The following is a 60948-nucleotide window of genomic DNA, read 5'->3' on the forward strand; positions in this document are numbered from 1 at the left end:
TGAATTGGCTACGTGTGGCAGTGGGCAGCCCCAAGATTCAGGGTCGAAGACCGTGGACTTTGAAGGCCAGGCTAGGACGTTCAACCACATGGAAGCGGGACGCTATCAACCGATCTTATTAGAAATCTAAATATAATAGCAGACATCCGCGGTGATGATTTATTTATTCATTTAATACTTTTTACTACTGAACTAAATGCTACATATTCTTCTTTTTCATTATGCCAGCTGATAAACGCTCGCTGCAAGACAATAAAAGCTCGCTTTAGTTCTCCGATTTAGTTTGTATTTATTGTAATAACGTGATGAAATACGGAACAATGAAAACAGTCGTTTCGTTTTATTTATTTAAATCAAAATGAATGACAAACTAGCGGTGGTAGCGCGGTAGACGACTGACACTAGGGGGATTCCCAGGATACAATCTAACAATATTTACATTTTTCGCATTAATTGTATACGTTTGATACAGTTCACAAAGAAGTTTCCAGATTGATAACTCCTTTTTGGGACAAGGTATATGTTTCTATAATAAAATCCCTGAAATTATTTTTAATTCATCCGCCAAAGTATTCAAAACAAGTCATAAAGCGTATTATTGTTTTTAAATATTATATTGGAGATGAACATACCTCATGTGATAAATAGATGATTTGTAACATGAAAGAATTGTAAATTTACGTTAAAAGAGTAACTTTTGAATTTCCCGCTAGATTCTTCCCGATAGAAACAATATTCCGAATCTGTTAGTAATCTATATATGTATATGACCTTTCGACGGTGCGTAGTAAACCCTATCCGAAAGAATAAATATAAGTTTCATTACTGTAATGTTTTATGGGTTAAAAATTTAGAGATATAACGCTTAGCTGGAAACGACTGATAGAGCAATGAAAGCCTAACGGTAGAGTCGCCTGTTCGATTTCCCGGATACAAACTCACAAAAACGAGTTTCAAGGTGATGGACAGTAGCGTCCTCTGGGTATAGTATCACACTGCGATCATCAAACATCCTGCCAGAGAAGAATGATAATAATAAAAAATATGAATAAATTACTAGAAATAAAAAGTCCCTGTCCCACACGAGATAGGGGAACGAGAGGCCCTCAACAGCGGGTAACATTAAAAAAAAGAAAAAAAAAACCTGCCAATGATATCTTTGGGAGAAAAACTATGTCTAACATTGGGCGTGAATGTGCTTAAGTGACAAAAGAATAATACAAACATACATAACCAATCAGATTCTTCGATATGCGCGATTGTTACGCGAAAAGAAGCAAAACGAACAAGCACAAAGGCTCGATTATGGCTTCAGCTCGAGTATTCTTAGGCGTTCTACACGGCCGCCCAAAGCCTCTCGATTAACTGACAACAAAACGGCCACAGAGATCCTTTGAGCGCGTGCGGGAGCTTAATCGGATGAATGTATAAAACTCCGTCCACGCGCTGCCGTTGTGTTTGTACTGAGCTAGGAACGAACACCTAGGTCCTCTAGAAGTGACAATCTAATATATAAAATTCTCGTGTCACGGTGTTCGAACTTGAAATCCTCCTAAACGGCTTGACCAACTTTTACCAAATTTTATATGCGTATTCAGTAGATCTGAGTATCGGCTACTATCTATTTTTCATACCCCTAAGTGATAAGGATGGTCAACCCCTAAATTATTTTTTTTATTTTTTAGACAATTTTTTTGGTTTTTATTTTATTATGATACAGCATACAAAAATACATACAACCTTAAATTTTCACCCCTCTACGATCAACCCTTATTTTTTTTGTTAATTAAAACCCTATTTTTTTTGCAAAACAACGTTTGCGGGAACAGCTAGTAATTAATAAAATTTTAACCACAGCCGAGGGTCAATTTTGGTCATCAACCAAAGAAATCTTCACCTATCTCATATCTTTATTTATTTAATATTCTTTATTGTACACGATAAGATACATAATATACAGATACAATAATATACAGAAAAGTACAATGAGCGGTCTTATCACACAAGGCAATCTCTTACAGACAACCATAGTAAGGAAAAGATAATAGTACTTATAAAGGGTAGTTCACGTGTACAAAATACATATTCACAAACAAATGAACATAAATATACATAAACATACATAGACATACATACTTAAACATACATACATACGTATATAACATATCTTCACAGGTTTAAACTCAGGGAGAGTCATTCGTTCTTCTGTGAGCCGGGGGTTGACCAGATCGTGGTGCACTTGGTGGCCGTCCCGTATTCGGTGGACAGGATCGCCTCACTGATAAACAGTGACGAAGACAGGCCTGCGTTCCTCAAATGTTACAGAGAGATGATTGAAGACGTAATTAATAGGAATAAAGTTGAAAATAGTACGAGTCGAGTAATAAATTATTTTAAATAATGATACCTATATATATATAAGATATAATGAAAGAGATATATATATAAGATTTTAATGCCCTGTTCCATAAATTAGATAAGGAAGAGTTGGATGCCCCCAATAGTGGGAGTCATTAAGTAAAAACAACTTATCTCTGCAATTACATCATTATAATTACATTAGGTGAACGTCATGTGACGTATTGTGATATCAAAAATAACATATACAATTTAAATAAAGTAAACCAATTACTTTATGATGAATTTTCCAATTTTACATTTATAAAAAAAAACTAAACACATTGAAACACCGAAATAAAGATATACGTTGTCTTAATTATGTTACAAGTAATATCTGTTTGTAATATATAACATTTTCATTACAAATGTGTTAAAAAGCAAGTGAGATAAAGTGGTTAATATGTTTTATATGAAAATTATAATTCTTGGATAAAATTTATCATCGGGCCCCCGCCGGGAGCAAAACACCGAACACGCACCACACTCAAGACACAGGCGCCTGCGTGCAAGCCAGGATCAGGATTGGCAAGTGTCGCTCGCGACCACAAAGAAGTCCTCAATTCTAAAACCTACACGGGTATAGACCCTCTTCGAATGTCCTCTTTGTAACTGGAGTGAAATCGGCCAGCACATGATTTATATCTCAAAAACCTCCTTTCAAGCTTTAGGATAAAAGATAAGGATCTTGTTTAAAAGCCAGGAGACGACAAGGTCCACTGTGGTTTACCTTGTGGCCAACCTACCCGAGTTCGAAGGACTCCGAATCGGCTCCGAATGCCGGTTAGGCTCTAAGATCTGCGAGAACGCTATAGCCTCGCTTATCGAAAATGATGAGACGCGACCCGAGTTTCTTAGACTATGTAGAAAAATTATGATAAATATAATAAAAAGAAATTAGAGACAGTAACCTAATAAAAACGTTAATAAAATAAGATGAATATTTATTTATACATTTATTATTATGCTTACCATAATAATAAATGTATAAATAAATTATGTAAAAAAAAAAACTAAGAAAAACTGAGAAACGAGGTGATGGGTGAAAGGCATCGGAAAATGGAATAAAAGAGAGGCCTCCAACAGCGTTCATAAAAACCGTCAGCTGGACCTTCTATGACTGAAATGTCTATGATAATATCCATATATACAGCTGCTGATAAATCAGATAAAAGTATAAATTCCACTTCCAGAACTAAATACTCTGTGTAGCTCCATAAAGTGACCGGTACGCCTTCCTGCACGCCAAAAGACTAAATCTGAATAAAAACGTATCGGGCCCTGTGTCCACTTGGCTTTTGAAGATTTCTGCATTCAACGATCCCCTATACGTACGCCGTCGTTTTTAAACATACTCATAGTTTGATGGACTTTTTCAAAGCCGCCTGTTCTATTCCGAAATGAATACAGATTAAATAGTTCATTTTTCCGATCGGTTTGTATTTAATTTGGTTTCATTCGGTTCTTATTTTTAATCTGTACCTATATATCGTTACTAATGTCAGATAACTTGATTGTTTTTTTTTTAATTTAAAATTGATTAGTATAAGCTTTATTATGTATAATCGTTAATGTTGAAAATTAAATCCATAACTAATGATCTTAAACTCCAATTAGGGCACCAAATTAAAAATTAAAAATTATTTTCAGAGAAATAACCTCTGTAGAGTTTTTGTTGTAACTATCTCACAGTTTACAAAAACAGTTTCAAAGAATCTTATTCCATTAACATCGTAACAATGTCTTGAGAGATCCTAATACATCGGCGGTGACAAAGATAAAAAAAATAAAAGCAAAATAAAGTTATAAAGTGATATAGAATAATAATAGAATATAAGTAAAAAATGTGATATAGAATAATAATAGAATATAGGAAAATGTTAAAGTTAAATGAGGAATGAATGAAAGGCGATACAGAGCGAAAGAGAAAGACAGTAGAATTGTAGAAAGAAAGAAACGAACGAAAGATAATGTGAAGCGTGAAAGAAGAGAATGCAAATAAAAAAAAATGTCTGTGAAAAAATTAAATAAATGTTAACAAAAAGTCCCTGTCCAACACCAGATAGGGGGTACGAGAGGCTCCCAATAGCGGGGGCCATAAAAAAATACATCGGCGGTTCTAGAAATAATTCTCTTTTCTTTGTGCCGTTGGTACCAACCAGTGGGTTGTTATCCTAGTGCCTGTTGGTACCAACATGACTTGCTTATTGTCTCGCTTTCGCCTCCTGTATAATAATCAATTTTCAACAATATCTCGATTTTACAATAACTAATATATTGTAAATACACAGTCGTCATTGTTTCAGCCCAAAGACAATCTGCAAAGCATAGATCTCGCAAAGATATCTATGGGAGATATACCATATTCGCCACACTTGGCAGGCGGGTTGTAGTGTGCTATTATGATTCGCAAAAGAAGCAGCTGCCTGTATGATTAGTGCACAAAATGTGAATTATATATGGAATTGTATCCCAGGAATCTGAAATCTCTTCCGCTAGGCTATTGCTACTCTTATATGTAAATATATAGTCACTGCAGTTAAACACCAGCTGGTAGATGTGGTGTGGATGGGCCTCCCACTATGTGGACTGAGGATGTTGAAGTTGCTGGATGCGTGAAGTGAAAGTTCGATCGCCGTGACAATCTTTCTGGATGCCTATGTACTGCAGTGGGTGTCGATCGAATGAAAATAAGCAAAAGAAGAAATAGATAGCTTGACCCGTCTGATGTATCCTGTCTTAGCGATCAATAATCTCAAAAAAAATTAAAACATTAATGTAACATGTTTATTATAATACTTTATGATACACAGCATTGTTATTTCTATCAGAGAATTGATTTAAATGTCACTACAAATACGTAAATAAATAAAATTACAATCGTATCGTTATCATTTGGCCTAAAAGGTCAAAATATAATAAAAACCTCTAACCCGCATTCCATAAATAGACATAAATAAATAAACGCAGTAAATAAGAGTGATATATTGAAAACTGTCATGGCGGCAGAAAAGCGCGCGAAACTGAATATCCCCCGGGTTTCCGGTCGCGCGCTCTCCAAAATGGCAGAACGGATATTCGCGTTCGGCGCGCGGGCGATCTCTAAAAAATAAAGAAGCGTGTCATAGACAATGCATTTTTAAAGAGTAATATAATACGTATACTTAAAACTCTTTACAAAACAATTTTTTATCTCTTGATGGAGGAATTATAAAGAAATCTGTTTTAAGATTTAATAAACATATTAATGCTTAAAATTATATTGATCGCAGGATAAGGAAATAATTAACATTACGCTTAATTTTTAAAGCCATTTAAATACTAACTTTCAACTAATTACTTGCTAAGATGTTTTTCTTGTTACGAAATAAACACGACGTGACATATTATGTTACAATGAAGACACAAGTGTTGCTGGAATATTTTGTATTTTAAAATCCTTTGTATTACAAAATCTGAACGCTGCACGATATTTGCATTTGACGTAATTGAAGTTATGGTACTAGTATATTTAGGTTTTGTACAGCTTCATTTAAATTATGTTCACGGAAACGGCAGACCGTAAGTTAAATGTACAATATTTACAACATAATAAATTTCTCTCAAAATGATGAAGATATTTAGTAATTAAAGAGTTCGTAAGTTAAAACTACATGATACTACAAATTTAGGATGACAAAATCATGCAAATGCACTGATAGAATGTACACTACTTTTTAATTTATTATCATATCATTTCGTTGTCAGTTAAAACTATAAAATACCGAAAATTTAGAATGACAAAATCGCGCTAGGGCACTGATAGAATGTATACTACTTTTAATTTTACTGCTTTAAATTCTTATAACATTTCTTTGTTCACGTAACCGCTCGTTCTTTCGTTTTTTTTTTTTTGGCAATATTGATTTAAATTATTCTATTTGTCGATTGCCAGCACTGTATTACGCAAAGACAATTAAAAAAAGATTTAAGAAATGGTTAATGAAAAAATCACTGTCACTTGTATTTGTAAATAAAAATTGTTGACAATTATAATTTTAAATATTTATTCTGTATACCTTAAAACAATCTAGCGTCACATTTTATTTCTTAGTAGTATTTTTTTCAAATGCCTATAATAAAACTTCATTTCTTCGCTGTGGTTTTTTGAGAGGACTGCCATTTTATTGATTTATCGTAAAATTTTCCTCCTACGGGGCTATAAAACTATAAAATAATAATAAAGAACGTTATAAAAAAAACTTTAAATGCCTTTTCTTTGTTTTCAGAAGCTACGCTTTTTCTTATATAAAGTTAATTTTTGGTATATAATGTTCTTTGGTTTTTATTATGAAAAAAAAAGAAGTTGTGAAGGCTTCTATTCAAACAATTAAATGTATAGTTTAAAATTTTCTAAGTTAAATTAGAAGAAATCATTGTCGGAGCCTTTTTATAACAGTAATCGTTATTCTAACAAAATTACAACAACGAAAGTCATTTTACACCTAAAAACAAAACCCCATTATCTATGCTCCGTTCGTGCTGGCCGGAATTGTGGGGGAGCGCGGGAGATTTGAAATTGGAACCAAATAGGCGTTAAATGGCAGCGTGCGCTGTCATAACGTCATTTGGCGTTCATCAGCGGGCGAAACAGCATCTCCGTTTGGTGCACGTTTTATTAGCGTAAGGAATGGCGGGGTACAGTGGGCCGGAAATTGGGATTTGCATCGGATATACCGGGCGGTGATTGCATTTTCTTTGCGAGTTGCAGCGTCATTTAATTTCGCTTGAAGGCGGATCAAATTGTACACCTTACACCCTGCCGTCGTAACGGACATTTAGTTTGATAATTATATTTAAGATATAACGTACGTTCAGGACGCTGGTTTCACTTGCCTGATCCTATTTCTTATTAAATTATACATTGCTCGCTCCCTTCTAAAACATTATTAGAACATCCTTAATGTAACCAACTATCTGTCGTGATGTAATAATTAAAGCCGTCACAACTTGTTAAAAGCAATTAAAATAGTCTTTTTTTTTCTAGTAATTATATGGAAGTAATAAATTATATATAGCCCAGCGACAGAGGACTGAGACAAGTGATCGTAGGTCGCGGGTTCAATTCCCGGGATACAATCTTATATTATTGTCATTTTGTACATTAATATATAGGATTGTCACTCTTCAGAAAAAAGTTTCCAGAGGAAGGGCAGTAGTGTCATCGCATACCAAGCATGGCGATTATAGTATATCCCCTATAGATATCTTTAAGGACTCAACGACGACTATTGTGAGGTATTATATTGCAACAGTGGGATCAAAATTGGGATCAATATAAAATTCCAAAAAAATACTTTATTCAATATGTTGGAATACAGTCCTTATGGGTCTCAAATTTAGTTTACCACCTGTTCTTATAATAAATGCACCAGCTATGATAAATACAGACGAAAAAAACTCTGTGTAACTATATATCTATTTTTAATAATAAAAGAATAATTTATGCAATAAATATTAAAATAACCTAAATGCAAACGTGGTGTCCCAGAGATGAATCATAAAAGATCTCTGACAATATTTAAGATCTACCATTGGGAGCATTATAAACATAATCTGGTTTATTGTAAAAGCAAATTTGCTAACTTTATGAAATCAAATCTTAAGTAAATTAAACTTTTATTGGCTTCTGCTTCAGTAAATAACTATAGACTTCCCTTTGAGATATTGTAAATAAATATTAATGTAATTAAAAGCAACAAATCCTAGTCGGGTAACACTAGAATAAGAGAACAAACTGTATTATACGTGATGTAAAATTTAAAAAAACAAAAATAAAAATGTAAATTAAAAAACTTGAATGTAAAATATTTTAGTAAACAAAAGTACTTAAATGAATTAAAAAATATAAAAGTATTCTCCTGCAAGAGAAGGCGAAGTAAGGAAGGTGACGTAAGAAAGGAAAGTAAAGAATGAAAGAGAACGTGACGAATAAAAGAAAGATGTTGAGGATAAAAGAAGGTGAAAATAAAAAAGTCAATGAAAAATTTATTTAAAACATATTGTCAGGCATAATTTTAAAAAAATGTTTTTACTATAATTCTAGAACGTTTTTAATCTTTGCGTAGTATAGAATGAAAGAAATTAATTTTTACTTAACACGATTTATGTTATTGTTACTTACTGTGGGTTCTGACTCGAAATGAAACACCACTGGTTCACAAGGAGTCCTTTATTCACAAATCAGATGGTCACCCTTCTTTAACACAAAGTATACTTTCGCTTAGTCCAAGCTTCGCTTCCGAATCGCTCAAGAAATCACTGTCCAAATAACTTACCAAGTTACTTTTATATCACTGATCATAGATCTTAATTTTATAACTCAAAAAACAACACTGAACTGTCGACATGGGGAGTACACCTATTAATATTATAGATAAGGTTAGAGGGTTCTGTAACACGTGCTTTGTAACATTATATAATATATCAGAAGAAAAACTATTTCCGTTCGTTTATTCATGAATCAAACTTTATTATTACATAAAAATAACTTGCATTATGTAGCGACCTCCTTGGAAGAAATGTTTTAACCTCTTTGGTGTGACGTCATCTAAATAGAAAGAAATTGCTAAAAAAATATTTTCAATTTCGAATGAGGTTGGCTTTAAAACAGCTTATAGGTTTTTATTCTCTTGTTTTCTTTTTTTGAATTTTGTAAATGTTTATATACATAATGATTGGTTATAGGTATAAAAGTTTTAAAGAGTTGAAAGTACAGTTCATTTGTCAGCAAAAATCTTCAACTTTTACATCTGCGATCACACTATACGCGCTCTGAAATACGTTACATTATTTATTGTTATTAGAATACTATAGGCCAATAACTTCACGCAGTAAACCATAATCAAGTTTAATATATTGTAATCAGAGATTTAAAAACGCTTTTTATTATCATTACGTTATCTATTATTTAAAAAAAAACATTGTTTTTTTAGAGTTAATAAAAGAGGGTAGGTGTGTAATTCGCATTGTTTGCCGCATGCACATTTATCAGCGGGCTGGCGGGTGATGCACTTCATTGCACGACTACTGCTGCATGGAGGAAGTAGCTATATATTGGTCCATTTCTTACTTAGGATGAACTTTTGCAAAACAACGCCTGAACCCATTAGATATTTTTTAGAATCTGCTGGAATTTCTCAGGGAGTTGGGTTAGTTTGACTAAGACCAAATACGACGCAAAACATGTGCTTTGCCTCTTAGTTACGGAAACCAACCCGCTGTGACAAGAAAAGACAACCATTGATTTTTATACAGGGCTTACCATACATTAATTGACAGAAAATAACGTATACATTCACCCCCTATAAAGCTACTTAACTATATCTATATCTATACTTAACTATATCACCCTGTATTCGTAAAATGTATTAAAAGTATAGTAATCTAACAACAGGCTGGCACCAATATTGACTTATATAATTGCCTTTGAAAAAAATGGTAATTAAAAAATTATAACCTTATTTGAAAGGGCCTTTCTTAATTAACATAAAGCAGTACATAAACTTAAAAAAAAAAACTAGATTGAAATTATTTTTTATCTGTAATATATTTCTTATTTTTCTTCTATATTTCATATTAATAAAAATGAAGGCTTAATGCCATGAATCCTCTTTTAGTCAACCCACGAGACGGTTAGCCTATTGGAAATATATATTTATATGTTTATATTATATATATCGAAATCATAATTCGATACGATAGAGTTTTTCTCCGATCGATCTAAAAACCTCGTTACTTTTGCACATAAAATTCTAAATGTCGTTTTCTTACGAATTTCGTTCTGATTGGATCGCTTATTCACTTTCGATCCCTCACTATCGAAGCCAACCGATCGGTATGTTCTAGAAACTATAAACTGAAAATAAACAACAAATTGTTATTAAATTTAGAAAAGCTTCAAGTATAGTTTATATATTGATCTTTCATCATTTTTGTACGAAAGTGAAAGAGACAGATGGCGAAAGGCGTCTACGTTTGTAAATAAATTTAAAGACACGTTTACACGTGCCTCATTTTAGGAAAGTGCGCAGTAGCTATTATTTTATAATCTATATTTATATACAGAGTGATTATTAATAGGTGTTAAAACATTAAATAGCTGAATGTTTTACTCATTCGCTGTAAATTATTGGATGGTACACTTTACATAGGGTGTTTGGATATAGTTGTAAAACTTTTAGCTGACAAATAAACTATACACGTTTTGCAGCTTTTATGCCTATTACCAAATTTACAATTTTTAATTTTCTGCTAATTACTCTGTATTGCGAATGGTTGGGATAAGAATATGGTAGTATAACTTTCATCAGATTTTTTCCAAATTAACATCTTACCAAGACGTAAGTGCTACGTCCTATTCATAAAAAAGTAATAAATGTTTTTTTGAAAGATTATTATATATTTTTTTGTCTATACTGATTGTCACAGATCCATTCCCCGGGATTCATCAAGCGTAGCGGCCTTATAAATGCAATACCCACTTAAAACACCTTCTGTTAATAATTCAAAAATATATAAAATATTACATATATTTCATGATACTGTGACAAGATACAATTTTCATCGAAAGATACATTTTTACGCATAAATTTAATAATTAGGCAACAATAATTTTTTGCACAATATTCTTATTAACAGTGTGCTTATTTATTTATTTTCTTTTATATTTAAAAATCTGAAAGTAATCATATACATCAATGCACTAAATGACACGCCAACAGCTAATAGAAACTAACATTTACCTGGCAGGATAATTACAGAATTGTTAAGCTTAGCCCTAAAAAATTAATGTTTAATGCATTGTTATCTAACATCAAATACAATTAAGAGTTGATGCGGCCTACCGCGCGCTCCAAAGCATGGAAGTGAACGCGGTCTTGGTCCAGCTCTTCACGAGGCACGGGGGGTTCTCTGAGTACCTTCATAGGTTTAAACTCAGGGAAGACCCCTCGTGCTTCAGTGAACCGGGCGTGGACCAGACCGTGATCCACCTGGTAGAAGAATGTTCCGCATTTGGAGGGCTCCGGTACGAGACCGAATGCCGGAACTCGCCTCTATTATAATGGAAAAGGATGCAAGAGGAAAGTTGCACAATACGTAGTTAATAGCAATAAAACATAGTTAAACATATTGTAAGTCTTATTATATATTTAATCTTATTAAGATAGATAAATTGAAATTAAAATAAAAAAATGTAAAAATCTGTGAAACAAATTGATGGACACGAGAAAAATAAATAAACTAAATAAAGCTGTGATACTGCAATAGAAAATACAACTGAAGTGTTTGAGGATGGATGAAAGGAATGGAATGATTGAGAAAGGAAGATGGAATTATGGAATGATAGAAGGAATAAAAAAAAAGATATTGTGAACTATGCAAGACGAAGACGAAAATAAAAAATTCATGTGAAAAATTTGTTAAGAAATAAAAAACCCTGTTTCAAACAAAATAGGGATGGAAGGAGAGGTCCCATTAACAGAGGCCTCAAAAAAAGAAAAAAAAATAATTAAAAAATGACAAATAAACAACACTGGCCTTAAAAAACACAATTTAAAAAGCATCGACAAAATCCCGCCATTCGCGCGTATATTAAGTAATTTAAACGTCAATCCTAAACTGGAGGACGTCTGGAGGGTAATGGAATTAAAAAGTTGATTATCGGCGCAAATTGTTCACAAACATCTTATTTCTAATGGCCCTCCGCAGTGTCAACAAGCTGCCCGAGAAGGAAAATTAAGGGTAGACGATGTCTCGCCCCCGATACCGTGACACCGCCGTGCGAACAGATTCTCGTTTGGCACGCAGCCAACGATATAATTCTGTCCCGCCATTATGTATTGTTATTGCACAGATATATTATTTATATATAATCTGTGGTACAGCTCTGTTCTTTTTATAAATTTGCCAAGTAAATGTCACAAAAAATTCTATTTTTGAACACAAATTTATGTAACATTTTTTCTTTTGCAGTTTATTTTCATTATTTTTTTCTTTCATGTTAATGCATGTTTAGAACATTTCATCTAATTCTTTATACTATTTCATACCTACAATCTTACTTACACTAGCCATCTCAGAATAACTAACATCAAGATATGTTAAAAATTAATCATCATTGATAATTGAATTATTTAAGATTAACATTTTTATAGATCATAGCCTAAAGCTTAATTTAATATATTGTGCTATATACTAACTAATAATTTTTTTTTAGCTGTCCTGTCCAATTTTTTACCGCCCAAAGTTTTTGATGTGTCACAATCCAATAAAAAAATTATGTGACATATTTCAAAATTATATTTTTACTGTTTAAATGTGAAATGATTAATTTTATTATCGATAAATACTGACCGGTATATGTGTTAATTATAATATAAATATCATTATTATCATTTCAGCCTTAGAATAACCACTGCTGCAGATAAGCGTCCACCATAAATTTTCAACAGTACCGAATGGAAGCGACCTGGTTTCAGCCCTTCCCACTACTTTAACATCTTACCCTGGGATTGCCGGTTCGTGGTCTAATCTCTAAACCCTAATATAAATTAATAGGTCTTCAACTGTCAACAACAGTTTTGACGCAGTTTATTTCTATTGTTATTTTTTCTAGGTTATGACATGACTACGGGAAAAAAACCAATTTATTTTTATAAATATTACGTTTAATTTAACTGGTATAAAATAAAGACGGGAACACATTGGCAACTTGAAACATTGGATAGTAAGTAAATATCAATAACACAATGGAGAAATGATAACATAAGTAACAGGCCGTATTATCTCAACAATTGTTTCGCTCTGGTGCCACCCTACCTTAATCCCGCCCCCTTCTGGGTCTATAATTTTACTTCTGTTTGTCTAACCGCGACGATCTCGGATTAAGCGAACGATAAATAAATACTTAACTTTTTAATACATTTACGGTCGACAATCCGATTCTTAGAAGTGGTACGATGAGAAGGGGCACAATGACGTCTAAAGTAATGCGGACTAAATATGGTTGATCTATTATATTAAAAAATAATCTTGATTTTATAATATAAATAGTATTTAATATTTTTAATACAATTCTTTCGGATCTTGGAGGCTCCAAAAGAATGCCGAAATTGAGACTTTAGTAGCACAGCCAAATATCATTGGCGAATATAAAGCTCAACGAATCCGCTGGCTTGGTCACTTCGTGCGAATGGGATCGGATCGGAGCGTGAAGGTAGCGTACCTGGAAAAACCGAGGGGTCGAAGACCAGTGTAGGTAGACCCAGGTATCGCTGGATCGATCGCGTTGAGGCAGACTTGCGCGAATTGAATGTCAGTCAATGGCAGACGATGGCGCAAGATAGACGAAAGTGGAAGTCTCACATTTCGGAGGCCAAGACCCACTTTGGGTCACTGAGCCAGCGGAGTACGTAAGTATATTAAAAAATACTATCATCATTTGATAATGATTTGTTTCAGCCGTAGAAGAACCACTGCTGGGCATAGGCCTTCCCCATATCTATGAAAATAGGACCAGAAAGTTCAACAGAACTCTTTTCCGGCGTCTTCCGTCGACCTTACGATGTGTGTGGACGTACTATGCAACAGTACAACCACAATTGTTTGCGATTTCAACGATGTGATGTCTAAATTATATTGGATTAAAGATAAAAGTAAAAACAAATGTTTATTTTGATTCTTCGTAAAATTTATATTCTATAAAATTACGTATCTTCTTTCAAATATACCGATTTCAAATTGATGACAGATATGCGATATGCTTCTCTCATTGAAAAATTATCTTAAATGATCAAAACTATTTAGTCGTTGTATATATTTATAATAAAGCGGAGGACAATGACAGTATTCAATGTTGCCATTTATTTAGATTAAATAAACCGATCACAATCTTCTCTCTCTTAATTACAATCAGATACAGTTTCAATGAATTGTTTACAAATTTACAATATATTCTTTATTTATATAGTCACAAGGAATTTATTTATTTTATTTATATAGTCACATGGTACAATGATTCTGGAACGTTCTAGAAAAGATTTAATAAGCTAACCGTTATTTAGCTTAGCTATAATCGCTATTAATTGCTATAATCTTTACTGGGCTAAACACATAAAATAACTGCAAATGAGTGGAATGTAAATCATGATGATACACGTTGATTTTCAAGATTATACGAATATTCTAGAAAACGAAATCAAAAAATGATGTTATATTTATATTATGGTTCTATAGTGCAAATATCAAAAACAGCTCCGTGGATTCCGATCAGTAATATGGCAACATTAAACAAAAATTAAATAAAGTAATTGGATACGGATGTAAAAACTTTAAATGGATGAATGTACGTGTTCATACACCTATTTTTAATCACTTTGTACATAAAAAAGTGATCAAGTCTTAAGTCAGTTTTAATTTTTTTTTCTATTATAATGCGAAAGGCAAATAACTTCTGGCATTGCAACGTATACAAAGACAGATAATAAACAACAATTAATTTTGATATGGGGTAATTCGAATTATGAAAACGGTTTTTCTTACTATATTATCATTAATTACGTTATTTATTATTTCTGAGACAATTATTTTTGGATACGGTTTACCGTTCTTTAATTGAAAATTTAAAAAGTAAATTAATTGTGTCAGTACTCATGTGTCAAACAACGCTATAATATTAGTTGTATAAAAGCGAAATTTTTAAATTGATATATATTTATTATGTAGAAATAGAAATGTCATCATCATAATAATGAAAGATGTATAAAATTTTACATCTAAAATGCGGTTTGATCAGCTAGTAAAGTATAATGGCATTATACCTTTGAATAAAGAAAGCATTCAACGCTCACAAACTCGTTACAAACCGAAAAGCGAAGAGACGCTTTCAAGAATAAGAGGTTATGGCGGTTTTCTTTCCCGCCAAAATTGTCTTCCATAATAGCGACGACGCCGAGATACCGCTCCGCCATAAAAAGAGATAAACGACCGCTCTCTCTATTATTTTTGCTCAACAAAAGAAGTTTACCACTTACATTTGTCTCTTTCTCTCGCACTGAACACATCGTTCGCTCTTTCAAGCGCGAGAGAAAAAACAAAAATTTGTCGCTCGCCCTCTTCCCCGACCGCTAATGTACATGGCGGAGGATCCTTTGTAATTTACTTGAAAATTCTAATACGTGTCAATTAAGATTTTATTAAAACTTGATATTTCGAGCACTCTTCTATGTGTATGTAATTTTATTAGAATTCTAACAGCACTCGTGTACTAATAAATTACTTAACGTATTTTAATAACCTTAGAAAATTCAAAAGACAAAATTTGTATAAATATATTTAAAGATATTTTTTATCTATTCATTATTTTAAACTCCGCTAATAAATAACATATATAAGTGGTGTAATAAATGAGAACTATAACACAGATTATAAAGTCGATACAAATCCCAAAATAAGGAAAAAAAACTGAAATAAAAAATTGTCTTAAAAAAATTTGCAACACAATTCAAAAAAAATTATATTTCGAAAGGATCGTACAAAAAAGTCTGGCATAAAAAAAAAACATTACGAAATGACAATGAAGTAACTCACCTAATTTTATTTATACTAAAGAGTTTTTACTTAATCGAAGTGACATAATAATCTATACATCAAAAATTAATAAATATGATTAAAAAAAAGTACAACTTGAATTTCGGAACGTATATATTCCGTGCCGATGATAGCTTATTACTTATGAAGATAAAATAATTGAAGAATTAAAAATTTAAATTCGAACTTATAACTCCGTACTAAATTTTTGAAATGAAAAAAAATAACCTCAAATTATTCGAAGATGGCCGCGAATGTGTAAGTAGTGTACAAAAATTTATAAAGCTTTATAAGAAAGCGATACGCTTTGTGTGTACAGCGGTCTTTGTGTCGCCATTCTCCGGCGACAATGGCGCGCTGTTTTGGCGGGAGAAAAAGGCGGGAGCGTTATCAGCGGGGGCCATTATGGCGGCTTATCAGAAGCCCGCTTCCGAGAGACTTCGCCCCTTTTTCTTTTACGGGCACGTCTGGGCGGCTCAGGTGGAGATAACTGGATACGTGTTTCTGTATGACAATGAAATTTTCTCATTCTCAAGTCTTACGTCTTATTACAATTTCACGCTACTGTTCTATAAAATGCAATGATTTTTTTTTTAAATTGGTGACGTAAAATGTTATTGTTACAATGTGTCAATATGCCACGAATGATATATCGCCTGCTATCGACATCGACTTAAATATTTATGTTAGTATGATTGTCTATATGTGTGATAGTTATGTATTTTTATGCTTTATTTGTATATATGTATATGTGCTAGTGTATTATACTCCGTAATATGTAGTATTTTTTAAAGTTTTTATTTTTTTATTATGAACATCCTAAACTGTCGTCTCCTTCATGTCTCTCATGTCCATACAAAGGTTGTCTGGTAGAGATCGCCTCGAGCGGAAACACCGCCTCTTGTAACTCTATATAGTTTTTTTTTTAGTAATTATCTGTGTTATTTTGTTACATTTCCTTTTTGATGTATTTAATATAGTTTTTGTATGCCGTAAAGTGTAAATAAATAATAAAATCGTACACAATTCTCACTTTGTTCATTAATTATATAGGATTGTCACTGCTCACAAACAAGTTTCAAGAGAATTGGCAGTAGTGTCCTTCGTGTACTATACACCAATACCTCACTTTGCGTCGTAGCTACGTTCCAAAAAAACACGATGAAAATTAAAACGCCGCAAAGTGAATTAAGATTTACTATAACAAACCATGTAAAGATCGAAGATAGGTTCCGGGGTCACGAAAATATTACTTTTTAAAAAGAAATTGAACAAAGTAAACATTTAAAAGACAAAAACAATATGACTCTGCTAATAAATAAATTGGAAAAATAATTACCTTTTTTGTAACCAGAAACAACACGTAATAATTTACATAAAACTATTATTCTCTTTTTAAAAAAAAAGTACAATACACTACGTAATTGAAACTGCCGAAACAAAGTGAAAATGAAACCGTATCCAATTGCGTTGATTTTTAGTTAGAAAGGGAATCCCCGAGTTTTGATAGCATGGCGCAATTAGAAACAAAAGTGTTGCCATCTTTTGGAAAAAAAGAAAATTTCAAAAAAAAAATTAAAGACTCAAACCCAAAACAACGCAACCTCAAAAATCTAACGACGCACAGTGAAAATTAGTACTAATTAAGCAGCGACGAACTTTGAAAAAAACGCTAAACGAAACGTCGCAAAGCGAGGAATTAGTGTTATATGATACTACAATGCGATCACCAACCCGCTTGCCGTGGCGATTATGGTATATCCCCCATTGATGTCTTTGGGAGAAGTCCATGTCTTACAATGGGCGTATGTGGGTGCAATGGGTATGTGTTAAATAACAATCAGTTTTTTTGATTATTCATTACTCATTAATGAAATCATTGGTGTTATGTATTTATTATGTAATTAATTTTATTATAATCCAAGAATATATGAGTCTAGAAATACTAAACGACATAATGATAATAACATGAACTTAATTTTATACTGACGATTATATATGATTGTAAATATCTTATATAATAAAGCTATTTTGATTTTGAAATAGCGTTTACAAAATTAACATTAATTAATGTTTATTATCTGTCAATGCAGACTTTGTACTGTTAAAAATTATTGAACTTGCTATAGCAAATATATAAATAATAAAGGGTTAATGGTATATATATTAAAAAATACATGGTGATTAAAAATAGTTTTACAAGCTATAGCTGCTGAAAAATAAGCTATACATTTACCAATAAAGCATTTATATCTGTAACCAATCACCTGTATAATACATACAGACAAAATAAATTTTTTTTTTGACAAAGATTTTGGAGATCAAGTTAAAATAAACCTAAGAATTTGTTTAAAAAATGTTTAGGTTTTTAGTGTCATATTAAAGAGTAGCTTTATTAATGATAAAAATAATATCATACAGATATTCACCTCGCTCATACGTACAGATATCACGTCACGTCACATAGTCACGTCATCTGCTAGACATATACCTCCCCCATTGATTTACAATAGCATCATTGGCATCTAGCGTTTCCCGAAAAACTTTAAAGGGTCATCTGTTCTTGAGGGTGGACGTCCAGGGCCCCCATTCCATAATCTTCAGGTTGAAGCGGCCAGCTATTCTGCGCGACTATATCCTCATTCCTCAATTATTCTCATAAAGAATATCACCACGGCTGTTGAGCAACTGTGGTCTATTGAGGCCTAGAGACAAAGGCAAATCTTCAAGGCTATTCAAAATTTCAAGGCTATTCAAAATCAGGCACTGCGGGATATTAAACAACATATTTCGTATAAAAATATGTTAACCATAAATTCAAAATGGCGGATATATTTCTTTAATCATGTCACATATGATTGCTGTCACATAAAACATAATATCTTGATCTTAAATTGTCTCAAAGTCATCAATCAATTTTAGTTTGAAATCAAAATAAACATTTTCAGTAATTATTTATATATAATTAAAACATCATATAATGAAAAGTATTGCATTTGTAATTTCAAAGTAGTGTTATTTTGTGTCCAAAAGATTATTATGTATTATTTATTTTAAATAACTTTATATTTTATTATTTCATAATATATTTACTGTTTACCTAAAATTAAGACACATATAGTTTTGTAACATATTTCTAATGTTAATTTGTAATTATTCCATGTTAATTTATTATTATTTTCGTATTATATAAATTTACATAAAATAATACATATGTAATATTTATGAATAAGGAGACCATTCAAATGTATTTACACATATTCAAATATATATATAGTTATGCTGTTTTCTATATTCAGTTCTAAAGAAATCTTTTTTTGTGAAACATAAATAATAAAATAAAAATATCATTAACTCTACTGTGTGATATTATTCACTACACTGTTAAAGTCAGAGAAAAACTCTCAAAGTCATGAAAATATAATACAAAAGTGTTTTCAATAAACAAGATAATTTGGGGCGAGGTGTATAGGGGGGATAGAGGGCGTTGAATGAGCTAATTAAGGCGCGAAACGAAAGAAATGGCGAAGAAAAGCGGAGAAAACTCGAGGAAAACAAGAAAACTCCGTTTCTGTTCCAGGGCAGGCTCTTGATTTGATTCATAACAAACCTACAATGTTTACGATCTTTTTATATTACATACGCTAATTAAATTTTATTAAAAATTAAAATATTTCTTCGGAATTTTCGTTAATTATTATTTTGTGAATATTTTTTGATTTGATTCATAACAAACCTACAACGTTTACGATCTTTCTATATTACATACACTAATTAAATTTTATTGAAAATTAAAATATTTCTTCGGAATTTTCGTTATTATTTTGTGAATGTATTCTCATAATATATCAAAAACATAATTAAAAGCTGTCCCGACAGACTTTCTATAATTAGAAGTTATTGACTTGTCGCATTCAAATATATAAAATAAATGTAAAATGTTTCAGAGTTGCCACTTTATACAGGATGATTGTAAATAGATTTAAAAGTTTTTACATCAATAACCTTTCATCCATGGCAAGTACCATTAGGTAGATATTTTTCTGCAGAATCTTGCATTAAAATAATTTTAATATTAATGTTCTATCAGATCAGTTTTGATTTTTTAAATATTCGATATTTAAAAGTGAAACTGTCAAACGCGCCAAGTTTAAAAATAGAATGACTATAAATATAAGTAAGCGCCTTTGCTTTTATAATGAAACAAAATTAAAAAGTAAACTAGCTTTAGAATTGAAGAGCAGTAGTATTAGTGGTTCTATTTCTTATTAAATAATACATTGCTCGTTCGCTTCTAAAATATAATAAGCACATCCTTAATGTAACCAACTAACTATTGCGATTTAATAATTAAAGCCGTCACAACGTTTTAGAAGCATTCAAAACGTTCCATTTTTTATATAACAATATTTATAGCATACATCGTACTAAATAATATAAAACAAACAAATTATGTATACTGTTGTGTGAGCAATGGTAGCCTAGCGGCAGAGGATCGGAACTTGCGATCGTAGCGGGTTCAATTCCCGGGATACAGTCTTATATAATTTACACTTTGTGCATTAATTATACAGGATTTCCACTGCTTATAAACAAATTTACAGATGGGCAGCAGCGTTCTCTGAGTACCATAATACCACACTGCAATCGCCAACTCGCCTGCCAATCGTGGCGATTATGGTATATCACCCCATAGATATCTTTAAGAGAGCTATGCCATGCAAATGTCGACTATGGGTTGAAGCGACGGCTATTGTTTAGTATTATACAGCAACAATGGGATCAAAATTGGAGTAAATATAAAATTCAATTTTAAAAATTCTTCATTCAATATATGTTGGAATAACATATCTTATGAGACTCAAATTTAGTTTACCACCTGTTCCTATAATAAATGCATCGGCCCTGAGAAAAATAGCAGAAAAAAACTCTGTGTAACTATGTATTTATTTTTAATGATAAAAGAATGATTGTCTTAATAAACATTGAAATAACCTCAAGACAAACATGCTTTACTCTATGAGCTTAGCCCGTGACGATCTGCATGGTAATGATTGGAGATCATTGTTTTGCTCACTTAGTGACTCATATATCTGAATCATGATCCGCTTCACGTTATTGCTACAAACATCAATTGCACTTACTAAAATATTTTAATTTACTTTTATTAATAAGTGTTTATTTATCATATTCTGTTTTAATGTAGGTGTAAATAAATATTTCTCATTTTATCATTACCTTCTGAAAGAGATGGACGAGCCATGAGGAGTGCAGACAAGGATAGAGGCAATGGCTGCCATAAACTTGCCAACTTTCCGTTTGGTGATCATAGCCGGTGATGGTGTTTTTAACAAACACCAACACTGTTTACTTTAGGTGTTACGGACAGTTCTCTGTGAAGGTTGTGCCTGGAAGAAGACGAGGTCACGTACTACTTCAGCGTACGGGGGTGGTACCCCATCAGGCTACTCATCCCGGATCACAAAATAGCAAAATTAGCACAGCGTCGCTTGATTATAGAAATCAGCCAACAGATACAAAACAAAACAAGATTTCTATCACGAAAAATAATTTAAATGTATAAAAAATAAAACTTAATTTTATTTATTTGTCAAAGTTGTTTTAATTTAATATTTTTAAGAGATCCCAAGTCCGACCCTGCACGTAAGTAAGCGTCCGGGACGGAGCTGAATGGTCCGCTAACAAACTCTTTCAGAAAAATACAATAATTACTTTAAGCGGAATAAAAACCGCTTTCTTCGGCCCCGGTAGAGGGCGCCTAATTTCTTATTTAAACTTTTTAAATTTATTACGAACAATGTACCTTTATGCGATGAAAGACGTATGTCAACGACATTGACATAAACTGTTGAATTTATTCTTCCTTGTTCATTATCATAAAGAATATTACACCACTTCTTCACCGAAAGTTTAAGATGTTTTATTTTCAAAACATAACAGTGGGTTTTTAACTTTTTATTAGATTTAAACTTTATTGTACACCAAAACTTTAAACAAAAAGATCTAATAGGAAATATAACGAAATAACATAAAAGCGGTTTTATCGCTCGAGGCGATCTCTACCAGACAACCTTTGGATGGAGATGAGAGACATGAAGGAGAAGACAGTTTAGGGTGTACATGATAAAAAATAAATAAAAACATTAAACTGTACATTTCAGATACTACACAATTTCATTTATTTATATTCTAACATATATTATGACTTATTAAAATTTATTCACATACAAAGTAGTAAAAAAATAAGCCGTAATTCTATCACATGAATTCATTTATGACATATATTTAAAGTAATATATAAAATATTAAAAGCATTTGATACCGTTTTAATGTTTTTCTTTATACTTTAAAGGCGATGTTATGGATTTTCTAGCAGGTTTAAAATAGTCAATATTCTTAGTGGTGGTCTCAATAGAAATATTTATGATAATATTTTGTATATGTACAGTTATTATAATAAATTCCAAAAATTGAGGACGTCCATAGTGTTTTTACAAGGCACCGTGAAAAACTGTCTGTACCAAAGTTTCCACTGAAAAAAGCCTATAATTCATTTGTAATAAACTGAATCAGATATTTGAGCAAAATTCCGCAAAATTTAATTGGACTGACATTTACAAATTTCAAAAGTAAAAGTTATTTATTCAATAAACATATATATAAATGATAATAATCCTTGGCAGTGATGTGGCCTGATTATTTTGATTTCACTTAGGTTATATCTGATAGTTTATATGTATAAATGTGTTAAACTTTTTCAAAAGATGTGTTGTGGTGTTTCTTTCTATCTTCTCAACAACTAAAACATCTTGCGAAGCAGACACTAAAATAAAATATATTAAAAAAAAAGTTGACGATCAATAAGAGTTCTATTAAAAGTTCCAATTTTGAATTTTATCTGTATCTTATCTTAAAAAGTATTTGACTTCTGATGTAAAGCGATGACAAGGTATACGATGCTATATGCTTGCCTAGAAGAAAGGTTTCTTCTAGGCAAGCATATAGGTTAGAGTAAATAGGTATTTACTCTAACCTAAAAGACTCCTAAGTTATAATTGTCTGGAAACAATGACGTCTTTAGGTTATTTCACTTCTTGGAATTTCAATACATTACATATTTAGAATCAACTAGGCGAAACTATCTCTATTGACTAAATGACAAGAACTGTACATAGAAGATAGCGATTGTAGCGCTCTTTGTATGTTATTCTTATACATGTTACGATCAGTACAAATTAAATATGATTTTGATATATACTACTGTATTATGTTTGTTTATAATCAAGATATCTTTCCAGCTCTTGCACCTAGTGGAACATAAAAAAACATTTGATTAAGGTAATCATATAATTTATTTATTTAACATTGGAAGTTCATTCGTTGGAACAGAATTCTTTTTGATAGTCAGCTTATTATTTATTTAAATTTTCATTTCATTTTTTAACAATTTAATTATTGACTCTGCTTCGCAAGGCGTGGAGAAGAAGCAGAAAGTAACCCTTTAACAAACATCTTTTAAAATTTATACAGATTTACACTTTATCAGATATAGCCTAAATAAAATTTAAACATTCAGGTGACATCACTGCCAAGGACTCTGGTCATTTAAATTTCTGACATGGCTAGACTGATTTTGAGAAGACATATGCATCCAGCGACCTTTTACCTTTTACGACCGTATTTAGAAAAAAAATTAAACGGAAAAATATTTTTTTTTACTACGTAGACGTATTCGCGGACACAGACTATATTAAAAATAAAGACTTCAAAACAAGCAGATAGCAGATATTAATCTGTCAACGTTAAATGCTAATAGCTACAGATATTTTCAACATAGCATATAGCAACATTAACAGCGTATTCTAATCTTAACACAGCGATAACTAACAGCGCTAATAATTCACCCGTACCATATCAGCTATGAGCCCGACCGCGGCATTCCAGCTTTATTCATTATACAACTTGTTACCAGCCGCGTTAAGCTATTAAATCGCGCTCCGAACTCGCGAGACGAGGTAACGTTGATATAAAAACACTTCTTTATCTAGAAATGACATCGACTATGACATATTGAATAAATAATAACGTCTACTTACATTCGAAGTCTTCTGTAGTCGTCATAAATATTAATATAAAAAACTGAAGAGTAACTATCGTGTCATCTGTCAGATTCTTCTCTATAAAATCAACGTTCCGAATCTGGAAGGAGTAGTGAATGGAGAAAATTTGAATTAATAATAGTATGTATATATATGTAGCGTTTAAGTTTAGTATCGCTGGCCACTACAGCCACATTTTTATGTAAAATCATTCATAGGCATTTGAATTAAAATTCGAACGCTGATTCGAATTTGAAGCGATCATTCTGTGGTCGCTGCAGTTGCATTAGGTTCTTGTAAATAGTAAATACTCTTTGTATATATGTGAACACACCTTCTATTACCCTTAGTTATCTCCTCCTCGCCAACGCGGTGGTATTTAATCAATGTCATGACTTTTCTAAAGTGCTTAGTAAGACCTATTTGTAAGAATAATTTAGACATCTGTTCGACATAGGCCTCTCCTACAGATTTGCAAAAGAACTGGTTGAAGGCGGCCTGGATCCTGCGTCTTCCTATGTCTGTTCCCTGTTCCATTCGTGAACGACCTATGATGCCCTTCCGATCCTTGGTCTCCGCGTCCAGAACCTTCCTCTTCTTCGCTTTGTGGCCAGCCTATTGTAACTTGCATTAGCGTTCATCTTCAACTACCAAACTTTAAATGATTCTCCCAATACTGATTTAGGAGTCCATTCCAAAAGTAATCCGATGTTCGTCTCGACAAACCCAAATCTCAGCAGCTTATGGATAGATTACGCTATCTTACCTACCGTTTCTACCTCTGCCATAAATAGAAGCGTAATGTCCGAAAATATCCAATCATTTTTGTGTTAAATATTTATGTAATTAATATAACCAAACCATGCGTGATATGTTCGTTGAATTTATAATTCAATTAACACAATATAATCTACAGCATCTCATTATTTTTAAATTAAATCGATTTAAATAATTCTAAATCATCTGTGCAATACGTTCATAACCTCGACAATTGTAAATAAAAATAATTATTTAACTTATTCAATGTAATACGTTCGTTACAATATATATGCATTCATTCGCTATAAAATGCATTTTGAAAAAAGAAGAAGAAATTCAAAAAGTATTCCATAATTAAAATCCTTTGTAAATCTCGTGCTGTTCGAATTAGCGTATTGTCTTGATGATCGCCTATTTTCGATAAGCGTCTCAATAAGACGCAGATAATGGAAATTTAAATTTTTCGTTTTACTGTTTTTTTTAATATCTTTAAACTATTCAAAGAAAAGAAAAGAAAAACTTGTAGCAAGAAAGTTTCATGGTTAAATAACCTACAAAAATAGTGTCTCGATGCATTAGTACATTGTCTCTGTATTTACAGCGTCCAATGTAATGAAATCAAGAACAAAACTGAACTTCAAACCATAGCGGCTTGATAATAAGAAGAAAAAATCATATTTTTTTCACTTCGTCCTCGTAAGGACTCTGGCAGATATATCTAAGAAGGGATATACCATAATCGCCACATTTGGGACGCAGGTTGGGAATCGCACTGTGTTAGAATTCAAAATTAATTTTAATCTTTTATGTAAGTTACCTAATGTACATATCTGTTCAACATTGTTGATCAGGAGCGTCGTGGTCGTTTCAGCCAAAACACGCCCGCCCATTGGAAAGCATGCGACTATCTATGGGAGATATACCATAATCTCTACTCTTGGCAGGCGCGTTGGCGATTGCAATTTGGTATTATGATACAAAGAGGACGCTGATTGTATACTTGGAAACAAACTCGCGACCTACAAATGCAAGTCTTATTCTTTCACCCAATGGCGGCCTCTGTTCATCTTTTTAATCTGTTAACAATTCAAATTGTTAATCAAATAAAAATTAATTAGATTTTTTAAATTTTGTAATTATTCTTTAGCGTCGTTTATTTTCAACAAATTATATTTGTCAAAAATTCATTTCATTTCCAGCGGTTAGTGAATAAATATTTAACATTTATCTGTGTACCGCGAAAATACGCGGCAAATAGCAACATGGCGTCGCTTTCCGAATCATCGCTCAATCTAAATTATTGTGCAAGTTGCGAACTAATCCCAATCGCGGCGCGGCGGAGCGAACAAGTTTTTCAATAAAACATGATTATCTCCCGCAATGTAATCTTTATTTTAATTACAGTTAAATGCGCAACATAATTTATAACTTTGTTATAATAACTCTTAGTAAACTCTCATTTTACATGAGCCAGTTTAGATATAAAACCTAATCTATATATTTCTTCCGACAATGAAGCTTAAGATAGAGTTCAAGAGGTAATATATTTTGTTAAATATAAATTTAACAATATTTGTTTTCTAAAATGCTAAAAACTTTAATGTGAACTTTCAATTGATTTTCTAATTTTGATAATAATGAAAAAATTAATACGGAAAAAGATGTTGTACCAAATTAACACTGATACCTCATTGAATAAAAAAAAGATATTTTATATAATATCATTCGAAAAAATGACACATGACATTTGACATTGTATCATTGTCACAGACTATATAAAATTTTGCGTCTTGTCAATACTTTTTTCCTTTAAAGGTTCGGCGTAAAAAGTAAAGAGGAAATTATTGTCGATGACAACTTATACCTGTTAATAATTTTAACGGAGCAAAGATAAATATTTTAATAATACCCTTATTAAATGGTAGGTGAAAAAAGCAAATATCATAAAAGAGAAAAAAAATACTACGAAGAGAATCCTGACATAAATTCGGTGTACAGCCATAAGATGTCCACTCCTGTAGACTTATAATAGGCTGGAAGCAATATATTAAACAAAAAGTAAAGGGAAACACCTAGAGGGCGATCACCAACCTGATGGGCGGATTCTGGGCAGGTACGGGTAGGACAGGTAGCAGGTGACTAAACTCACAGTAAGGGAAGCATTCAAAAGAGGTTATAGAGACTGTGGTGTACAATGCAACCTTCAGAAATGAACATAAACCACTAAGAAGAAGGAAAAGAATATACTAAGTCTTGCCATAAATATTTATTACTATTACAGTGTGTTATTTTCCTTTTTGTACTCACACTACGTGGACGGCCAGATCTTTTTCTATCACAAACAGAGGAGGTTTCATTATATTTATCAATAGGTATACAAACATATGAACAACACCAAACGCATGGAGAATTTAAAAAAATGGTATTTGGAACCATATCTACTTCATGTAGTGCAATCACAGCGATTTGGTTCTCTTTATCAGTCCATTTTAATATTACAAAAAAATATTTTATGATACTGGCGCGAAAAGTCAATGAACAATCATATAAAAATGAGATTCAAAATTCAAAAGTAATATTTTGTTATATTTTAATTATTATTATTTAAATATTATATTATATAATAAAACGCAATTATTTTGATGATTCTATCAGCTTGTTGAACAGCAGCATATGTACCTTCACTTTCAATACGCCACGCTTCTTGGTTATTCCGATCTGTCTGTCATTTATCTTAAATATCATAAATTAGCTTACTTCTGTGTATTACTCCCAAATTTGTTTCATTATCGGATACAATATATACATAACTGCCGTTATCTGTTCACTTACTTGCCAATATGCTGCGTTTTATTGGTTACTTTCGCTCGTTTATAGATATTCCATTTTATTTGTACATTTATTAAGATGATTGGAAATTAATGTCGCTTTCTTGAGCTAAATTCACACGACTGGATTTTTAACAAGTTTTTATTTCTTATCAACAATATATTCAATTTCGTCATCAACCTTTTGCCATACAAGCCAATGCCGGAGCGGTAAAAATCGATCGGTTTTTCTGTGAAATGTGTCGAAAGAAACGACATTACTTTCCGGTCCCCCTAATATTTGCTATAGATATTATACTTAATATTATTTAAATGTAAATTAATAACAATGTTTTTTTTATTATATTATCTGTATTTCACGTTCACTAAGAGAATAATATGTCAAAACTACATTTACCACTTTTGACATATAACCTATAATAAGTAAATAAATTAGTTGAATTAAAATTAATAAGTTTTCCACGTTATATATTGCATCAATAACTCAGTTGTACACGTCTTCACTAATTACACGATGGGTAAACTTTCATCGGGATCCGCGTATCTTGTTGTAATTAGGCACCGTCGTGCCTGTATCGGAAAATTAATCGAAACTTCACCGCTAACTTTGTATCGGATCTTGAATTATTGGAATGTAGACTCGCTGCTCTGAAGTATATATTTAATCAAAACATCGATGCATTATAAATAAACTAAATCATCTTTATTCATTAAACATAATTATACAGGGTATTTGGTTATACTCCTGTAAACTTCAAAAGAAGTAAATAAATAATTTATTTGATGGGAAAAACTTTAAAAATTATATGCAATTTGAAATACGATAGGCCAAAAACATTTGGCATTACAGAGTTTGTAGAAACAAATAGTAAAAACGTAATTGATTTGGGTTCAGATAGTCAACAATCAATTTCATATCTCATGATCAACCAAAAGGTAGCTTTACAAAGGTAGCTAGATATGTTAAGTGTTTAAAATCGGTGACCTAGACGGCTCACGGCGACTTTGTATTGCGACGCCGCCGAACGTTTGCTTCAGTATAGTCACGAAGAGGTCGCTAGTTGTGTACACTTGCCCGCTAAATCCAACGTCTGTCGCGATGCTCGGATCTCCACTCACGCGCCACTCTCCCTCCGTTGACTTCCCGTCGCGATGCAGTAGTGCGTTGACATCACTACTGTTGCGGGTTGCAAATTTAACCAACAAGCTTTAGTAGCACTTTAGGGGCGGTATTGGCGTAAGTGTAGTCTGACCAATCTGATATAAATTGGCCCACATATACTTGATAATCACGGGCGACACTAACTCTTGTAGCGCTCGGGTGCAATGAAACCCTTGCGCCCTGGCCTGACCCCCCTTCCCCCCGCTATAACTATTAACTTTGCCGTCGTAACAAGAAAGTTTTGTCATATTCCAACAAGCTATTTTATAAGTATGTATAGCGCGCTGTCTGGCCGCTTCTAAACTTTAAATACGTAATAAGGTTTCTTTCGAGTAGAAACAAAATGTTCGAAGAAGAAGCCTCCCATAGGGCGTTCGCGTCTGATAACTGCCGCCACCGCGCTGGGTGGCCGCTTCTGTCATATCATTGTTGTACCGTGATGGTTCAAGACGATGCTCTGTGCCGTCTCAGGCGGCGCCCGTGTGCATTGCACACCCTGCACTATAGGTTAAGCTGCGCATGTTAATAATACTCAAGACAAGACGTTATTCATTTTAATATGTAGTAAAAAATGTTTTGCACTATAATATCATACCGTTAGTTATTGTTACTGAACCCAATAATTTTTGGATAGGGTACACCGTGGCAAAATTTTGTTTTTGCTACGCATTAATGTAGTATTTTATTAGTTTTTGTTATTGCTTTAGTTTGCTAGTTCATCTCAGCAGGTGGTCTTTACGAAGGTAAAGTTAATTTTAAGCTGACGATTATAAGTGATTGGAATGATCTCATGTATTATAGTTATTTTGACTTTGCTTTCACTTACATACATGATATGATGATACATGTATCACTCCTTTTATTATTTTACTGAGTCCTTTTCAACCAACAAGAATTCGACTACAGTATATATACGCAATTATCTATATGTCACCATTATTACAAGATATTTTAAGATTACACAAGCCTTACTTTTTACTATTTAAAGATTCAAAAGTAATAATACATTTTTCCTTTTTAATCTAACCATTTTTTTTTTCATTATTAGATTTACTTTTACCAAAATAAAATCAATGCATCTTTTGGAGAACGTAAAAAGTCGTAGAGTAAACAGCAAAAATATACAGAATAGAGAACGCGTCTGTACCGTGCAAATGTCAGATGTAAACTGACTTTCCACTGTGTAAACACATCCTTAGCTTGTTATTACCAACCTTTCATATAAATTGTGCATTTTCTGGATTTTTCTATTTGATTAAAGCCGCCAAAATTCTAATTTCTATATTAATAATAAATACTATATTTACACTCTAAAATCCCAGAGATGTGTCTATTTTAAAATATACTTTTGACATTTATTCATCAATCACTCCTGTTTGATCAGAGGTTATAAATGAAACTAAATAAATTTGTGTCAATTTATTTAACAAAATCTCTATCACAGTTATAAAAATAGCTCAAAATATACAAAATGAATTATCCTTAACACCGACTCTATGATAAAATTACGTAACAATGTTATATATGAATACGTGGACGTGTTATAAACAAAAAATAATAATTGACTTCACTTAAAATTTACTTTTAAGTGTACCATAGACAAATAAGAGATATAAAATATAAGAAGTGGAATTATTATTTGAAAGTAATGTATTAAAACAACTTGCAAAGGAAATTTAAGAAACGTCAAAATTCAACAACAATATATTCATATGTTCTTTTATTTTTATATACATATACATTAATGTGTTGTATGTGTTTATTATTTAAACAAACTTTATAAATAAAAGACAATATTAGCGTAAATATTAAGAACTTTAAACCTTTAATCCAGTGCCCGCGAAGTAGCGTAACGAAGCCAGATGAACTGTCAAAAAATGTTATGGCGAAAAACAAAAACAGATTTACACAAGGCGTCATTTCACATGTTTATGAATGTAAATAAATTTATATTACAGAATTTAGTTCATTTATTTTCATATTAAATTAATAAAATAAATATTTTCACATCGAAACTATCTTAAAAAGACATTTGAATTGAATTAATTTCATTTCATGATGCATCTCTTTATTGTTGTATATATATTACAGATTATATATGACATATAAATCTGTTACAAATGGAATATTTAAGCTAATTTTCAATTAAAATAATTATTTTTTTGGTTCTAATCACGTTTTTTACACAATAACCTAAAAATTGGCAAGAAATTGCCATTTGTCCCAATTTTTAGGTTATATAGAGTATTAAATAAAATGTTTATATATACATATGTTTTATTGCTTATAATTATTTGGTCTTTATATATCGTCTTTATTAGGTGAAAAAAGTGTGATTTAAAGCATATTTTAGCAAAACCATTTTGTATTCTATAAATCTTCGAGCCTTTAAATGCAGTGTTGGCATGTTTTACTAATAAAAAATTCACATATCCTCACGACCTCGTATATTCATCGCGTTGATATGGAATTAACTTGGTGATATTGAATAAGCGCATTTATAATTCTAGTTAAGACGTCGCTATTATGCCGATGTTTAACAGTAGATTTTGATACTGCAACAGTGCTTCGCCTCATGTAATTTAAGCTAATGTGACGCGTTGTTTCTGCATTTCCTTCGAAAGCTGCCGGTGTTCCGACGAAAGGGACTCCCCGCGGAATCTTCTATACCTATAAAAAACACTGTATGAACTCGGGGAATAACAAACAAAAAGTATGGCCTTGCTATCATGTAGTGAAAGTAGATTCTTTAAATGTTTAAACACAACACAAAATCTTGTTACGTATTATTAAAGTACAATTTTGATATACAAAGTCGCGTAAAGAACAAATTTCTGTACTTAAAAAGATTTTACATACAAAATCGGATTAAAATACGCATTGCCTCTCAAGAACTCAAAATGTGCAGATAAAATATATAAGATTAGAAATACATTTTTTTATCTGTGAAATTGACAGATTTTAAAAACAAAACTGAGTATACCGACATGTTATCACTCATCTAATTAAAATGAAGCGTTTCAAAATGTCTATTCTACCGCCCGGTGCCGCTTTTATACGTTTAACAACAACTAGCCCCATCTGTCAACGCCGACCGAAACTACGGAGTTCTGACATATATTTATGTATATAATATTATCCTTATTAAGTATATTTTTGTAAGTAACTATTTATGCAATCATTATAAGTATAGTATTAATATAGATAACATTATAGAATTTGTAAAATGGATATATAAATAAATACATAGGCTTGTACTGTTCCCTTGAAATTTAGATGACAGTAATGACCGTTGACAATTGACATATGAGACTAGGGTTTGACAGACGGTAGAAGATGATAACAATATGATTCTATTCCAGCTTTTGCATCGATTTATTTATTACATTTAATCTTGAAACGGTTTTATAAAGTTTTTCTTGACATACCAACAAATAAATATATAATCTCTGGAATTTTTCAGTCCAGAAACCTTCAGTAACATCCGCCATGAATCACGCATTTTATTATTTCAATAAAATTTTAAATTATACAAAGATATATCCATATAATGATTTGTCCCTTCAGTCGTACAATAATTCAAGGTACATACACAGTGTCATAGAATAGTCTCTGCTCCTTCGACAACGAAGGCTTCGTCTCCTTCAGCGCTATCTCCAGATCTTCCTGGTACACTATTACAGACTCCATATTCTTCTCCTCCCCTTTCACCTTAAAAATATATTCAGTTATTAAGTTTTTTAAATGTTTTTTTTTTTTAAATTGTGTATATAACATCGTCTGTTTCTGTCAGTAATAAACAAGCCCTTTGACATGAGCTATATAATACTCACAGAAAAAAGCACTGCATCCCCACCTAAGCCTTTTTAAAATTTCTACGCACATGTTTTTATACCAACATAAAGGGGTTAAACACGAGTCAATCTTCGAATTGCCCCCTTAATATTTTAATAGCCTCCCCACTTTGGGGCGTAGGCACCACGTTGGTAAACAATATGTACAATGAAATCACAACAAAAATATTTAAATAATTATTGTTGCTTCTAATTAATACATGTATGAAAATATATACATTTCCCTTTTGTATACCTAAGGCTCTATTTTTTAGACTGACACTACACCTAGTCCAAGACATCTTTTAAAGTAGTGAAGTTCAAAGGCTTCGCGGGAGCATCGGCTAGAGCTGCTTAGAGGCAAGCTCTTAGATCGTTTCGATGGACGATTCTCACAGCTTACCGAGGCCGGTATTCTGGTCTTACCGCGTCCAATACAGGACAGCCGGTGATCAGGTGCACAACGGTCCGGTCCACATCCGGATCACAGATACACGAGAGACTTGCAGAATCCCCCGTGCTTTGTGAACACTTGGACCAGAACCGTGTCCAGCTCAACTTGACGAAGCACTTCCACCACGTGGGGGACCGACGCCGGGTCTACCAACTCGTGGTTGCCACTCGTGAATTTTTCTTCATAAAACCAGTTCTTCAAGATATGTCGGTGACCTTATTTCTTATTCGTACCACCTCATTTTTAATTCGATCTTGCAGCGAAACTACAAGATATCCTCTTACAGTCACATAGACATTTAATTCAATATCCAAGATTACCAAAAACTAAACAATTCAGAATTCTACCACACTAAAATATTCCACATATTACTAAAGCGTATGATACTTGACTATCTATGACACTCACGGAATAAACTAGAATCTTTCCACAAGACTTGTTCTTATTTGACATTAAAGTATTAAAATGATGGTAAATAATACCAGTTGTTGCTCTAGCCTTCCCAGCTGCGCCGTGATGAGGAGGGACTTAAGATCGGCGGGCGAGAAGTCTTCGGTCCTCGCTGCCAGGTCCTGAAGGTCCACTTGCGCGTCTATGGCGACATCCTCCGCGAGCGTCTGCAGGATCTCGTAGCGGTCATCCTGTTGGTACCAAGGAGTTTTTATGTTTTTTTATCTTGTTTTAAGGATAGAGACATATACTTTCCAATTTTCACTCCCTTTCTTTCATCCTACACAATATCTTCCTTTATTCAACATACAGCATTCAGTTTTTAAGGTTGATATGCACCATTAGTTGTCAAGGCGTTTCCAGGTGTTAAAAGAAGAATCTATGGGACCAATTTATTCCTCATACCAACATGTTTTGCACCTGGGAAATGGTGGTTCCATAGTAACATTTAACCTTAATATTTTTGTCGAGTTTTAATGATATGGTAGAAAGGTATCATGTGGTCCAAGCGAAGGTTTCTTTAGAAGAAAAACTGAGTTATGTGAAACTCCTACAACATTAAATTCCTACCTTAGAAAATGTTGCCATACAGGACTTGGAGGCGGTTCAGCTACGCTGGCACTCTCGCTGTGGTATCCCAGCATATATCACTTTTTGTTCCTATCATCATCATCTCAGCGGCTAGACGTCCACTGCAAGCCCACTCCTCCATGGTCACGCGAAGTCGCTGGATGAGGGCAGCGCGGTACCGGTCTTTGGGAAAGACCTATGCCTTGGAGTAGGCGTCCATCAGTTAAAAATAGAAGGAAGGGAGAAGGATCTGGTTGTTGAAAGTGAACCCTACGCGGGTCGTTAGCCCCGAGTATCTTGTGGTGCTATCACGATGGTTCGAGACCACGTCAAACCATCGTCCGCCTCAAAGTCGCCGAAGCTAGTGAAAGTTTAGGGCCCCCTCCCTAAACTACCGCAACTTCGAAGGCCTCGTTTATGGTAGGGGAGCACCATTCACTGGAGGGCCGTCGCAAGACGCGTCCCTGCACTAACGGCGTCGTCTCCGAGCGGGATCTGTCCTCTGCCGATCCCGTTCAGCCCCGAGTATCTAGACCAACACGCAATGAAACCGGTACAAGCATGGCGAATTCATGGTATGCTAAATTACGTCTTTTGGACTTTCGTAATTGTAGTGACATTTCAATAATTTTGAGATATTTGAACAAATATGTAACTCGCTATGAATTCGCTATCAGCGTGGTTACTCCACTGAATGCTGAGGCGTTTCTTGTGTTACCTTAGTGGGGGGCGGGCAGTAGACATGGCGCTGGAGACGACCGGGTCTAAGCAGCGCCGGATCCACAAGGTCAGGGCGCGAGGTGGCGGCGAGCACAGCACCTCGAGCTCCGCCCTCCGCTCCATCCATTCGCGCCAGCAGTTGGTTCACCACGCGATCCGTCACACCCGTCGAGTCGTGACCCCGCCTGTCACAAACAGACGACTTTACCTAACTTTTTTAACTGAAAAGCATATTATTAATATTAACAATACGTACAAACAAGTTGTACTTACAATATTGGACTTACTTGGGCGCGAGGCTGTCGAATTCGTCGAAGAAAAGAATGCAAGGACGTTTCATCTCTGCCCTGCAATAAAATTAAAAACATGATGATTTCGTCTGTTGTGGATGGAGTTTAACATGTTAGGTAGGCATAGTTAGAGACCTAACGAGCTGGAGAACAAAAATTAAAACACTCGGATGAAAGATCGACACAGTTTATTTTAAAAGCCATCCGCCTATAACTTCAGACACCAACCAAATAAATTATTTGTCATGCGAATGAAATAATTTTTACATAAAACTTTCACCACTCATTTGTACATATTAAACATTAATTCAAAATTGATATAGGATAATATTTAATTCCATATTCCATCACAGCACTAAATATTTAATACAAATTCACAAACAATAACACATGTCACTAGACGCCGTTCGCCATTTTTATATTTCGGCGTGAGACGCGGTTTTGACAACCGCCTACAAATCATACGCCGCGCGTCCTTGGTTTTTGCGCATGCGTACACCGATGGATTGACAGATAAGCGAAAGCATTTTGACAACTGTCATTATTTCGCTACATTGTGATCAAAAAGTAAGGAAGGTGGGTAATTTTTTTACTAGGACTGTATATAACAGTGTTTTTCAACGAGGAGACAACGCCCCACAGGAGGGCAACTTGATGGTTAAGGCAGACAATTTAAAAGTGAACTCGACACAAGTTAAACCCTGGTGATACATGGCACAAAAAATGTTACAATATACTGGTTTATAACATTTGCCAAGCGTCTGTTTGTCAAAAGTTTGAATATCATTTGGCTCAGCAGAAACCATTTTAAAGGTCTATATTGGTCGATGTCATACTGCATTGGTTCTTCGCGACTTGTTTGCCAAAAAATCGATTTATATCGATTCGCAACCACTGTATTTGCCTGATTAATCTCCATGCGAATTCTGGCTATTTAACAAACTAGAAAAGCTAATACAGGGACGCCGTCTTAACACGATTGAGGAGATAAAAACCAATTCGAAGGTTTTGAAGGCTGTATCGGGAAAAGACTATTCTGTTTCGAGGACTAAAAAAAGCGTTGGCAAAAGTGCGTTTTATCAGACTTTACTTTGGTATGAAATTTATTTTGGAAGTATAAATAAACAATTTATCTATATTAACAACAAAACTAACAATTTCATTATATTAACAAATTCACTTTACTTTTTGATTATAGTATTACAAAATATGGATTCTCGTCAAAACACGATGGAGATCATTGAATAAAAAATTTAAAAAAAAATGTTGATTAAAATTGGACTACAACTTACTGTCAATTAATATATAGCACACCATGTATTACAGATAAAATAAACTACATAATGATATTATAGTAAGAAAAAGCATTTTCAAAGTTTGTATTACTACTTATTAAAATTAATTATTATTTATTATCTGCTCCTCTAGACTTTGTACTTCCAGAAGCTATTGACCTGTCGTGTTTCAATAAAACAATACATATTTCAGAGTGTCTTTATACATGGTGTTCGGAACTAAATTTATTTTCAATTTTGAATCTTATGTTTATACATATAAAGTCTAAATTCATGCATACTTATCAAATATGTCCCGTATAGCCTTCTCGCTCTGGCCGATGTACTTGGAAAGCAGCTCTGGACCCTTCACTGTGATGAGATGCATATTGGCCAGTCGCGCCAGACAGGATCCGACATGGGACTTGCCAGTTCCTGGCATCCCGTAGAGTAGGATGCCGCACGACTGGGTCGGAAACAACGCTGGGTACTAAAGAAACGAGGAATTTTATATTAAGAATTATATTCTACAGACATTAGCGTCCGTGCCTTTTACAATTACGTTTAAAAAGTCCGAACTTTTTTTTTGCTACGTATTTACATGTGTTTACTAAGTCTCTTAATCTGTTTTAACGAAGCCCTAGCAATGTCTAGTTTTTAAAATTACGTATCGTGCGACCACTTCCTCATCACTACTCCATATTGGCATCATCAGGTTGTGCGCCAGTGTCTGTGCGGCGGTTGCCGTATTCGTCACATCGATGAATCTTGCGATCGCATCTCGAGTCTCGTCCGTGTAATACACGCACGTGTATGACGTGATATTGCTACCACTGCATGATGGACACTGTTATACAGCCAACAGGGTGTCTGTTGGACGGACAACGATGACCAGCTTGCTCATTTTACCCTGAGCCTCGTGGATGGTGAGCGTCCTTGGACCTGTCCTTGTACCGTAGCCTTAGCTAATGAGAACTTGTTTATCGGCTTGGGTGTGAGTTAGATACAGGATGTTTTTCTGTTTCAGGATATTCTCACCAGATTAAGGATGTAACATGCTATCATGTCTGCATTGCATATTTTTAATTACTTTACAGTACCTTGCAATAAATATTGCACATCGATCGTTGGAAAGAGATAATTGACTGATTTCGGCTTCGTAGAGCATTATCTCTGTCGTACAGACAGTTTGTATTTCGTGCGAATATTGTAATTAATAACTTTTGAATCGTTTTGAAACAAATAAACAATAAAAGAGAAATTTGGCTTCTGACTGACACTCCCATGTTCAAGACACTGGCAGTAAAGCTATACAAAATCACACACAAACACGCAGCCAAATTGTAAAACGTCAAAATTAAAAAATCCTACCATGATAGGCCAGAATATGCTCTCAGTCAACACCTGCTTGACCTCCGCCATACCACCGACTGGACCCCAGATATCGAAGGCATTTGTTCTCTCTTCATCTTTTTGGACCTCGTCTACTAGTCTAGGTTTCTCGTCAGGCTTCGATTCTGTAATCAAATTTTAAAATATTAAAAAAATTGGCATTCACTTACATAATTCAACTAAAAAATCCTAATTTCAAGTATTTTAGTACCATCATCTAGTTTGCTGCCAAGTTACTACTTGGTGAGAAAACCTGTGTTCCATATTCCTGTCAGGTAGAAGTGGGAATATATAACAGAGATCCAATTTGTTGGTAAGTAATAGCAAACAAATATATCATTTTATTGTAGCTTGTTGCCAAGTAGTATTTCACACATATCAACGTATTCCAGTTTGCTGCCAAGCAGTAGTTGGAATACATAATTAAGTTCCATTTTACTCACAAATAGTAGTGAACGGAGATCAATGTGTTGCAGCTTCCTACCATACAGTAATGGACAAATATTGAGGTATTCCAATTTGCTGCCAAGCAGTAGTTGGAAAACGTGACCGAGTTCCAGATTGCTGATAAGTGGCAGTGGACATATATAAATGTGTTGTAGCTTAGCATTAACGTATACCAGATTGCTGCCATGCAGTATTGAGAAAAAATCAATGTCTTTCAAATTGCTGCCAAGCTGAAGTGCGAAAAAATGTTTATTTTTCATTATGCAAGCAATAGTAGGGAAACATTAGCGTGTTCCAATTTTCTGCCGAGCAGTAATAAGACATAACTGTGTTTCAATTTACTGCCAAATAAAAATGAGTATACATCGCCATGTTTCAATTTTCTGCCAAGCAATATCGAGAATACATAAATGTCTTTCAGGGATGTACTAAGATATACAAGAAAAACATCAATATTTCCCAGTTCACTGCCAAATAGCAGTGGAAAAAGTTTCTAGACAACTTTTTTTTTTAATATTTACATTACCTCAGATTTAAAATTTCAAATTCTTTTCACTTACTCTTCCTCTTAACGGCCTTGAATATCCTCTTGTTCAGGTAATCACAGACGTCCCTCACGGTACCTCCGGCCGTGTCCATCGCCATCTTTATTATGTCATCGTCGTTCACTTCGAAAGACGAACGTATTTTATCGTTCAACAGATGTTTAAACATCTCCACTCTTTCCTCCTGAATTTGAAACATAAACCAATATTTATTTCGATCCGATAAAATTTTCTATTCCTATATAAAATTCAAAACTTTACTCATGTGACGTCGATTCCGAATGCCGGTTAGACATGAAGGTCTGCGAGGAGTTAATGGCCTCGCTACTAAAGGAGAAAAAAAAGAGACAAATATCCCTCGAAGTTTGCAGGAAAATTTCAGAAAAATCAATCAGTAGAAATGAAAGTTAAAAATAAGAATAAGTGTAAACAATCAAATAACAAATAAAGCAAAATAAAAATGGAATGTATATAGAACAAAATGTTTAATATAAAATAAAGAAATGTAAAACTGAGGAATGAATGATATCGAATAAAAGAGAAAGAAACATGAAGAACGAAAGATTATAAGATGCGCAAATAAAAGTAATGTGAAAAAAATTAAATAAAACGACCCTGTCCTTCACAAAGATAGGGGTACGAGAAGCCCCCCACAGCGGGAACCATAAAAAAAACCTCATGTGACGTCATAAATGACGCATTTAATATTATATGTGGAACTAATTACGTATTTTAATTAAAATCATTTATTTAATACAGTTTACATACATTTTAAAGGTGATCTGTGTATAATATCCTCACATTCTAATTTTATTGATATAAAATTAATGTAACATATTTCAGAGTGATATACAGGATGATCGTAAGTTGTCAAACGAGCAATACATTCATTCAACAAAATTCAAAACGCATATTAAAAATAAATTGTCAATAAAACTTATTATTCAATAAACGAATATTTAAATGACTAGAATCCTTGGCTTATAATTCTCCTAAAAGTTCCAATGTTGAAAATGTATAATAAGTATTTTGTCTTATGTCTTTAACCAACCATCCCATACATAAAAAGACTGCTTGTAAAAAAAATTTACCTGATCCAACTCCGGTATGTCAAAATGCGCAGTGAACAGCGGCTTCCCGTTGAACTGCCGCAAGATAGGATGCAGAGACTTCATCGTCAGTGACGTCATCAAGACGCATACTCCTGCGCATGTCTGAAGAAGGTGCTTGATCACAACTGCCAATCTGAAAAAAATAATTATAAAAATTCACTCACATCTTCAAGTAATTCCTCATTAGTTCAATCAATTACATAACAACTACAATAAAACACATTGCTAGCTATATTAAGATTTAAAATCTAAAAGATGTAATATGCACAACTAAAAAAGTTTAAAAATGTCTTCCTGAAACTTAATTACTAACACTGGCAAATAAGTGAAATACATTTATTTATTTATCTAAGTACACAAGCAGCATACATAAGTTATAAGTACAGTAAAGAGTTAGTTATGTGTTCCTTTATAGGTGATATACATCATTGTAAAAAAGAAAGATGATATCACATGTAACAGGAAATAAAAACAATTACCTCTGGTAATAAGCAATGTCTTGTGGAGAAGCACCTTCAATGTTAGATGGCACCAGGGCATCCAAATCATCACAGATAAGAACAGCCGGACTATGTTCCTGACACATCAGTATAGCCTTGCCCAGGACTTCAGGAATATCCTTACGGCCTTTTAGTGATCGACAGTGCAGAATATGGGACCACACTGTTAAATCTTTCTGAACTATATGGCATAATGACGATTTACCTGTTCCACTTAAACCTGCAAAAAAAGAAACAAAACTGTATTATTTTGGAAATATGAATAAATGTATAAATAAAAAATTGTTTTATAATTAAAAATTTTTGATCTCATAACTAGTGGAGTTAGTTTTTAATAACATAATTATTATTTACGTAAATAATAATTTAAAATTAAATTCTGTAATCAAAAATTATGAAGTAAAAATGAATTTGTAATTTAATACACATTCAATTGACTAGTTGTACTCTGTTCTGTTTCGGGAACCTACTCTACCTCCTCGGTGGAAAAATTTCTACAAAATTTTAAGATTTTAAACCTTGTGGTTCTACATATCACAATAAGTCAGTACATAAGTGCTACATAGGTTGTTTATGTGTTTTATTTCTAAATGTAAATAATTGGTTTTTTATCTTGAATACCATTCAACAACTATTTATTCATTATTTTTGTGATACATAAAACGTCACGGAAATTTTGATGAATTTTAAATATTGGCACCGAAACACAAAAGATTGGTCACCACTGTCCTAAGTCCTTAAATCAGTAGAGCAGCTTATGTTCCAGATGTGGGATCATTATGAAGTTAAACATTATCATTGTCATCATTTCAGTAGATAGATGTCCACTGCAAGGAACAGGCCTCACTCAAAGACCTATACTATGACTAATTTTAGCTACCTACATCTAACAACTTTCTGCAACCTTGATCCACCAAGTATGGGACTAACTCACACCGCGTCTACTGTCTATTAAGAACCAAATGCTATAATAAAAAGTAAAACTTACCAGTGACAAGAACATTGCTTTTTATCTCCGACACACCTTTAAAACTGGCTTCTCTATGAATTTCAAATTGCAAATCCAATATTATCTTCTCCACTAAATTTTGCACTGATTTCATATTCCTGCAATAATTTCTATAATCATATTCTAAATGAGACACCACAGGTTTAGGCAGTGTTAAATCCGAATCAGCAAGACACTTGGCTGCTACCGTGCATTGACGGAATGATTCTGAATTAAGCATTGTATATCTAACACTGTCCGGTTTAAGTTTGAATTGTAAAAAACCTGATGATATTTGCGTATTCTGCTTAATCATATTGTGATTGATTAGAAATTTTTTACCCGAATGTGTGTTTTCGACTACACATTTCTTGAACCTCTCGATCACATCAACTTCTGTTTGAGTTTTAATTGAATATGTCACTATATCTATATGATCTGGATGTTGTACTTTATCACCTATTATATTAAATATAATCTTTACTCCATTTTCTATGTTTATTATTGCATTTAAAGCTTTTGGAATAAGCACCGTCGGTATAGTGCTATTGTAGACTTCATGCGATAAACTTCTAAATACAACATTGTCAATAGGGACTATTTCAACACAGATACCGTCTATTTCATTATCACTGGCATCATTTTCATCATTACTATCTTTTATTATTGAAGGTATATGTTCCATTGTTGCTAATATTACAGTTAATTCTTTATATTTAGAATGTACCAAATCCTCATGAACAAACACAATGTAAGGATGAATAAGATTCCTTTTGCCATCACTGTCTATTGGCAAAGCTCGGAGAACTAATTTTTTTGGTGCGTTCAAATATGGTTGCAATAGAGCATTATTTATTATTCCTATATTATTAAATTTTGTGTCTGTGTCCTTTGGTAAGTTTATCGGGTAAGGATTGCTTCGATGAGTGTTAAAGGCATCAACCTTTACAACAACTCTACTGTGATTTACAATAATGCCAGTTTGTTTTGGTGTAAAAATGATGGGCATTGAAGTTGATATCCAAACAATAGCCTTCTGATTTGCCACCACTAGTCTCAGTTGATCTAATATTTTTAGTTGCAAAGCCTCTGCATTGTCTTCCTGAAAAAAAAATACAATTTTATGCAAATGTTTATTTACAGAAGCTAAAAAATAATAATGATCGAGCATTCACTCATATACATATATATATATATATATATAAAAAGAATCTGTGTCTCAGTATTCTATAGATTAAAAAACCATGCATCCAACACAAAAATCTGGTAAACGATTAGGTATATCCCCAGTTCAACCCTCCAGCCTGGATGCACTAGAATAGGGCTAAGATGTCCCTTGCCTAGGTTCACGGACATTGAGAGTGGGGGCTTTCATAGTCAACTCAATGCAAACCTGAGAAAAGATGCAAAGTGGTCATGTGTTGCAGCAGTACAGCAAGGATGCCACAATAGGCACAGCTTCCCCCTGGTATGTGTCTTGGCATAGTACTGAGAGGCAGATTAGAGTTTCATAGGAAATCCAGGGGACCCTCCAAAAGTACCGAAGACGGCCACCAAAGCGAGTTTTAATGGGTAGGAGGCCCACATAAGATTCCGCCAGAGGATAGAGACATGGCCACACGTCTTAAGGCTATTGCCTCAACCAGAGATTTAAGCTCATGTCTTGATCTCAGAACGGCGCGACGTCTGAACATGCCAGGTGTGACTTTTTCAGACACTGTTCATCAATTAATTACAATATTTTATATTTTTTACACCATTGTTAATTTTGTTATTTATTTTATTACCTTTGTTTATTTCTGCTTATAAGAGGGGAACATGTTTCTCCTTACATATCAAGTATTTACTTTTAACATAAGAAATATGTTAATAAATTAGCTTTATACATTTTTATTTATTAATATACCAGTCCCATAAAAATCTTTGGGGGATGTCCATGTCCAGCAGAGGATGTCTTAAGGCTAAAATGATGATAATGATACTCTATTAACAAATCCTTTTAGTGACCTACAGGATGATTAATTTGATGTGTTAAAGCTTTAAAGGAGTGAATGTATAGCACATTTATCAGCAAAAAGCTTATTTCCAATCAATCTTGTAAATATCTGAAAAATGTTTTTTTTTATTGTTATGACAGGCTATTTACTTCTTCCTGAGCAGTCTGCAGAGACTAACTCTGTAAAGAAGACTTAACTTTACACAATTTAAACATTCATAATTAAATTTTACTATTAAAACATTAATAACTATATTTAATATGTAGTAATTCAAAATATGAAAAAAATTTCTTACTATATTATCATTATATTATTTATTAGTTCTGAAGCTATTTTATTGGATAGCATGTACCAATTGACAGCAAATGTGCTATACATTTACTCTTTAAATCTCTTACAATATCTAATACCAATCATTCTGTATTTATAAAAGTTTTAATTAAGCCAATCTTACCAAGATTTCCTGATCATCAGGACTCTCTGTATCAATATACAACTCATCAAGGACTTTAAGGTCATTGTTTGGTGTTACAAAAACTTCACTGCTTTCATCAAGCCCCACCAGTCGGCAATATATAGGGTTGCATGCTATGTAACCCTCTGGTATGTTGCTATTGTAAACAACCCACAGAAATATCTGCTTCTCTTTAACCAACACTTGAACACACTGTGTCTGAAATTATAATATGTATGTTTGTTAATTTTTGTTCATTTTATTTGTTACAACTCACATTTAAAATTAACAAAATATACATATACATATACATGTTTCTATTCAAATATTCTATTATTTATAATTGACCATTTATAACACAGTATAAAGAATAATGTAGTATTTTTGAGTACTATAAAAGAAATGAATAAACATTAATTTTATTTTTATTTAAATTACTAAATTATAAAGTTTTTTTTTTAATTTTTGTTATCTATATTGTGTACTTGGAAGATTATGTGCAATAAATTATAAAATTAACATATATGAACCAAAAAAATTATCAATTTATCTGGTTTTAAATATAATACGATTAACCAATTGAATTTAGTTTTAACTATAAATTACACAAAAATCCACAACAATTTTCTTAAAAATTACATGCTGAAGAAATATCTATGCATCTTCACTTATAAATTCTTGAACAACATTCAAATTCGTGACAATAAATAAACCAAAAACCTGTAGAGGTCAACGACATTTGTTATCAATTTTGAGAAGATTATCAAACATAGTACCTGTTGGTTGTTTGTGCTGTACTTTGGACTGATATAAGCGAAACATGTCCTTTCGTGCGTATACGATACCTTAAGACGCACGCCACCAATCATTTTAATTAATACCGCTAATACACCACACACTTTATAAAAACCCACAATAACTTATAAATATCTATAAAATTACAAACAAAACTATATACATATGTCGTAGTGGAATGACAATTTCAGATGTTTTTGACAATAAGATGCGTGTTACAATTTATGCTGTTTCAATATTTGTAATAGATAAATTATAGGCAATTAAATTTTGCAAAACATATTTTATATCGCAATAATAAATATCTTTTCCATAATATATAAATAAATCATAAAATATTTTGAATTATTAAATAATGTTAGAAGAATTAAATTTTAAACAGGAATCGATGTCCATTGTAATACAACAATATAACTGAAAATAAAATAAAATCAATGCATGTAGATAAAATTTGTTTTTAAAATTAAAAACAAGTTTTTTGGTGTAAGTAATTTTAAAAATACATATTTAAATAAATTCAAAATAATTTCAATACACATATCTTTTTATATTTTGTAACATTCGCAAAACGAAACGTGTTCAGTTGCTCCGCAGACATTGGCCAATCATATGCCAACAGATTTTTGAAGCAACGGTTTTTGTAGAATGTTCATTTCGGTTGCGAGTTGAAATAACGTATTGAAATTATATTTAGAATATTTTACATTTTCAATTAGCCATAGGGGCCGTGCAAATTCTAAATTAGGCTAAATTTATTACAAAACGGCCGCCGCCGTTAATAAAACGTAAGTATGCATTAGTTTACTGGTTTTTATGACGCAAGATAAACATTGTCGTGTTCACTTGTTTTGCCTCCATTTTTGATCGTTAAAGTTATGAACTTCTAGTGTTGTTTATTAGATTTATTTTGTGATTATTCTGTTATGAAACATTTGCATAGTTTAGCACGTTTTTAAAGTAGGGTACGTGATTTTATAAAAGTGTTTACCGATCTGTAGGTAAGACATGGCGCCAACAAAGTTGGCAGCAAAGCCAATCGGCGTCAATGAGAACTTCAACGGCATCATGAGCAACGGAATCACAACGAGGAGTAAGCAGTTGGCTACTCTGAAGAATCACAAAGACAGCCTGAAAGTGACTAACAAAAGAAAGGCCGATAGTCCCCTGAAAGATATAATGGCGAAAAGGGCGGCCTTCGGGGACATCACGAATGCCTTTAACAAGTCAAATGTGGTCAGCGAAAAAGATAAGACCTTGGCTCTGAAGAAAGTGACGGTGGAGAGCAAATTGCTGCCAACTGTAAAGGTTACTAAATACCACATTTTTATTTTCTGATCTCTGTGTGGGTACTTTTTTTTGTAACATCTCACCACAATTTGTATATACGGGGATAAAATATGCAGTTATTATTATTTCATTATATGATTTACGTATGATATAGTTGTGAATCGAGGTCAATGAACTTTCCCTCCAAAATCTGTGATTGCTATTTTTGAAAATTGCAAACATCAGTTCACTCAAGTTTAGATAGATTTCTTATAATTATTGAGCGATTAAACTCAACCTAGACATAAACTTGATAATTACTACTTTCTATTAATATTTTATAAGGATTATATTTTTTTTCACATTTAAACAATTTGCAAAAATACTTGTTTAAAAAGCACATGGTTTCACTTTAACTGTATATAAAAATTATGTTTTAATAAGGAATTTTGAATTAACTGCAAAATTTTATAATTAGTATAAATAAATTACAATGACTATAGAAAAGATAAAGATAAAATATGTTTAATCAACATGGTAACTTAATCAGAACTGTTATTAGTTGTAAACTAATTTTTTTTTTTAATCTATTTTATTTTTGATTCAACTCTGCTTTGCAAGGTGTTATAGTTGTGGTGAAGAAGCAGGATGAAACTACACAATAACAAATCTTTTAATAAAGTTTAAAATGTTTTTTTATGGTTTTCCTTTTTAAAACTATTTCACTAAATAATGGTTCATTTTTAGAGCATCAAGCCACCAACTTTACTTAATGGCAAAACCTCCAAAGCAAAAACTCTACAAAAAGTAGCAACAAATGCTATAGAGTCTGTCCAGAAACATTTCGCCAAGGACCCACCCAAGCCTGTGTCGACAAGAGCTCAGAATGGTATACTGAAGAACATTGAACGAAGGTCTTTGGGGAAGGAGAACCAAAATCAAAGTCAGAGCTCTGTTAAATCAGGCAAAAGTGATGTTTCAGGAGAGCCTTCTCTTTATATGACTGCATTAGAAAACATGTTAGTATATATTTTTTATTAACTGACTTATAATTTTATTTTTGAAAATCTTTCCAGCTGTTTCTACAAACATATAGCCAAATATAATAACTAATATTAGGGGATATACACCCCCTACTATCAACATAGTTACCTGTGATGATAGATGATGATCCATTGAGGGTTTTTTTTTTGTTTAAGAACTTAGTGTATCAGTTGTATAAATGTAATTTAACTAAATGCCTTTAAAATGTAAGATTGGCATTCATGAAACATGTCTGATATCCCACACAACTATGTGGATAATTTTTGTTTCCAAAATCTATGTCATTTTAAGTTTTTAAGACTGCAGTCTTTTGAATTGGTTCATATCTATGATATACAAAATTAAAAATGGTGTGGGTAAGTCCACCACAAGATGGACTAACAATATAGTTAAGGTTGTGGGTAGAACTAGACTAATCACCTTGGTGATCTTTGGTAAAGCCTATGCCTTGCAGTAGACATATTTCAGCTTATATGATGATGATAATTAAACATCATGATCAGAGTGGACAATTAAATGATTAATATTATGAGATACAACATACTTTGTGCACTAACCATTGAGGTCTTTGATTTTATAAACTTGTGACATGTTATCTCTGGTTTTAAACACTTAAGTCATTGAACATAACACATTTGTAATTTACAAATGTATTATTGTAACACATTGCAGCATGTAACTTTATTAAAATAGCAACATGCTTGTAAAATATTTTGTTTAAGATATAAGATAAAATACATTTATTGAACATAGAAACTTTAAACAGAGATCTTATCTTATTATCTATTTTATTATTGACTCTACTCACTCTGCCTTGCAAAGTGTTACAGTTGTGAAGAAGTAGGAAGAAGTATTTGATTAAATATAAAAGATGAAATACATTTCTTTCACATAGGAACTTTTAACAGAACTCTTATTGATCATTAACTTATTATCTATTTATTTTCTTTAACCTATTTTATTATTGACTCTATTCTGCCTTGCAAGATGTTATAGTTGTGGAAAAGCATGAAGAAACTCCACCACAACACATAGTTTAACACAGATATAGACATATATACTTTACCAGATATCGCCTAAATTTCACACAAACACTTGAATGACTTATCATCTCTGTTTATGCCAAGTTTATCTGTTACAGCCACCATTTTATTTAGAACTATATACATAAGTCTCATATATTAATATACAGGGTGATTGGTTATAGGTGTAAAAAAGCTTTAGTGTTTCTTTTATGTCCAATTATCTTGCATAAGAGTGATCACACTCTGAAATGATTTACTTAAATTTTTTTTAATTTGTAATGCGATAGGCGAATAACTTCTGGCGGTGCTATAGTTTGCAGATAGAAATGTTTATTAATGTCGTATCTGTCGACATATTTTACCAAAAACCTGATTGATTTGTTAACACTTTCGGCATTGATTTGTATACTAGATGGCAAAAGATTGTTGATAACAAAGGTGAATATATTGTTGATTAGAAATAAAAACTTGTTAAAAATGTAGTCGTGTGAATTTAACTTAAGAAAGCGACATTACTTTCCGGTCCCCTTAATATATATAATCATATGTTGCTTATTATCTTCTACACCTATAATGTAATCAACCTGTATACAGTTTCCTATCTGGCAATATAATTATGAAGGATATATATATATATTTATATAAGAAGATATAGATATATTAAGTATTTACCTAGCATGTTATTGTTGTGCAATAAAGAGGTCATATTTATTTTGTTACTGATAAAGAAACATTAGTGTATCATTGGACAGTTTTATATCATTTGTTTTCTTAATAAATGTGCCACTAAATATATATCAAGGTCGATATATCATATATAGTCTGCTAAGAATATATAGACGGGCTTTTATTTAGTTAAAGTTAAATTAAAGCCTACAGTCGCTGCACTGTTTCTAATGGTGTCTTTAAAATATATTACAAACATGTTCAGACGTGTTTGCATATTAAGTAATCATTCCAGTTTTTTTTTTTTGCTAACAAAAGTTCAATGACTGTCTAGGAAGTAATTTGCATAAAGCGTTTCATATGTTAATGTATGGGGATGTGTATATACAGGGTGTGATTGGTTGGTGCTTTGAATTGGTGAATGAATCTATAGCTCAGGGGTGACAAAGCATCTTGATACTAGCCATTGTTCGAAATTTGAAATTATTTCGCGAGCCGGAATTTAACCCTTAAATGCATGACATTTATTTATACTTTTAAAAAAAATATTTATCTTGCAGATAAGTACATTAAAATGCAGGGCAAAATAAAAATTTATATAATATTTTTTAAACTTACTTTTTAAAAAAACCGTATGTTGCATATATACAACACTCCATTTACTCTCTCAGTTTAAGTGGTATGTTGCAGTTTTACATCATTATGCATTTAAGGGTTAATACGCAATTAAAACACGCAAACGAATGTTTTTTACAATAAAATTATATGACAAAAGTACAAAATATGTGCATTGAAATTAAATATAATGGCGTACGTATATGACAGCACTCCTAATAACACTTAAGATGCCGTTTGGTTAATTATGATCGGTGTTTGTATTTCGCTAGTTTTATGGTGGAATAATAATTGTTCACCAGTAATATGTTTCGATTTCCCAGGAGCTGAAATAGGTTATATAAATTTAAATGTTGAAATAATTCGACAATCAATCGCAGCTAAAAAAGTGCCGCAGTTTCGCCACCCCTGGTACAATTCATTCGTCTACAAAAATCTTTAGGGTTTTTGCACCTATCTCCACTCGGTTTAAAGTGATCCATTTGGAATTAGGTTATATTAATTTATTTTTTCATTTAGAATGCGATAGGACAATTACTTTTGTTAGTACCGTCTGCAGCAGTTTAATATGTAATAGTTCAAATATTATAATTCGATTTTTGTCGCTTTGCATTAATATTCCTGAAACCAAGTAATTTTTTTGATGTACGATATATGAAACTGTTAGTCAAAGAACAATAGCAATAGTTATTGAAAAGTTAAATGCAAATGTAATATTGCATTCATATATACAGGATGATTAATTATAGATAAAAAGCTTTAATGGTTTTTTTTCAATTGGCCCCCGCTATTGGGAGCCTCTCGTACACCCTTTCTTGTGTGGGACAGGGACTATTTTACATTATATAATTTTTTACGAACATTTTTATTTTCTCACTCTTCTTTTATGCATCATATGATCTATCGTTCGTTTCGTTTCTGTCTTACCACAATTCTTCTGTCATTCCCTTTCGCTCTGTAACGCCTTTCATTCATCCCTCATTACTATTTTACATTTTCTTTATTTTATTTCTTTGTAAACTTATTACATTATCACATTGTTTTTATTGATTTTGGGTATTTACATTTTTATAGGTTCTTATTTTTATCTATCACTATGCTTATTTTTCTACATAGTAGGAGGAGCTCTTCTTTTGTATCTTCTTCTCTAATCAGGGAGGCTATTGATTCCTCCCTGATTTTTACACCAGACCAGCACTCGAAGTAGAGTTTTAATGTGTTGAATGTATAGCTCATTGACTGATTTCGCCATTTGATAACAAACCGATCACGTCGGAAACGAGATTCGATCGTAAATCACAGGGAAAGTCTTCAGCTTCCGACACTTCTCCCAGCGCTAGCGCTAGTGCTAATAGTGATATTAGCCAAGCAATAGCGACCGACCAGGCCGAGGTTCGATCTTCACAGATGTATTGGAATGATAAGCGGGTATTTCCAAGTGACGGCCCAACATTGATGTACACGAGAAAATAATTAAACCAATTAAAACTGTGATACTGTAATAGAAATGGATAACTGAAGTGTTTGAGGATGTACGAAAGGAATGGAATGATTGAGATTGGAAGATGGAATTGTAGAATGATAGGAGGAGGAAAAAAAGATATTGTGTACTATGGAAGACGAGAACGAAAATAAATATTCAAGTTCCTAATTAAATAGGGGGTGGAAGAAGTCCCCAATAGCGGGGGCCAAAAAAAAAAGTGTCGGCCCAAGACGAGGTCCTCTAATGGGAGGTCATTGAACTTAGTCACTCCATGAAACGTCCACCGAAGCGATCTAATAGCTAGGCGGTTTCCCTATCGGGTAAAATAGTAATATGTGACGGCCCGAGGCTTTTTTACGCTAGGCGCATTATGCGCCATACCACCTCATACCTGCGGAATCTGCTAATGCCATTTGAGCAGCAGTCAGAGTTCAATAAAAAAACATTGGGTTTCAGAAATAATAAATAAGGCGATGATAATATATCAAGAAGAGTGAGTTTTAAAAAATTGCATTACCACATATGAAAATTATTGTTTACTATCAACTGTAGACTTGGTCCTGCGAGGAGATATAGGTCATTCGCATTCGTTTAGAAAAAATAAATGAATACAACTTACATCTGAATATGAGAATGATCACTTTATACAGTATAATTGGAAATAGGTGTGAAAAGTTTAGAAGGTTTTTGCTCACAAAAAAGGGATATATGTCGCGACTGACAGGAGTTAAACGCGCTATCGACGATCACATCTTAACCAATAGGCTAAATATATATATAAATATATATCTAATATATAAAATTTTCATGTCACAATGTTAGTTACCGTACTCCTCCGAAACGGCTTGACCGATTTTAACCAAATTTTATATGCGTATTCAGTAGATCTGAGAATCGTCTACTGTATATTTTCCATACCCCTTAGTGATAGAGTGGTCCAACCCTAATTTTTTTTTATTTTTTAGACAATTTTTTTGGTTTTATGTTATTATGATACAGCATACAAAAATACATACAACCCTAATTTTTCACCCCTCTACGATCAACCCTTATTTTTTAATTGTTAATTAAAAACTTTAATTTTTTTTGCAAAACGTTTGCGGGTTCACCTAGTACATATATGTGTGTGTGTGTATATATATATATATATATATATATACATATATATATATATATATATATATATATATTTCATATTTATATCTTAGGTTCAAAATAATTGGTGTTATGTTTGTTTTTCACGACGCCCTAACATTGTCCATTTTTTAACATTTATTACTTATATTACTGATAGATAATGTCTACTTCCTTTGGTCGCGACATAAAACCGCTTAAAAACGATTTCATTTACTTCATAAACATTATTTTATAAATTTTTTGGAATTTTGTCGCAGATTCTTATTAAAAAAAATTTCATCAATCTTAAAGTCCATGTTTATTTGTTTGTTAAATGTGTCTCTATACCAACACTGTCAAATTAAAGGCATAAATACGATGTTTTTAAAAAACTTTTTTTAAAATTTATTTAAGTTCAAATGGATTATATTTAACTTTATATATAAAAGAATATCTTGTAACTATAACTGAACCCTGGTTCACAGAAGTCCGGCAGATGCCACGAAGGAAGAGTACAAGGTAATCAGCGAGAAGTTGAACAAGGTGAACCTCGACGACTCCGTCAACCGGTCCCTGGACGAGGAGAAGGAGACGCCACACCGCGTGCCCGACGGCGTCGTGGACTTTGACAAGGAGAACTGGAATGACCCCTTCCAGGTTTCCCACTACGCCATGGACATCTTCAACTATCTGAAGAGTAGAGAGGTGAGGTTACTGCGACTGTTCCTCATGATATTAATTCAAACTTATGTCTAAAATTATAAACAGACCATTGATCAGTATTTTTCCAACCTATTTGTTGGGCAATGTACCACCCCTCCCCCAAACCTTTCTAAACTTATTACATATATAGGAGGCCGTAAGAATATATATACATATATATATGTGTGGGTGTATGTATGTAACTTTTATGTTAAAGCGAAACGGTTAAACTTGTGTCAATTCCACTTTGAAATTGCCCCCTTTAATAATCAATTCGCCCCACTGTGGGGCATGGGCCCGACGTTAGGAATTACCGCCTTACTATACTTTCATGTATGTCATGTCAAAAATCTATATAATTTTTGGCGTTATCCAATTCTTCATATACAACTATACTAATGAAAATAGATATTAAAAAAAATTTAAAGGAAATTCTCCAAGAAGATGTTTATATGTAAAAGTAATACAATAATAATTTTATCCAATGCTATATGAAACTAAGAAAAAGAATAATCGGTCAGTTTGCACAAGACATGAGGAGACTTTTGGAACCTATGGTCTAAGACAATCGCTGTCAGCACAAAATTAAAACATTTTAAATAATTTTTTTTTTATTTTAATTTTAGCGACTATTCCCCATTGATGACTACCTGCAACGGATGAAAGGCATCACGTCCTGGATGCGAGCGCTCCTCGTAGACTGGATGGTGGAGGTCCAAGAGAGTTTCGAGCTGAACCACGAGACGCTGTACCTGGCGGTGAAGCTAGTGGATCTGTTCCTAACCAGGTCCACCAGGACGCGGCCGGAGAAAGAACATTTAACAAAGGAGGAGCTTCAGCTGTTAGGCGCTTCCGCTCTCTTCATTGCTTCAAAGTTTGACGTAAGAAACACTTATAACTACACTTATACGTAAAAACAGTTCTTGGTCATTTAAGTTAGGAAATACTTTAGGAGACCTAGTAGTGAAGCGAGCAAAAAAAATTCAGTTATTTGAAAAATGTGAAATCAAAGGCACAGATGTTAAAGTCTGTGGAATATATGTAAAGAAAGAAATGTGTTAAGGCAAGGTTAAACAAGTGTTGTGTAATGGTTTTCCAATCATTAAGGATTTACGTCCAGAGTTTGGTACCGTAACCTATATATATATAAACATTTCTACTGTTTACAAACAATGTAGACATTAAAGAAATTAGATATCTGTTTATTTTTCGAACCGGCTTCTAGAGCATTGCTAATGTAAAGAGACTTCACTTCTATAGGAAAGTTGCACAATACGCAATAGACAGGAGCAAAATATAGGTGGATAAAACAATGTAAAGTTATTAAAAAAGATTTATTTATATAAAAAAAAAGTAAAATAAATCCGTGATAAAATTGATGTACACGAGAAAATAATTAAAACTGTTATACTGTAATAGAAATGGATAACTGAAGTGTTTGAGGATGTACGAAAGGAATGGAATAATTGAGAATAGAAGATGGAATTGTAGAATGATAGGAGGAAAAAAATATATTGTGTACTATGGAAGACGATAACGAAAATAAAATTGAAGTGAAAAATTATTAAGAAATACAAAACCCTGTTCCCAATTAAAAAAGGGCCAAAAAAGAGACTTCACTAAACCGGCTAGGCGCGTCGTCAGCCCCCCTCCCGATCAGTCTTGATTAATATAGTATTAAATTATCGGTAGGTTTAAACATGAAATTTACAGGCACATTTTTTAATAAGGATATCTTTATTTTCATTACAATTTAGTCGATGTTTTCGGTTATAGTAGTTGTTATTTATTTATATAAGATATTTACTGAAGTTGAACTCCTAGTAAACTAGAAGTATACTAAAATTTTGTATTTCAATGACAATCAGTGTAGATGTTATGCTACTGAAATCTCCTTTATAATACTCCCTTAAGTATGCAAGCGATGATGGGGGAATGTCGGGTGTGGCGGTACTCCCCCATCACATATTACGTCAAGCGCTCATCTTTTGTGCTTCCGCTATTCTACAGTAGTTGCGGTTCCACTATAGTGGAATAACTTAACTATTGAGGGAGCGCGACGAAGCTATCGTATGTTACCATGGAAATCAAAAAGATTTCAAGTAAAAATACAGTGTAAAACTAATTCGATTTCAGGAACGCATTCCCCCGCTAGTGGATGACTTCCTATACATCTGCGACGGCGCCTACACCCTGGGACAGCTGCTCAAGATGGAGATGAACATCTTACGGGTTGTGGACTTTGATCTCGGAATACCTTTATCTTATAGATTCCTCAGGAGATACGCGAGAGTGAGTATTATTTAGTCCCTCTCTGATTGTAGGATTTTTGCTCGACAAACAAGACCATAGCTTGATTCTAAATTTCATCATCATTCTTTGAGAGAAACCAACATGAGCTAAAAACATTGAAAGACTTTAAGAACATCTCTTCAAAATATGGACTTGTGTATACAATTAATCAGATTTGCAAAGGCATGGCAAGTTTAAAGTATTATTTTATTTTTTCCTAAAAGGACCGAAACCGCTGTACCGCACCTTAGGAAAGCATGGCGATATGAAGGCGAGGGAAAAATAAGCATGACCGTCGCATGTGTATATAATTAAAAACCATTTTGGCTGTACTGTTTGTTTATGGCCGGTTTGTAATAACCTTAAAAATGTTACATGTTAAACAAGTTAGTAAAATTCTGAATGGGCATGATGATGAAAATAGAAACCTTTTTGGAGGTTGTGATTAAGATGCAGAAATGCGCGTCGCATGAAATGTTTTTAACTGTTTGCAGTGCGCCCGCGTGTCGATGCCGACGTTGACACTGGCGCGGTTCGTGTTGGAGCAGTGCCTGCTCGAGTACGGCCTGTTGTCGCACTCGGACAGCAAGATGGCGGCCGCGGCGCTCTACATCGCGCTGCGCATGAAGTCGCTCGGCAACTGGTCCAGCACCCTCCAATACTACACCGGTACGTTCAACTCCTTGATAATTGACCGCCAAGTACCTGATCCTAGAGTAGAACTAGCCAATAGTTCGAGGATGGAGGAGAGGTGAGTCTCACTCTCCACGCGATTTTATGCTGCAACGCGAGAGGTGACTGTCGCTGACCTCTTCGTACGCTGCCATAACTTGATGCGCAGCGATAGTTGTTCACGTTTAGTTCCTTCGACTCAGGTTCCTATGCTCTCTTTGTTTAATCTTATGAAGTGTAAAATTATATCATTCAAATGGAAATACAATCTCAGTTCGAACCTGATATCCATGGCATAGAGTCTAGAAAAGTTAAAGTTTTTGATCCCCATTATCATGAATCGTGATAACGGAGTACACCTGGCAAAAGACATCAAACAACGTACTATTGTGATACTTGTCCCGATAAGCCGGATATGCACCTTGGCAATTGTTATATAAAATATCACACAAAACAAAATTACAAAGAATAATGTGTTAAACAAATTATCCTTATAAAAAAAAGATACTTTAAGTATTAAAATATAAAAGATTTGTATGTTACTTTGCGTGTGTAATCATTTGGGCAAAAATCTAAATCAAAAATTGGGCATCCTGGAGTTCATCATTAAAGAGAAATTTGGATAATTCGAAATTAACATAGATAATATTATAATTTTATTCTTATATGGACTGATTTGAAAATTAGTATAAAATCGATTTTGAAATCTGTCCAAAGTGGTGACTCAGTGTTATGAAAATACCTTACATTAATTAATTTAAATAGTGTATTGTATGGATTGTGATAAATACCGATACAGAGGATACAAAGGCATATCCAAGGCAAATCCATTTAAAAGGTACAATACTAGTAATATATTAGTATTCTAAACATTTTGTAGTAATTTTATCTAGTGAAAAGTTCGCGCAAGTCCTCTGTGAAGAACGATCACTAGATATTTGACAACTCAAATCAACATTAATCATCCATCTCTGTTTTCCAGGATACACGCTTAAGGACATATTGCCTATAGTATTAGCGCAGAACGCTGCGCTGCACAAGAAGCCCAAGTCTGCCATCAGCACAGTAAGGAACAAGTACTCGCACACGATATTCTTCGAGGTGGCCAAAGTGCCGCTCCTGGACGACGCAGTTCTCAGCAGTTGAACACTCTGCAACACCAACAACTATGGCTACACCCTAATTTATAAACTCTTAGGTAATTGTGAATGGAACCCACGTGTATTTATATAAGTATAATAACCACGGTTATGTGAAATTGTGTAATTGTTGCAATAAATCAATTTTTGATCTGTTTGGACTTCAGTTTGCAAGGTGCCTTAAGGTGTTATTAATTCAAGAAGTGCAAGGCACCATGTGTTTACGTAGCGGTATCCCAGAGTAATGTAGACCTGGTTTCTTATATTTATGTTCACCATGGCATTAAATGAAACCTATTTATGTAATTTTAATACTTAATAATTTTAAATTTGTTATTTCTGTCTAATGATTAGGCATTCATTTCATAAATGGAATGCTTATATCATTTCGGGTAGTAGTTAATAACCAATGAGGTAGTCTAATTGCGGTAGAGAGCGTTACAAACTGGTATAGATCAATTTAAAAGGACAGTTTGTAATGACAGACAAGTTTATGAGAAACATTTTGAGTACTTACATTGAGGGTGTCAAACTTAAAAAAAATCAAAGTTCATTGAAACAAAATTTCTACTAGTACCTAGTATGTAAAATGAAATACAATGTCACCTGACATTGCCTTTCATATTTCGGAAGATAATTTATAGACTCGAGATTATGAAAACTGAGCCAACAGATATATTGACCTGAAATTTTTTTTTTCACCTCGGACCCCGAGTTTGATACCCCTGACTTATAACTTTTGTGTGAATGTTGATAACAAAATACATTTGATAAAAGACAATATTAATATGTGTGTGTGTGTTTGTGTACACGAAAGACTGATTGCGAGCGCCTAAGTCAACTCTCATTGTGTCGTGCACGATGGCAGTTTCCACCGAAGACTCGAGGATTTTCCTCTCAATATTTGAGAGCCAAACTGGTGAACATGGTTTCCGTTGACTCTCCCCATTGTTTTTTTTTTGTTAACTGAAGAAAACAGCCAAAAATAACCAAATCAAATGCATTCCCCCAAACCGCATTTATCTCAATATTCATTTGTATGATACACAATTGTACACTTACACTCTGAATATTTCCCATACGCTTTATAATTTTAGGTATTCATAGAGTAGATTTGACTAAAGTATTGATAAAATTTGTTATATAATATATTATATGATGTTATATAATCATTAGATATCAGTATGTTGAGGAAATTGTTTGAACGGGGCCCGTACCTGTTGTGGGATTGTGATGAAGTATGAAGCGTTGGTTTCGACTCCCGAGCGGAATGGTACTCCGCGGCGCCGCCTGAGGGGCCGCGTTGCTTATTTTATTAATTGTAATTATTATTTCTAATGAATATTGTAATGTTTTAGTAATCGATTTACAAAGTGAATGCTGCGAGTAACCGAATGCGTTTTGTAATTTATCACGTTTTAAAGAGTACAAAAATATTGGAATGTTATAATGTTGTTCGCTATACGTAAGTTTTTAGAATAATTTCTCGACTTTTAAATGCTGTTTTATTATTTCTTTAATGTCGTTTGTCCTATGATTTACAATGTTGATGTAAACCTTTCTGGAGTGTAAATAAAAGTGATTTTGGTTTGGTATCGGGTTTCTCTTTGCAGCTAGCAACTGTAGACTAAAATAAAAAATGAAAAGAAAACTTGCATTTCCTGGGAATTAGTTAAAATACATGGTACTGTGATAACATGCCTTTATACCAATCGGAACATTTCAAGGGTTATTATAATTACAATTAACAAGTCTACTCAATTTCGTTAAAACTAAACTTTGTTACTATTCAGTTGTAACTGGCCAATCGTGTGATATAAGCCTTATTTTATCGACGGGTCTTCATGGATAGCGAAAGCATAATTAGTTAAGCTTTATAAGACCAACTTGGTTTTTATTTAAAGCCCATTGCAAGGCATAAGGCCTCTTCGCCCACGACGACTTTGTAGCTGAGTCGTCCATATAAACTAATCAGGAACCGGCACCACAACTCCTTCGACAGCTGCAGTTGCAAGACTTTGTTCTGGCAACATTGTTAGCCACGTCGTCTTTGGCGCTGCTTTTACGTAAGCAGCTGAAGCGTGAGGAAAAAAAATTAACATAAATATTGCATGATTTAATAGATATTACAGTAAAAAAAAATTCTACTATCTCATAGTCGCGACCCAATAACCTTTAAGCGCCCAAAGTCGTCGGTCGCACAAGCAATATGCCTCGCCCGCTCCCACTACAAGAGCAATTCTTCGATCTTCGGAGAATCAAGTTACCGAAGTATCGTTGATTCTGCAGATCCAATTTTTTATTCATAAGTCATCACCGACAACACACTTGTTTTATAGGATAGCAGGACATAAATGAAACAAAACACTAAGTTGTAATGTGATTTAATCACAGTTGAAAACAAAACTGCAGTACTAGGGAGAGACGCGATTGCACCTTGACCTAGACCACAGTACATACAAAACTTAAAAAATATACACCTTACATTTATAGGTACGCGTGTAGTGGGATAACATATCCGGAGCGGAGTGGCGAAGATCGGGCGGTTGTGTGAACAGCTGAACATAATACGCAACGATGACAAAAATTTTAAAACTACCCTCAAACGTTAGTCCATATAATAATAAGACATTTTATTTCATCCAATAATTACAAGTTATTCTTTAATTTAAAATTATTATCTAGACACTGAATATCCTATTAAAACGACACTAAATGCAAGAAAGTTGTAAAATTACAACTACCCACATTTAACTCTTGTATAATAATCGTTACATTCAGCAATAGAGTACAGGCAAGATATATTCACATGTTTAATATTTCATACAATTTTGCCCCTAAGCATAATACAGTTTAATTTCATAGTTCAATAAAATAATTCTTAAAACCTGAATACACATGCAAATATTTTCATTAATAATTTATTGATAAAACAATAAGCAATTCATGTTATTATGCTTCACTTTTTAGTTCTGAATTCATTTAAGCCTACGCCTGGCGTCACGTATGACGTCATAATCTTGACTCTTCACAGAACGGCCCGACGCCATCCCGTCCACCTTAAAAATAACCTATGTACAACATTACAAATGAAAGGAAATGCATCTCATAACAGCTCGCGCCAAGTGCATCTGAGGTAATCCGTAAAACTAAATTCTCAAATACAACTTCTATCACAATGCATCGCCTACAGTCCGATGGACCTTATACGTGTCCCGATAACATTGCTTGCACGAAAACAATAAATGTTATTTACGCTTATATTCCTTTATCTCTTAAAACAGCGATTAAAACGGTAGGATATTTTTAGAAACGGTAAGATATTTTTAGAAACGGTAGGATATTTTTAGAAACGGTAGGATATTTTTAGAAACGGTAGTATATTTTTAGAAACTGTAGGATATTTTTAGAAACGGTTGAATGTTTAGAAACTGCATAATATTCTAGAAACGGTAGAATGTTCTAGAAACGGTAGGATATTCTAGAAACGATAGAATATTCTAGAAACGATAGAATATTCTAGAAACGATAGAATATTCTAGAAACGATAGAATATTCTAGAAACGATAGAATATTCTAGAAACGATAGAATATTCTAGAAACGATAGAATATTCTAGAAACGATAGAATATTCTAGAAACGATAGAATATTCTAGAAACGATAGAATATTCTAGAAACGATAGAATATTCTAGAAACGATCTAATATTCTAGAAAGCATTCTGTCATTTTAAAAATGTTAGTTCCGAACAATTACATCACGTGCATCTTTGCAAACGTGGGTAATTTCATATTTTTATCTTGAATGATCACTATATTCTTGAATACACTTTTGAATCTTAATTAAAGATTTTATTCTAAATTATTTATTAACAATTCATGAATTTGAATATCATTATTAATTTGAGTACATTATCATGATTTAGTTTTCTAATTGTTAATCTTTCTCCATGATGATAGGGTCAAACGGCCGATGCCGTTTGCGTATCGGACGGTGGAGTGTTTTGCTTGGCTTTTGAACATTGTACGCGTTGTTTCGTGCCGTAAGCTGACGACAGTGGACAACTTGGCTTTTTAATTTTACCGCTATATCTGTAAATTTTGCGTAGTACAACTCGTGGGTGAGTGAACCCGCGTGTGTGTGGTAGGTACTGTGCGAGCGAGACAGCGCTAGGGATTGACGTATGGCATACTATTGATTGATTGGGCGATC

At 33.1% G+C, this 60948-nt stretch overlaps 2 protein-coding genes across 2 annotated transcripts; one reads left to right on the top strand and one right to left on the bottom strand.

Annotated features, from left to right (window-relative positions):
* Positions 1 to 31114: 31114 nt before the first annotated feature.
* Pex1 (peroxin 1) lies at positions 31115 to 44877 on the bottom strand. The gene is made up of 13 exons (XM_068765009.1): positions 44698 to 44877; positions 43922 to 44140; positions 41471 to 42572; positions 40462 to 40702; positions 39962 to 40115; positions 38886 to 39054; positions 37858 to 38003; positions 36789 to 36976; positions 35210 to 35269; positions 34921 to 35107; positions 33665 to 33823; positions 32488 to 32606; positions 31115 to 31565 (listed from the first exon to the last, which is right to left on the bottom strand). The coding sequence occupies exons 1-13, from the start codon at positions 44788 to 44790 to the stop codon at positions 31478 to 31480; spliced, it is 2925 nt and encodes a 974-aa protein (XP_068621110.1). The 5' UTR covers positions 44791 to 44877; the 3' UTR covers positions 31115 to 31477.
* A 466-nt stretch (positions 44878 to 45343) lies between these two features.
* On the top strand, positions 45344 to 58331 carry CycB3 (cyclin B3). Its single transcript, XM_068764910.1, has 8 exons — positions 45344 to 45501; positions 45715 to 46021; positions 46730 to 47001; positions 52417 to 52636; positions 53260 to 53514; positions 54770 to 54925; positions 55420 to 55594; positions 56580 to 58331. Exons 2-8 carry the CDS (start codon positions 45722 to 45724, stop codon positions 56741 to 56743), a joined length of 1542 nt encoding a protein of 513 aa, XP_068621011.1. The 5' UTR covers positions 45344 to 45501; positions 45715 to 45721; the 3' UTR covers positions 56744 to 58331.
* Positions 58332 to 60948: the final 2617 nt, after the last annotated feature.

This window comes from Battus philenor, unplaced genomic scaffold (genome assembly GCF_028537555.1).
Source record: "Battus philenor isolate CCGP_79_NKW_IND1 unplaced genomic scaffold, ilBatPhil1.0.hap1 SCAF_2, whole genome shotgun sequence".
Taxonomy (NCBI): domain Eukaryota; kingdom Metazoa; phylum Arthropoda; class Insecta; order Lepidoptera; family Papilionidae; genus Battus; species Battus philenor.

Excerpts from the sequence above, each read along its gene's own strand:
- CycB3 (XM_068764910.1), top strand. The coding sequence starts at position 45,722 with ATGGCGCCAACAAAGTTGGCAGCAAAGCCAATCGGCGTCAATGAGAAC. Across the intron at positions 53,515-54,769 it reads TCATTGCTTCAAAGTTTGAC|GAACGCATTCCCCCGCTAGT; the intron begins GTAAGAAACACT and ends ATTCGATTTCAG. Across the intron at positions 54,926-55,419 it reads TCCTCAGGAGATACGCGAGA|TGCGCCCGCGTGTCGATGCC; the intron begins GTGAGTATTATT and ends AACTGTTTGCAG.
- Pex1 (XM_068765009.1), bottom strand. The coding sequence starts at position 44,790 with ATGATTGGTGGCGTGCGTCTTAAGGTATCGTATACGCACGAAAGGACA. Across the intron at positions 35,270-36,788 it reads ATACGGGACATATTTGATAA|GGCAGAGATGAAACGTCCTT; the intron begins GTATGCATGAAT and ends ATTTTATTGCAG. Across the intron at positions 33,824-34,920 it reads ACTGCCCGCCCCCCACTAAG|GATGACCGCTACGAGATCCT; the intron begins GTAACACAAGAA and ends TGGTACCAACAG.